This window comes from Oncorhynchus clarkii, chromosome 29, assembly GCF_045791955.1.
Source record: "Oncorhynchus clarkii lewisi isolate Uvic-CL-2024 chromosome 29, UVic_Ocla_1.0, whole genome shotgun sequence".
Lineage (NCBI taxonomy): Eukaryota > Metazoa > Chordata > Actinopteri > Salmoniformes > Salmonidae > Oncorhynchus > Oncorhynchus clarkii.
The window spans coordinates 24,851,055-24,923,143 of NC_092175.1; the positions used below are offsets into that span (position 1 = coordinate 24,851,055).

General features: G+C 43.1%; 1 protein-coding gene across 1 annotated transcript; it reads right to left on the bottom strand.

The window, feature by feature from the left end:
• Positions 1-11,280: 11,280 nt before the first annotated feature.
• LOC139388178 (leucine-rich repeat transmembrane neuronal protein 4-like) lies at positions 11,281-51,186 on the bottom strand. Its single transcript, XM_071134746.1, has 5 exons — positions 51,153-51,186; positions 50,677-50,827; positions 50,253-50,332; positions 46,604-48,246; positions 11,281-11,447 (listed from the first exon to the last, which is right to left on the bottom strand). Exons 1-5 carry the CDS (start codon positions 51,184-51,186, stop codon positions 11,382-11,384), a joined length of 1,974 nt encoding a protein of 657 aa, XP_070990847.1. The 3' UTR covers positions 11,281-11,381.
• Between the last annotated feature and the right edge of the window lie 20,903 nt (positions 51,187-72,089).

The window sequence follows — 72,089 nt, forward strand, 5'->3', positions numbered from 1 at the left end:
TTACCCCATTTCTTGATTACTGACCCCTGCCTACCCTGAGCCTGCCATCCTGTACCTTTACCCCATTTCTTGATTACTGACCCCTGCCTACCCTAAGCCTGCCATCCTGTACCTTTACCCCATTTCTTGATTACTGACCCATGCCTACCCTAAGCCTGCCATCCTGTACCTTTACCCCATTTCTAGATTACTGACCCCTGCCTACCCTGAGCCTGCCATTCTGTACCTTTACCCCATTTCTTGATTACTGACCCCTGCCTACCCTGAGCCTGCCATCCTGTACCTTTACCCCATTTCTTGATTACTGACCCCTTCCTACCCTAAGCCTGCCATCCTGTACCTTTACCCCATTTCTTGATTACTGACCCCTGCCTACCCTGAGCCTGCCATCCTGTACCTTTACCCCATTTCTTGATTACTGACCCCTGCCTACCCTAAGCCTGCCATCCTGTACCTTTACCCCATTTCTAGATTACTGACCCCTGCCTACCCTAAGCCTGCCATCCTGTACCTTTACCCCATTTCTTGATTACTGACCCCTGCCTACCCTGAGCCTGCCATCCTGTACCTTTACCCCATTTCTTGATTACTGACCCCTGCCTACCCTGAGCCTGCCATCCTGTACCTTTACCCCATTTCTTGATTACTGACCCCTGCCTACCCTAAGCCTGCCATCCTGTACCTTTACCCCATTTCTTGATTACTGACCCCTGCCTACCCTGAGCCTGCCATCCTGTACCTTTACCCCATTTCTTGATTACTGACCCCTGCCTACCCTAAGCCTGCCATCCTGTACCTTTACCCCATTTCTTGATTACTGACCCCTGCCTACCCTGAGCCTGCCATCCTGTACCTTTACCCCATTTCTTGATTACTGACCCCTGCCTACCCTGAGCCTGCCATCCTGTACCTTTACCCCATTTCTTGATTACTGACCCCTGCCTACCCTGAAGCCTGCCATCCTGTACCTTTACCCCATTTCTTGATTACTGACCCCTGCCTACCCTGAGCCTGCCATCCTGTACCTTTACCCCATTTCTTGATTACTGACCCCTGCCTACCCTAAGCCTGCCATCCTGTACCTTTACCCCATTTCTTGATTACTGACCCCTGCCTACCCTGAGCCTGCCATCCTGTACCTTTACCCCATTTCTTGATTACTGACCCCTGCCTACCCTAAGCCTGCCATCCTGTACCTTTACCCCATTTCTTGATTACTGACCCCTGCCTACCCTAAGCCTGCCATCCTGTACCTTTACCCCATTTCTAGATTACTGACCCCTGCCTACCCTAAGCCTGCCATCCTGTACCTTTACCCCATTTCTTGATTACTGACCCCTGCCTACCCTGAGCCTGCCATCCTGTACCTTTACCCCATTTCTTGATTACTGACCCCTGCCTACCCTGAGCCTGCCATCCTGTACCTTTACCCCATTTCTTGATTACTGACCCCTGCCTACCCTAAGCCTGCCATCCTGTACCTTTACCCCATTTCTTGATTACTGACCCCTGCCTACCCTGAGCCTGCCATCCTGTACCTTTACCCCATTTCTTGATTACTGACCCCTGCCTACCCTAAGCCTGCCATCCTGTACCTTTACCCCATTTCTTGATTACTGACCCCTGCCTACCCTGAGCCTGCCATCCTGTACCTTTACCCCATTTCTTGATTACTGACCCCTGCCTACCCTGAGCCTGCCATCCTGTACCTTTACCCCATTTCTTGATTACTGACCCCTGCCTACCCTGAGCCTGCCATCCTGTACCTTTACCCCATTTCTTGATTACTGACCCCTGCCTACCCTGAGCCTGCCATCCTGTACCTTTACCCCATTTCTTGATTACTGACCCCTGCCTACCCTGAGCCTGCCATCCTGTACCTTTACCCCATTTCTTGATTACTGACCCCTGCCTACCCTGAGCCTGCCATCCTGTACCTTTACCCCATTTCTTGATTACTGACTCCTGCCTACCCTGAGCCTGCCATCCTGTACCTTTACCCCATTTCTTGATTACTGACCCCTGCCTACCCTGAGCCTGCCATCCTGTACCTTTACCCCATTTCTTGATTACTGACCCCTGCCTACCCTAAGCCTGCCATCCTGTACCTTTACCCCATTTCTTGATTACTGACCCCTGCCTACCCTAAGCCTGCCATCCTGTACCTTTACCCCATTTCTTGATTACTGACCCCTGCCTACCCTGAGCCTGCCATCCTGTACCTTTACCCCATTTCTTGATTACTGACCCCTGCCTACCCTAAGCCTGCCATCCTGTACCTTTACCCCATTTCTTGATTACTGACCCCTGCCTACCCTGAGCCTGCCATCCTGTACCTTTACCCCATTTCTTGATTACTGACCCCTGCCTACCCTGAGCCTGCCATCCTGTACCTTTACCCCATTTCTTGATTACTGACCCCTGCCTACCCTGAGCCTGCCATCCTGTACCTTTACCCCATTTCTTGATTACTGACCCCTGCCTACCCTGAGCCTGCCATCCTGTACCTTTACCCCATTTCTTGATTACTGACCCCTGCCTACCCTGAGCCTGCCATCCTGTACCTTTACCCCATTTCTTGATTACTGACCCCTGCCTACCCTAAGCCTGCCATCCTGTACCTTTACCCCATTTCTTGATTACTGACCCCTGCCTACCCTGAGCCTGCCATCCTGTACCTTTACCCCATTTCTTGATTACTGACCCCTGCCTACCCTAAGCCTGCCATCCTGTACCTTTACCCCATTTCTTGATTACTGACCCCTGCCTACCCTGAGCCTGCCATCCTGTACCTTTACCCCATTTCTTGATTACTGACCCCTGCCTACCCTAAGCCTGCCATCCTGTACCTTTACCCCATTTCTTGATTACTGACCCCTGCCTACCCTAAGCCTGCCATCCTGTACCTTTACCCCATTTCTAGATTACTGACCCCTGCCTACCCTAAGCCTGCCATCCTGTACCTTTACCCCATTTCTTGATTACTGACCCCTGCCTACCCTGAGCCTGCCATCCTGTACCTTTACCCCATTTCTTGATTACTGACCCCTGCCTACCCTGAGCCTGCCATCCTGTACCTTTACCCCATTTCTTGATTACTGACCCCTGCCTACCCTAAGCCTGCCATCCTGTACCTTTACCCCATTTCTTGATTACTGACCCCTGCCTACCCTGAGCCTGCCATCCTGTACCTTTACCCCATTTCTTGATTACTGACCCCTGCCTACCCTAAGCCTGCCATCCTGTACCTTTACCCCATTTCTTGATTACTGACCCCTGCCTACCCTGAGCCTGCCATCCTGTACCTTTACCCCATTTCTTGATTACTGACCCCTGCCTACCCTGAGCCTGCCATCCTGTACCTTTACCCCATTTCTTGATTACTGACCCCTGCCTACCCTGAGCCTGCCATCCTGTACCTTTACCCCATTTCTTGATTACTGACCCCTGCCTACCCTGAGCCTGCCATCCTGTACCTTTACCCCATTTCTTGATTACTGACCCCTGCCTACCCTGAGCCTGCCATCCTGTACCTTTACCCCATTTCTTGATTACTGACCCCTGCCTACCCTGAGCCTGCCATCCTGTACCTTTACCCCATTTCTTGATTACTGACCCCTGCCTACCCTGAGCCTGCCATCCTGTACCTTTACCCCATTTCTTGATTACTGACCCCTGCCTACCCTGAGCCTGCCATCCTGTACCTTTACCCCATTTCTTGATTACTGACCCCTGCCTACCCTAAGCCTGCCATCCTGTACCTTTACCCCATTTCTTGATTACTGACCCCTGCCTACCCTGAGCCTGCCATCCTGTACCTTTACCCCATTTCTTGATTACTGACCCCTGCCTACCCTGAGCCTGCCATCCTGTACCTTTACCCCATTTCTGGATTACTGACCCCTGCCTACCCTGAGCCTGCCATCCTGTACCTTTACCCCATTTCTGGATTACTGACCCCTGCCTACCCTAAGCCTGCCATCCTGTACCTTTACCCCATTTCTGGATTACTGACCCCTGCCTACCCTGAGCCTGCCATCCTGTACCTTTACCCCATTTCTTGATTACTGACCCCTGCCTGCTCTTGACCTGTCTTTTGCCTGCCCCTGTTGGATTATTAAGTTGTTGTTAACGCGGCGTTGTCTGCATCTGGGTGAAACCTGAAACGTTTCTCAGTAATGCCCTGATCATCCACATAGACTGGTGGCACCATAGGTCCCAGAGTGGTGGGGCATTTTTTTTTCTTATCTGGTAACCTAACCTGGGAAGTGATGGATCATATAGGGTATGACAGTGATGAATCAGTTGTAAAAAGGTTTTATATAGACTATGATGGGATCAGTTTTTCTAATCCGGTCACATGGTTTTAAAAAACACTCCTGGTAAAAGCTTGTGGCCCTTGGGAGGATGAAACCCCTGTTAAACTGCAGCAACCTTATACTTGTATGAATTATATTTAGACTAGACTAACAGGGGTTCCTCTACCCAGATACAGATAGAACTCAAAGGGCTGAGCTTCCTTTATGCATGTTTGCATCATCCAGGCCTATGCAACTGTAGACCTAATTAAAAATGTACTCACAGTCCATGTCATCACTATTATCTTGATTGATTAATTCCAGTTAATAATTTTGGCTTGAAAAAGTGTAGGCAGCCTAACCAGCCCAAGTTTTAATATAAACCAAATCACATTCACATTTTCTCCTGACAAACAAATGGATTATAAATACATAACGTTACCAATTTGTTTAGAGTGGATACGGCGCATAGGCTGTATACAGCTGCTATTAAAAGTAGTCTACAGTTGATCAGACAATCGTCTCGTTTTCATCCCATTCATCATGTCAGATCTCTAGTGTTTAATTAGGCTGCTGCAACATTCATGTAATGAGTTTTTGCTTGTCTGTCCGGAGTGATTGTGTTATCACCTTTGCTTAATAAATACTGGAAGAAAGTTGAAAGCCTACTTGAGAGTGCGCAAAAAAATGCGCTGCGTTAAACTCTCTCTTCAATCTCACTTTTAATGAATGATTAAAATGCATTCTCAATTGATTCCGGCATCCCAGAGAAGTAGAAACGTTCATATGCTTAGCAAGTAAAGAATCGTAATGTGCATTTAACTCTGCAAGCTCCTTGTAGTTGGCCTTGTTAGCTGAGCTTTCCCTCTCATTATGCCCCTTAGTAAAAGCCAACTCTTACCGATAAGCTTCTTGCGACACTTTCTTCTTACCTTCTCGTTGTGTTGTAGTTTGAATACGCAGCTGTTTGTCCGTTACATGGTCGCTGTGTTTTTTTTCCAAGTAGCTTGAATCTGATGTGGGTAATGAAAGGGGTTCGTAAACAAAAAAATCCACTAGTTTGGTTTAAGCATTAGCTAGCTATTCTGCAATTGAAGTCAATGTAGCCAAAGGAGGATGATGAATAGCTGTCCTCCGGTTACACCATGGTGCTAGCCTAGAGTGTGAGTCTACTGTAGACATTCATTGAAAAACAGTGTGTTTTAATCAGATATTTGGTGCCATTAATATACAGTGCCTTGCGAAAGTATTCGGCCCCCTTGAACTTTGCGACCTTTTGCCACATTTATCATCATTAGTAATTTAGGTCAACATTGGATCATTCAGAGATCCTCACTGAACTTCTGGAGAGAGTTTGCTGCACTGAAAGTAAAGGGGCTGAATAATTTTGCACGCTAAATTTTTCAGTTTTTGATTTGTTAAAAAAGTTTGAAACATCCAATAAATGTCGTTCCACTTCATGATTGTGTCCCACTTGTTGTTGATTCTTCACAAAAAAATACAGTTTTATATCTTTATGTTTGAAGCCTGAAATGTGGCAAAAGGTCGCAAAGTTCAAGGGGGCCGAATACTTTCGCAAGGCACTGTATTTAGTATAGTTTTATATAAAAACTACACTTTTTAAGTGTTTCATTATTTTTTTAATGTTTCTGAAATTCACTGAGTAGGATGGTCCTCACCTTCCTCCTCTGAGGAGCCACTGCAAAACACCCACATGGTGAGCAAAGAAAACCATATGCTATGGTAGGGGAATCTGGGTATCTCCTTTTTACAGTCCACAATGTATGTCATTGGCAACTTAAGGCATGTATGGGGTAATTTGCCCTGTTAGCTGCTGTCTATGTGGTAATTTAATGCAAAGTGATGCATTGACTTTGTTCCTGGTGCATCACTGCCAAGTTACGGGCTGTTTCTTGAAAGGCTTTCTTGTAAAAGACATGGACAGGAAAAAGGAGCTACGGTCTTTCTGTCGGTTCATGTCCCTGTTTTTGAACAGTAATGCTCATGGTATTAAAGTCTGTGCTTTGAAAATCAGTGTGAAAAGTGTGAAATGAGTGTGAAAAGTTAAATATCTACAGTACCAGTCCTAAGTTTGGACACACCTACTCATTCCAGGGTTTTTCTTTATTTTTACTATTTTCTACATTGTAGAAAAATAGTGAAGAAATCAAAACTATGAAACAACACATATGGAATCGAATAATGTAGTAACCAAAAAAGTGTTAAACAAATCAAAATAGATTTTATATTTGAGATTCTTCAAAGTAGCCACACTTTTCCTTGACAGCTTTGCACACTCTTGGCATTCTCTCAACCAGCTTCATGAGGTAGTCACCTGGAATGCATTTCAATTAACAGGTGTACCTTGTTAAAAGTTCATTTGCGTTTGAGCCAATCAATTGTGTTGTGACAAGGTAGAGGTGGTATACAGAAGATAGCCCTATTTGGTAAAATACCAAGTCCATATTATGGCAAGAACAGCTCAAATAAGCAAATAGAAACGACAGTCCATCATTACTTTAAGACATGAAGGTTAGTCAATATGGAACATTTCAAGAACTTTGAAATTTCTTCAAGTGCACTCGCAAAAACCATCAAGCGCTATGATGAAACTGGCTCTCATGAGGACCACCACAGGAAAGGAATACCCAGAGTTACCTCTGCTGCAGGGGATATGTTTAGTAGAGTTAACTGCACCTCAGATTGGAGCCCAAATAAATGCTTCACAGAGTTCAAGTAACACATTTCAACACCAACTGTTCAGGGGAGACTGCGTGAATCAGGCCTTCATGGTCAAATTGCTACAAAGAAACAACTAATAAAGGACACCAATAAGAAGGAGAGACTAGCTTGGGCCAAGAAACACGAGCAATGGACATTAGACCGGTGGAAATCTTTCCTTTGGTCTGATGAGTCCAAATTTGGGGATGTTCAGTTCCAACCGCCGTGTCTTTGTGAGACATAGAGTTTGTGAACGGATGATTTCCGCATGTTTCCACCGTGAAGCATGGAGGAGGAGGTGTGATGGTGCTTTGCTGGGGACACTGTCTGTGATTTATTTAGAATTCAAGGCACACTTAACCAGCATGACTACCACAGCATTCTGCAACCATCCCATCTGTTTTGCGCTTAGTGGGACTATCATTTATTTTTCAACAGGATAATGACCCAAAACACACCTCCAGGCTGTGTAAGGGCTATTTGACCAAGGAGAGTGATAGAGAGAATGCCAAGACTATGCAAAGCTGTCATCAAGGCAAAGGGTGGCTACTTTGATGAATCTAAAATCAAAAATATATTTGGATTTGTTTAACCCTTTTTTGGTTCGTACATGATTCCATATGTGTTATTTCATAGTGTTGATGTCTTGACTATTAACCAACAATGTAGAAAATACTAAAAATAAAGAAAAACTCTTTGTCAATAGGGTGGTCCAGCTTGTTTATTTTTGTGTTCAAGGTTTGAGGGGAGTGTCTATATCGGTGCAAAATCTAAGAAAAATCTGAACAGACTGGCCTGAACCCACTGTGTTTTTTTCTCTTGTTTGTTTGTTTGACTCAGCTGTGATTGTGCATGTAATCCATTTTGCACCCACATGGAAAGAAATGTGACGGAGTAGTACTTTCACAGTGTCAAGTTGGATTGTGTACAGTGTCACGACCAGAGTTAGTAAAGGCCACACCAGTGTATTTTCCTATAGTTGAACATACTCACTCTGGGGCCTTTCCGGAGGAAGAAATGTTACGGACTGCTAACTGTCTGGTCTGGACCCTGGTCCACACAGAGGCTATACAGCCTCATGCATTATTCAATCAGTGTAGTCACTTCAACACAGCACTCTGTCTGTGTTACCATCACTGAAGGGGGGGGGGGGGAAGAGAGAGCGAGAGAGAGAAATGGGGGGGGGGGTAAAATGAGTGAAAGAAGGGGGAAGAGAGAGATAGATAGAGGTAGAGCCATAGAGAGAGAGACAGGGAGTAAGGAACGCCACAGGGAATGCAAGGCATATTTGCCATCTGGACCTCTGAGCTGACAGCTTGACACGTTCCAAGAGCAGCGAAACGTAGAAGCAAATTCACAAACTTGGCCCCCTCTTGAGAAAAGTAATGCTGTGGTACATGAAGCGTAATTATTGGGCTGGTGCAACGGCTCGGCGCCCGTGGTAAGTGTCACCATGAACAGTATACGGTCGAACAGAGATCAATGCTCCACTCTCCGAATTAATGGGACTAATAATGGTGATGTGACAGGACCATCATTGAGAGATGTGTGGGGAATAGGATAGACTCTATCGAGCATTAACACAGACCAGACCAGACATATACAAATAAACACATACTGTGTGGCAGTCAGTCATTTGCAGTCTCAGTCACACGCATTTCTTGTGCTGATGTCTTGGTTTGCTGGTACAGTAGCTAGCAGGTACATTGAGTTCATCATACAACTTCATACATTTTTAATACCTGCGTATTGCCATAAACACAGGCAGACCCCCCCCCCCCCCCCACACACACACTCAAGTATGGCATTCAAACACAATTTATATTTTCTCGAGTTTTTGTGCTCATGCTCACGTTTTCTTTGATTTTATTAAATGGTGTACACCCTGAAAATCCATATGCTTGAGAACAGCTTTGTAACAAATGTATATGGTTTCCATTAAAGTATGGTAGAAAAAAAGGATCAATGACCATTTCTATTTGACCAATTTCTATTGCTCACCATTGATTCAGTTATTATTTACATTATAAAACAGAACATTTTTCAGTGAACAAATAATACAGTTAATTATAAAATGTTCAATACCTTAATGGGGAGAAATATACAGTACAAAATAGTTCTCTTTTTATTGTAGAAATCCATTGATACTGTTTTGATATATGCCAAATGCCTCCGAGCTCAACCCCATTTGAACACTAATGAAGAAAGCAGTGAATATGAGACCCCAGTCCTCTCTCCACACACACACACACACACACACACACACACACACACACACACACACACACACACACACACACACACACACGTTGGTTTTACTATCCAAGTGGGGGCCGAAAACTGTATTCCCATTCAAAATCCTATTTTCCCTAACCTTTAACCCTAAACCTAACCTTAACCTCAAACCTCTAAACCTAAAACTAAACCTAACTGCTAATCCTAACCCCTAATTCTAACCCTAATCCTAACATTAAATCTAACCCCAAACCTAACCCCTAAGCCTAAAATAGCATTTTTCCTTTTGGGGACCTGCGAAATGTCCCCACACACACACACACACACACACACACACACACACACACACACACACACACACACACACACACACACACACACACACACACACACACACAAATTCCAGACATCCGTTTCAAGGGGATTTGACATATCCTTTTAAGGAGATTTTGATGTAGACACAGCATGTATTCAGCGTTACTCATAATTTGTTAGCAGTGGCATGAACCGTATTTGTGACACACATACATAATCTCTGGTTCAAAACCACTGTCACGCATTGCAAGCACACTCATGAATGAAGTCAGACACGCTAGACACACACACATACACCCACCCACACAGACATGCATGTTGATTTGGCAGAAGAGCATGGTAGTACTATAAGAACGTTTAGGCTTCATCCATCTTCAAAGATTCCAGAGAAATTGAAGGAAACCTCTCTGGAACGTTCATCATCATTCAACATACACGCACACAGATAAAATGGCTCATACAGAACATCCATCTCTATAGTGTTCTCACCCTATGGCACTAGTCTCATATCAGTGAGAATATCCCGAGGCAACTCCGCTTTGAAATGGTTCTGCTGTGAAATCCTCTGGTCCTTTTAATGAGACAGAACCACCAAAGCTAGAGTTCTCCCCAGTGCCCACGAGACAGAGAGATCCAAAACACCCACCCCTAAAGGCCTTTGGTGTCAGAGAGTTATGGTAGCAACAAATAATACTGTAAATAGTCATATACAGTTGAGAAGTTTGAGTCTCAGTTTTAATTTTTTTTCCTGTCCTGAGCCAAGATGTGTAATTACAGTTGTCTGTGTGGCTGGGAATAGATTGAGTTCCTCCACCACCAGGTGTGATTGGCAGGAAGATCAGCTGTTCTCCAGACTAGATCCTCAGACTTCTCAGAAAGGTACCTGCAGCTATTGAATGCAGCTCTCCCCAGGGGACTAAATGAACAATGAGAGCTTTACTCAAATATTACTCAACAGACAGGTACACGCTGTAAACTTATAAAGCAAACAAAATCCACATGAACACTTCTGAGCCGAGAGCGTAGATTGTTTTAAAGCCATCTTGGCAGAATAGAAATTATGAATCTTTTTCGAAACCACAGCTGCAAATAATGGGTTGTCCAACAGCAAAGAAAAACCATGGACATGTATTTTAAATTACACACAGCAGTTTGCACATTATAATTTTGCTAGGCAGTCAGAGCTACTTGTTCAGTGCACATCATCAAATCGTTGCTGGGCTGACACTTCACTGTGAAGCCTGTGGTTCCTAACCGGGAAAGAAAGGACAATCTGCGTCTGGACGGCCATCGCCCTGTCCACTAGTCACTTTCATTAACTGTAATGGTCCATATTCTCCACGGCCCGTTTTCACTCCGCCAGCCTCCAGCAGAGTGACATCGCCCATCGTGGCATAGACTGCCCCATCAGAGTCCCAAGTTTCCATGCCAACGGTCAGAGAGGTGCTGCAGACGTGAAGTGTTCCAACCCCCCTCAATCTGGACCAGCCTAATTGGCCAATCAAAGAGTTAACATGGCCAATGCTTTAACAGCAACCTTAGTCATAGTTGGATGAACACTGCTGTAGGGCAGCTGAGAACCTAAGATACAGGAAGAGTATATAGACCTTGTAAAAGAAAACATAAATATTCAGAGTGTTTCCAAATGATGTTGTCCATGGGCCTGTTGAGGTATAGTTTGACATATGTCTGTAGCAGATGTTTAGAGAGTGCCACCATAATGTCAGGTCAGACAGTGATGGGGTAGCCATAGTGTTATAGGCCCTGATTCCTCTGCTTGTTAGCAACTGGCTGGTAAAACGTACATGTCTCCTAGTGAATGGTGGGTACGTCTCCAAGCCACGCTCCAGGTAGTGGACGGGGACATGTGTATTCACTCTGAGGGGAAAATAAAGATACCAAAGTTAAAACAATATAGCACCTGGTGAGTATGGTACATTGGTAGTGGTTACAACATACAGTTAAGTAGAGTTCCTGGTTAATGTGATCATGCCACACTACAGCCATGACAATGCAGGCAAAGCAAATTAGGATAAGCAATTAAGCAGAGAATGAAATTGACACCGCTTGGATGGTTTAGAAGTTTGAAATGGAGTGGCTTCGCTTAATGATAGAGACAGAACTATGAGACTCCACAAAATTAAAATACTGACTCATCACACGATCCATGTTAATTTTCAAATATGTTCATTAAATCAAGTTATTCTATTCTGTTCAATTCACCTTGCATAAATTTGACCTTAAACACATTTTTTAAATCCTTTCTGAATACTAATGGTAATGTGTATTGTGAGCAATGATCATTAACTCCATTACCCTCTAGTTCGATAAAGGCCTCAATGTAAAAAATCGCACTGGTGCAGACCTACTGTATTAGGCTACATGATGTTTCCCTCTTTGAAAGACATCTGTAATTACATGACACATCTCAGCTAGCAGTTTTCCTCTCTGCAGATATGGGAATGAATTAACCCCATGTTGCTTCTCCACACCACAGATGTGACGACCGCCTTGATTTGGTCTTATGTAGCAAAATGTGATATTGTGTTTTTTGCTTTGGATAAAAGCAGAGACACAGAGCTACAAAATGGTATATCATACACTGTATTTGAGGAACAATGGGAAAGTAATTCTGCTGTGAAAGTTGATAAACTTGTAACTTCACTTTTGAGAAAATGGCCTTTGAATATTTTGGTACCTACTGAAGAGCTCTTCTTTGTTTACACCCATTCAGCATCATTCACACCCTCTTAATCTTTAGCTCCACCCATCTCTTTAAGGGTTGATCCGAGCGTTCTGTCCTAACAACAACAGTCAAGCACTCAAGCTAACTGGCTAACGTGAGAGAACCGTTCACTGACCATTTTACTCGCTTTAGCAGAGCTGGTTAGGCTGTTTTTTATGTTATCCAGAGCGTTGGGGACTGCATCTATGCAGCTGGCAACAATTTAAAAAATTTTGCCAACGTTTACTGACACCGGCCATATTCGATGGGTGTTGTGTGTTCGTAAATGCATCAGTTATTCTGAGCTCTCAGACGAGAGTGCTCTGAAATCAGAGTAGAACACTAGAGAAAAATGACCAGCTATGTCTGTAAACAGTTGTTGCAGTGACAGTCTATTTAAATGGTTACTTGCATGGTGGGGTCTTTTGTTAAGACATGTAGATAGCTAGCTAGGTAAACAATGAGCCATAATCACAACTCATGACGTTACTACCCCGCATGAATATGCAGGTAGCTAACCAACAAGGTTCAATGTTAGCCAGCTAGCAGACCAATCTGAACTCATCTCTCGGCATGTCAAGCCCACTCAGTATCTCAGCCAATAATGGCCAGCGGGAAGGTTCCTTACTTTTTCTGTGGCTAAACCAACTAGGCTCATAATTTAACAATTGTATTCGTATTTACAGATGGCATACAAGTCTGTTATTAAGGTAAATGAAAGTTCATGTTCCAGAAGGCATTTCTGCCAAAAACTAAATTTGATTAAAAACTTTAACTTAACTTCAAATGGTTCTCGTGTGAAGTAGTGACCCGCGACATACGCCTAGTTTTCTGAAACGAGTCACACGTGTTTTCTCCCTTGGATTAAATGTCCATTAACCTGGTAAAAATAAGATCTTCATTCCTCCTGGAGTGTTTTGAATGCCAATGAAATTCACTGAGCTCCACTCCAGCTTGTATTTAGGTAATGGAATCTCCACACTTACTCTAACTCCAGAGCCACAAGCTGTCAATTAATCTTAAACCCGAACAGTGGCAGTAGGCTCAGTCTCTGCCTTACCAAGGTTGCCTCTTTGCCTTTCCCTCCTTAAAACCCCTAGTTTTTCATTTTAACCTTTAAAAAAGCTTATTTTGTGGGCTTGGCTCCAGGTAAATCCAGTGTTAATAATGTACATGTACTGAGACACTTTGGATTTTGCAGTCCAAAGCAATTTCTGGACCTCTTAGAATCTGCATGGAATTATGAAGGTGAAGCGTTTTGGTGCCAGAGCTTAGATAACTGTGTGTGAGTGTCAGATCCTGTCTCCCTTTGACGTAAGGCTACATCTAGGACGCCCTGAGCCCAACTTTGATTAAGCCTGTTATCAAACAGCCAGACACAACTCACTCATCTCTCGCTGAATTTAATAATATAATATACACCATTTTAGTCTCTCAGGTGGGGGATCTAACGGTGCACTGAGTGTGGTGCACTTCATGCAAGTTCAACTTTAACACACCTCCTACAGCCAGAGGGACACACACACACACACACACACACAGAGAGACTTTGATGACAGACATTCACAGAGACAACCTTTACCTCAGGACACTATAACAAATGAATTCACTGAAGCAAACATGTGACAGAAATGTTACTTATGCAACAGAGACAGATAACTCAATGGGGGTTCTTGTAAAATAGCCTTCCCATTATTGAATTCAGACATACAGTTGAAGTCGGAAGCTTACATGCACTTAGGTTGGAGTCATTGAAACTCGTTTTTCAACCACTCCACAAATTTCTTGTTAACAAACTATAGTTATGGCAAGTCGGTTAGGACATCTACTTTGTGCAGCACACAAGTCATTTTTCCAACAATTTTTTACAGACAGATTATATCACTTATAATTCACTGTATCACAACTCCAGTGGGTCAGAAGTTTACATACACTAAATTGACTGTGCCTTTAAACAGCCTATAAGCCTATCAGAAGCATCTAAAGCCATGACATCATTTTATGGAATTTTCCAAGCTGTTTAAAGGCACAGTCAACTTAGTGTATGTAAACTTCTGACCCACTGGAATTGTGATACAGTGAATTATAAGTTAAATAATCTGTCTGTAAACAATTGTTGGAAAAATTACTTGTGTGATGCACAAAGTAGATGTCCTAACCAACTTGCCAATATTCTAGTTTGTTAACAATAAATTTGTGGAATGGTTGAAAAACAAGTTTTAATAACTCCAACCTAAGTGCATGTACATTTCCGACTTTAACTGTATGCATAGGCACCCGCCTTGTGTCTTACCAGTTCTACCGATAGAGTGTATAACCCTTCAGCTGTATGTTCTTAATGTCGTTGTTCAGCCACTACTCGGTGAAACATAAGATATTACAGTTTTTAAAGTCCCATTGGTAGGATATACCCACGGGACATTGGTATAAGCTTTCAGCTTGTCCCACTTATTTTCCAGTGATTGAACATTAGCTAGCAGGACGGAAGGCACGGGCAGATTAGCCACTCGTCATCTGATCCTCGCAAAGAACCCTGATCTTTTTCAACAAAATCTCAGTTTCCTTCTCCAGCGAATGACGGGGATCTGAGCCTGGTCGGGTGTCGGTAGTAGTATATCCCGCCCGTCTGACTCATTGAGGAACTCTTCATCCAGTTTGAGGTGAGCAATAGCAGTTCTGATGTCCAAAAGCTCTTTTCGGTCATAAGAGGCGGTAGCAGAAAAATTATGTACAAAACAAGTTACGAACAACGCAAAAAAAACAACAAAAAATAGCATTGTTGGTTAAGGCGATAAGACGGCGGCCCTCCCCTCCGGCGCCATCGTAATAATGTAATTTAATTTACAAACCCTGCCATGGGTGTTAGCTGTGTTACAGATGTAGGATCTTAATTTTCTCACCTTGTTGCTGGATAACTTTCGTGCAATGCAGGACATTTCATATTTGTAGTGTATTTGAGGTTTAAAAAGGTGTCTAAAGTTTGTACTTTACACCTTGACATTTCAGATTTTATTTTCCCTTACAAAATATATATCAACCCCTACAAACATGTCCATTCATTATAATGAACATCATTATTCTGCAGGATTATTTTTCTGCTGTAGCAATCTGGCTCAAATTAAGATTCTACACCTGTAGCTATGATGTAAGTGATAAAAACAGAGCCCAAAGACGTATTCATCACAAACAAAGTACAGTTTAAAGATTCCTCACTCCAAAATGTCAACACTTCTTAGACAGTCTTCTACTTTACAGGAAGAATTTAGAGAGTTTGTGACACTGTGTAATTAGCCTGTTAGAGTGTTCACTAATTAGGATGATATAAACATGAGGTAATTAGTTTGCTCTGTGCCAGAGTAGCGGGAGCTAACAAAGACATAACAGGCTCTCTTTCTGGGAGCACAGGGTCCTCTCTCCCTCTCTCCCTCCACACTGGGCTCCAATTAGCCACCAATTTCTTGTACTACTTTTACTGAAGCTTTCACTCTTTTCCTATTGAACATTATGAGACGAAACAGCAAGCAGAAGAAATTAGAAGAGCTAAATCATGCTTCAGTGACCTGTGCATGGATCGTGGAGCGGGTTGAGGTGGCAGTGGATGAACACGGCCAATGCTAGGTCTTTGTAGGGCATGTGATTAACAAGGTCTACTAGGACTGGGGAGGAGGTGAGTGTGAGGAAGCACACTGGGGACTGTGTGATTCACCTCCGCCAACAAATGAGATCATTATGGACGTGTGGCAGCTCTAATCTTCTCACCAGAAAAGGACAAAAGAGAGAGGGATGAAAGGGGAGTAAAACTGAGCTTCTCTATCTCCTTCCCTCTGTCTGTCTCTGTAAAGGATAGCACATTGTTAATGATGCATCCTGCTGGTCATATATTAATATACAGTAAAACTCTGGAGCTTTTCACCTCAAATCTTTTTTGGATGCTCTCTCTCTCTGTATTGCTCTCTCTCTCCCCCTATCTCTTTCACTTTACACTATTCAAATTAGCATTTTGGAAATATCAAATATGTGACTAGTTTCAGGAAACAAGGTGTATGTCGCACACTACAACTTCAATCAAATCAATCAATCAATCAAATGTATTTATAAAGCCCTTTTTACATCAGCTGATGTCACAAAGTGCTGTACAGAAACCCAGCACAAAACCACAAACATCAAGAAATGCAGGTGTAGAAGCACGGTGGCTAGGAAAAACTCCCTAGAAAGGCCAGAACCTAGTAAGAAACCTAGAGAGGAACCAGGCTCTGAGGGGTGGCGAGTCCTCTTCTGGCTGTGCCGGCTGGAGATTATAACAGAATTTGGCCAAGATGTTCAAACGTTCATAGATGACCTGCAGGGTCAGATAATAATAATCACAGTGGTTGTAGAGGGTGAAACAGGTCAGCACCTCAGGAGTAAATGTCAGCTGGCTTTTCATAGCCGATCTTTCAGAGTTAGAGACAGCAGGTGCGGTAGAGAGAGGGTCCAAAACAGCAGGTCCGGGACAAGGTAGCACGTCCAGTGAACAGGTCAGGGTTCCATAGCCGTAGTCAGAACAGTTGAAAATGGAGAAGTAGCATAACCAGGTGGAGCCAGGTAGTCCTGAGGCATGGTCCTAGGGCTCAGGTCCTCCGAGAGAAGAGAGAAAGAGAGAGAGAAACAGAAAGAGAGAGAGAGAAAGATAGAAAAAGAGAGAGCTAATTAGAGGGAGCACACTTAAATTCACACAGGACACCGGATGAGACAGGATAAATACTCCAGATATAACAGACTGACCCTAGCTCCCCGACACATAAAATATTGCAGCATAAATACTGGAGGCTGAGACAGGAGGGGGAGACACTGTGGCCCTGTCCGACGATGCCCCCGGACAGGTCTTATAACAAAGGGTCTGAATACTTGCAGTATGAAAATAAGGTATTTCTGTTTTTATGTTTAATTTAAAAAAATATATGTCTAAAAACCTCTTCACTTTGTCATTATGTGATATTGTGTGTAGATTGATTAGGAAAAAATACAATTGAATCCATTTTAGAATAAGGCTGTAATGTAACAAAATGTGGAAAAAGGGAAGGGGTCTGAATTCTTTCCGAATGCATTGTATGTAGACATTTGATCGTTGAATATCTCATTCCAAAATCATGGGCATTAATATGGAGTTGGTCCCCCCTGTGCTGCTATAACAGCCTCCACTCTTCTGGGAAGGCGTTCCACGAGATGTTGGAACATTGCTGCGGGGACTTGCTTCCATTCAGCCACAAGAGCATTAGTGAGGTCGGGGACTGATGAGCCAGGCCTAATCGTCGAACGTGTTTGATGGGGTCGAGGTCAGGGCTCTGTGCAGGGCAGTCAAGTTTTTGTATGGACCTCACTGAGGTATGGACCTCACTGTGTGCACGGGGGCATTGTCATGCAGAAACAGGAAAGGGCCATCCCCAAACTGTTGCCACGAAGATGGAAGCACAGAGTCATCTAGAATGTCATTGTATGCTGTAGTGCTACGATTTCCCTTCACTGGAAGTTAGAGGCCTAGCCTGAACCATGAAAAACAGACCTAGACCATTATTCCTCCTCCACAAAACGTTACAGTTGGCACCAGTGGGGGCTCATCAGAGGAGAAAGGGGAGGACCATCCTCCTAAGTGAAATTTCATAAAAATAGTGAAACACGAAAAAAATGGGATCAGAGAATGAACCCAGTGTGTTGTATTGGGGTTGTGCCGCAGAGCATTATGGGGGGGAGGGGGGGGTGTTCTATGTGTTGAGAATCTTGGTGAGTTGGTGACATCATTGTACAGGGATTGAAAAGTGATAGTTGAGCATTTTCTTTTATATTATTCCTTTCAAATGAGTTTCTTCAAATTACAGGAGATGGAATAGGTAGATTATACATTGTTTTCTTGGTTTGATAACATTATTTTTGTGTCCAGTTAGTGCAATTTATTTAAATGTGCCTTGCTAACTTCCATAGCAGTAGCTAGCTAGGCACCAGCTGGAGTGTGCACCTTTCGCCACCACAAATTTTGTGGACTTTTTGTTGACAACCCCTTTCATTCTCTGGGGTGTACGGAAAAGGTGCAAATTAAAACATTTTATTATTAAAACATTTTTTACAAGGCCTAGAGTTGCATAAGCCTGCATGATGCAAACATGCATAAAGCCCTGTGAGTTCTATTGTCTATCAGTTGTTGTCTCTGTGTCTGGGTAGAGGAAATACCCCTCCTAATCTAGTCTAAATACTGTATAATTCATATGAACAAGTGCAAGGTTGCTGCAGGGTTTTCATTTTTCACCCCACCCTTACTTTTTTTAAACCACGTGACCTGATTATGAAATATTGGTCCCACCATAGCCCTTATTAAACCTTTTTACATCTGATTAATCATAGTCATACCTTATAGGGTCCAGAGTTAGGTTAATTGCCCCACCCCTCCCCACTCTGGGACCTATGGTACCACCAGTCTGCTTGCAGTTGTCAGGTACGTGGATGATCAGGGCTTTATTCAGGAACGTTTCTTTGATGTGTCAAGTGGGCAAAATGCGCAGTCTGTGTTTAACTTCATGGACAAACTTGTTGTCATGGACAAACCTAAGATAGCGCAGCTGAAATGGAATGTATCTGCTATTTGTATTTCCGGCTAAGTCCCCTCCTGTTACCTGATTTAAGTGATGACCACTCCACTACCATTGTCAACTCTCTCCTGACATGAACTGAAGCCACGTCTCATGTGCCCGCTGATTGAATGTTTCCTCTCTAAGCACTGTGAGTACTCCTATCAATTTTCTCACATTACTGCATGTAGAGTCAATCACATTCACAAACACATTATTACACATCAATGATTTTACTCCTTGCCTTGACTAACTCATTCTTAGCTCTTTTGTCTAACTGTGTAGTGTGTTACGTTATTGTTTTTTGTCTTCCAGAGGCAGTTTAGAACTCTGTTATGAGTGTTGCAACCGAGGACAGAATTTTTTTTCTTTATGTGCCTCAGCACTCGGTGGTCATGTTCTGTGAGCTTGTGTGGCTTACCACTTTGCATCTGAGCCGCTGTTGCTCCTAGATGTTTCCACTTCACAATAACAGCACTTACAGTTGATCAGGGCAGCTCTAGCAGGGCAGAAATTTGACACTGACCTGTTGGAAAGGTGGCATCCTATGATGGTGCACATTAAAAGTCACTGAGCTCTTCAGGAAGACCATTCTACTGCCAATGTTTGTCTGTGGAGATTGCATGGTGGTGTGCTTGATTTTATACACCTGTCAGCAACAGGTGTGGCTGAAATAGCCGAAATAGCCAAATCCACTAATTTGTGGATCCACATACTTTTGTATATATAGTGTAGTTGGTTAGCTTTAGCTACCGACATATTAATGTATGGTGGCTAGCTATGACAATCAGTTTGTATTGCTAGTAGTATGGGTTGGCATTATTGCCACATTCAAAACATCTGGGAACTAGGAAATCTCCAACTTCAGTGCATTCAAGACATCAGGGAACTCAGAAAAAATGACAATGTGCAGGCCTATGTTTCCCTGAAGGTTTCATGAACAGAAAAAGTTTTGAGCCCCTTTGTCTTTGCCTTGTGTTGACCACTGTTTACTTGGAAGTAATCAACAAACATAAAACATTGCTGCCCCGTTATGCACAGCACGTCTTCATTATTAAAGTCACAAACATTCTGTGATATGTTTACTGATGAGGGGTGGTCGTTTGACCGCAGACCCATTACAGATGCAGGCAATGAGGCAGTGATCACTGAGATCTTGGTTGAAGACTGCAGTGGTGTATTAGGGTGCCCGTGTTTAAGGATTAGGGGTTGTACCTGGTAGGTTAATTTATAATTTGTGTGAGATTGAGGGCATCAAGCTCAGAGATAGCCTGCAAAGTAATGTCATACTTTCCAGGTCCATACCCGAACATTTCGAACTTCTAATTTTAAAAATTAATCCCTCCAGAAATAAGTCTCTCACTGTTGCTGCCTGCTACCGACCCCCCTCAGGTCCCAGCTGTGCCCTGGACACCATTTGTGAATTGATCGCCCCCGATCTAGCTTCATAGTTTGTTCTGTTAGGTGACCTAAACTGGGATCTAAGCTAGATGCCCTCAATCTCACACAAATCATCAAGGAACCCACCAGGTACAACCTTAAATCTGTAACCAAGGGCACCCTCATAGACGTTATCCTGACCAACTGGCCCTCCAAATACACCTCCGCTGTCTTCAATCAGGATCTCAGCGATCACTGCCTCATTGCCTGTATCCGCTACGGGTCCGCAGTCAAACGACCACCCCTAATCACTGTCAAACGCTCCCTAAAACAGTTCTGCGAGCAGGCCTTTCTAATCGACCTGACCTGGTATCCTGGAAGGATATTGACCTCATCCCGTCAGTTGAGGATGCCTGGTCATTCTTTAAAAGTAACTTCCTCACCATCTTAGATACGCATGCTCCGTTCAAAAAATGCTGAACTAAGAACAGATATAGCCCCTGGTTCATTCCAGACCTGACTGCCCTCGACCAGCACAAAAACATTCTGTGGCGGACTGCAATAGCATCGAATAGTCCCCGCGATATGCAACTGTTCAGCGAAGTCAGAAACCAATACACGCAGTCAGTCAGGAAAGCAAAGGCCAGCTTTTTCAAGCAGAAATTTGCATCCCGTAGCTCTAACTCCAAAAAGTTCTGGGACACTGTAAAGTCCATGGAGAACAAGAGCACCTCCTCCCAGCTGCCCACTGCACTGAGGCTAGGTAACACGGTCACCACCGATAAATCCATGATAATCGAAAACTTCAACAAGCATTTCTAAACGGCTGGCCATGCCTTCCTCCTGGCTACTCCAACTTCGGCCAACAGCTCCACCCTCCCCCCCGCAGCTACTCGCCCAAGCCTCCCCAGCTTCTCCTTTACCCTAATCCAGATAGCAGTTGTTCTGAAAGAGCTGCAAAACCTGGACCCGTACAAATCAGCTGGGCTTGACAATCTGGACCCTCTATTTCTGAAACTATCCGCCGCCATTGTCGCAACCCCTATTACCAGCCTGTTCAACCTCTCTTTCATATCATCTGAGATCCCCAAGGACTGGAAAGCTGCCACGGTCATCCCCCTCTTCAAAGGGGGAGACACCCTGGACCCAAACTGTTACAGACCTATATCCATCCTGCCCTGCCTATCCAAGGTCTTTGAAAGCCAAGTCAACAAACAGATCACCATCTCGAATCCCACCGTACCTTCTCTGCTGTGCAATCTGGTTTCCGAGCCGGTCACGGTACTAAACAAGGTACTAAACACGGTACTCGACAAGGTACTAAACGATATCATAACCGCCATCGATAAAAGACAGTACTGTGCAGCTGTCTTCATCAACCTGGCCAAGGCTTTCGACTCTGTCAATCACCATATTCTTATCGGCAGACTCAGTAGCCTCAGTTTTTCTAATGACTGCCTTGCCTGGTTCACCAACTACTTTGCAGACAGAGTTCAGTGTGTCAAATCGGAGGGCATGCTGTCCGGTCCTCTGGCAGTCTATGGGGGTGCCACAGGGTTCAATTCTCGGGCCGACTCTTTTCTCTGTATATATCAATGATGTTGCTCTTGCTGTGGGTGATTCCCTGATCCACCTCTACGCAGACGACACCATTCTGTATACTTCTGGCCCTTCCTTGGACACTGTGCTATCTAACCTCCAAACGAGCTTCAATGCCATACAACACTCATTCCGTGGCCTCCTTACTGCTCTTAAACGCTAGTAAAACCAAATGCATGCTTTTCAACCGTTCGCTGCCTGCACCCGCATGCCCGACTAGCATCACCACCCTGGATGGTTCCGACCTAGAATATGTGGACATCTATAAGTACCTAGGTGTCTGGCTAGACTGTAAACTCTCCTTCCAGACTCATATCCAAAATCAAATCTAGAATCGGCTTTCTATTTCGCAACAAAGCCTCATTCACTCACGCCGCCAAACTTACCCTAGTAAAACTGACTATCCTACCGATCCTCGACTTCGGCGATGTCATCTACAAAATGGCTTCCAATACTCTACTCAGCAAACTGGATGCAGTTTATCACAGTGCCATCCGCTTTGTTACTAAAGCACCTTATACCACCCACCACTGCGACCTGTATGCTCTAGTCGGCTGGCCCTCGCTACATATTTGTCGCTAGACCCACTGGCTCCAGGTCATCTACAAGTCCATGCTAGGTAAAGCTCCGCCTTATCTCAGTTCACTGGTCACGATGACAACACCCACCCGTAGCACGTGCTCACTGATCATCCCTAAAGCCAACACCTCATTCGGCCGCCTTTCCTTCCAGTTCTCTGCTGCCTGTGACTGGAATGAATTGCAAAAATCGTTGAAGTTGGAGACTTTTATCTCCCTCACCAACTTTAAACATCTGCTATCTGAGCAGCTAACCGATCGCTGCAGCTGTACATAGTCCATCGGTAAATAGCCCACCCAATTGACCTACCTCATCCCCATACTGTTTTTATTTATTTACTTTTCTGCTCTTTTGCACACCAGTATCTCTACCTGCACATGACCATCTGATCATTTATCACTCCAGTGTTAATCTGCTAAATTGTAATTATTCGCCTACCTCCTCATGCCTTTTGCATACAATGTATATACACTATTTTTTTAAATAAAAAAATAATAATTCTACTGTGTTATTGACTTGTTTATTGTTTACTCCATGTGTAACTCTGTGTTCCTGTCTGTTCACATTGCTATGCTTTATCTTGGCCAGGTCGCAGTTGTAAATGAGAACTTGTTCTCAACTAGCCTACTTGGTTAAATAAAGGTGAAAAAAAATAGATTGTAGGATGGCCGGGGTGCTTGTTATGGGTGTGGGCAGTATTGAGTAGCTTGGATGAATAAGGTGCCCAGAGTAAACTGCCTGCATCTCAGGCCCAGTTGCTAATGTATGACTATTATTAGTAGATTTGTATAGAAAACACTCTGAAGTTTCTAAAACTGTTTGAATGATGTCTGTGAATATAACAGAACTCATATGGCAGGCAAAAACCTGAGAAAAAAATCCAACCAGGAAGTGGGAAATCTGAGGTTTGTAGTTTTTCAACTCTTTGCCTATCGAATATACAGTGTCTATGGGGTCAAATTGCACTTCCCAAGGCTTCCACTAGATGTCAACAGTCTTTAGAACTTTGTTTGATGCTTCTACTGTGAAGGAGGGGGGAATGAGAGGGAATTAAGTCAGAGGTCTGCCAGAGAGGCATGAGCTGACCACGCGCGTTCACGTGAGAGTTAGCTTGAGTTCCATTACATTTCTGAAGAGAAATGAATTCTCCGGTTGAAACATTATTGAAGACATATGATAAAAACATCTTAAAGATTGATTCTATACATTGTTTGACATGTTTCTACGAACTGTAATATAACTTTTTTGACTTTTCATCTGAACTAAGCGATCACGCATTGAGCATTTCGATTACTGGGCTAAACGCGCAAACAAAAAGGAGGTATTTGGACATAAATGATGAACTTTACCGAACAAATCAAACATTTATTGTGGAACTGGGATTCCTGGGCTGGGAGTGCATTCTAATGAAGATTATCAAAGGTAAGTGAATATTTATAATGTTATTTCTGACTTCTGTTGACTCCACAACATGGCGGATATCTGTATGGCTTGATTTGTTGTCTGAGCGCTGTACTCAGATTATTGCATGGTGTGCTTTTTCGGTAAAGCTTTTTTGAAATCTGACACAGCGGTTGCATTAAGGAGAAGTGTATCTATAATTCCATGCATAATAGTTGTATCTTTTATCAATGTTTATTATGAGTATTTCTGTAAATTGATGTGGCTCTAAACATAACGCACCAATGTAAACTCAGATTTTTGTATATAAATATGAACTTTATCGAACAAAACATACATGTATTGTGTAACATGAAGTCCTATGAGTGTCATCTGAGGAAGATCATCAAAGGTTAGTGATTAATTTTATCTCTATTTCTGCTTTTTGTGACTCCTCTCTTTGGCTGCAAAAATGGCTGTGTTTTTCTGTGACTAGGTGCAGACCTAACATAATTGTTTGGTGTTGTGACGACCCTCCCACTCTGTCTGCCGTATTCTGTCTTTGTTCTTGTTTCCTTATTAGGATGCCGGTGGGCGGAGTTGAGAGGGTCGTCAGCTTCATGGGAAACACCTGGACCAGGTGTCTCCCAGGATAAATAGACCTCTTCCACATTCATGGAACTCTCTCCATGCAGACACCTTTGTAGATTGTGTTGTGGTTCTTGGTGGCCTTTTGTTTGTTTGCTTTGGCACCTTTCAACACCCTGCATTATCACATTCATGCATGCAAAACACTCACTTACACTACTGATTACTGATTACACACACCATTGTATATTTTCCTTAGTTGCTTTAGTTAATAAATATATATTTTGCTACTCCTTATCTCCACGTTGTCTCCCTTTGTTACGGGCTTTGAGCCGGTTCGTGACAGTGTGCTTTCGTTGAAATCAGACACTGTGTGGTGGGATTAACAACAAGTTTATCTTTAAAATGGTGTAAAATACTTCTATGTTTGAGGAATTTTAATGTTTTGAATTTGGCGCCCTGCACTTTCACTGGCTGTTGTCATATCAATCCCTTTAGTGGGAATCAAGCCATAAGAAATTATTAAGCATGTCCCAGTTTAGGTCACCTAGCAGCATGAGCTCTAAAGATAGATGGGGGGCAATCAATTCACATACGGTATCCAGGGCACAGCTGGGGGCAGAGGGTGGTCTATAGCAAGCGGCAACAGTGAGAGACCTGTTTCTGGAGAGGTGGATTTTTAAAAGTAGAAGCTCAAATTGTTTGGGTACAGACCTGGATAGTAAGACAGAACTCTGCAGGCTATCTCTGCAGTAGATTTCAACTCCGCCCCCTTTGGCAGTTCTATCTTGTCGGAAAATATTATAGTTAGGGATGGTAATTTCTGGGTTTTTGGTGGTCTTCCTAAGCCAGGATCCAGACACGGCTAGGACATCCAGGTTGGCAGAGTGTGCTAAAGCAGTGAATAAAACAAACTTATTCCACTGCAGGGCCTGGAATAACCTCTACATCACCAGAGGAACAGAGGAGGAGTAGGATAAGGGTACGGCTAAAGGCTATAAGAACTGGTCGTCTAGTACATTCAGAACAGAGAGTAAAAGGAGCAGGTTTCTGGGCGCGATAGAATAGATTCAAGGCATAATGTACAGACAAAGGTATGGTAGAATGTTAATACAGTGGAGATAAACCTAGGTATTGAGTGATGATGAGAGAGATATTGTCTCTAGAAACGTCATTTAAACCAGTTGATGTCACCGCATGTGTGGGTGGTGGAACTAAAGGGTTAGCTAAGGCATATTGAGCAGGGCTAGAGGCTCTACAGTGAAATAAGACAATAATCACTAACCAGAACAGCAATGGACAAGGCATATTGACATTAGGGAGAGGCATGCGTAGCCGAGTGATCATAGGGGTCTAATGAGTAGTTAAGCTGGCTAGAGACACGGCGATTCAGACAGCCAGCGGGCCTAGGCTAACAAGCAAGCAGAAGGGCCTTAGAGGGACGTCGTGACGGAAGAAGCATGTTAAAGCCTACATGTGCGGAGCCTCCTTGTGCGGAGCCTCCTCGTGTGGTTGCGTTGGCAGACCAGTCGTGACGGATTAGTAGGGTTCGGTGTAGTAAAGGGGTCCAGTCCAATTGGCAAAATAGTTGTAGTGGCCCAAGAAATTGGCCGATGGATCTCTTCAGCTAACAGTCCAATATGCTCTAGACAGCTAGCGGGCTGTGGCTAGCAGGCTAGCAGATGGGCATTCAGGGGACTTCACGACGTTGTAGTCAGTTGAAGAACCTCCTCTGGCAGATTACTTCGGTAGTCCAGTCGTGAAGGTTCGGTGGGACTCTGAACCGGCAGTAAAAGTGGTCCAAGCCAATTGGCAAAATAGGTATTGTAGCCCAGGAGTGGCTGATGGACCTCTTCAGCTAGCTAGGAGATGGGCCTAGCATGAGCTAGCTCCAGGCTAATTGGTTCTTGCTTCGGGATAGAGACGTTAGCCAGGAGTAGCCATTCAGATTGCAGCTAGCTTGCTGCGATGATCCAAGTGAAAAGGTTCAGAGCTTACGGTAGGAATCCGGGGATATGGAGAGAAAATAAGTCCGGTATGTTCTAGTTTGAATCGCGTTGTGCAAACTGGCAAGAGTTTTCCGAGCTAAAGGTTGATGACCGCTAGCAGTGATTAGCTGACTACTAGATAGTTATCTGGCTAGCTTCTGTTGGGGTTCCGGTTCAAAAGTAAAGAAAAATACTTTAGAAAAAGGCAGCTCCACAGCACATTAGGTGAGGCGGGTTGCATGAGAGTGTTCTGAAGTTGAGGTTTAGAAAAATATTAAAAAGATTTGCGAAGAAAAAATATGTAAAAAGATATATACAAGGGACACGAAAAGACAATGACAAAGACTTCTGAATGCTACGCCATCTTGGTGGTTATGTTGTGTCTGTGCTCTTGTAGAATACTTGTTGAGGGGTGGAGATGATGTAGTTCATTATTCCTTGCCCACGGACATTCAACCACCCCATCAGAGATGATTGCAATACAGTCTGCTTTCTCTATGATTTGCTTGACCTTCACTTGAACTCTGTTGAACTCTGCATCCAGCCAATGAGTAGATAAAGCATGTCTGGTTGGGTGTATGCTGGGCAAAGAACATTCAGAAATCTCTACCAATACACATAGCCTGTGAGCATCAGAGGTGAACCAGTTGCATATACAGCTCCTCCATTGAGTCAAAAAAACTTCTGATTTCAGGAGGACCATGAGCTGTTGCTATCGATAAGGTGTATGATTCATCATTCTCACATCAAATAGAAGTAGAGAGACTTTTGTCAGAGGTTGCTTGTTGTGAGCGCTAAGGGAACTTTATGCACTTGGCCAGATGATTCTACATCTTTGTTGCATTCATAACTCAGCAAAAAAAGAAATGTCCTCTCACTGTCAACTGCGTTTATTTTCAGCAAACATAACGTGTAAATATTTGTATGAACATAACAAGAATCAACAACTGAGACATAAACTGAACAAGTTCCACAGACATGTGACTAACAGAAATGGAATAATGTGTCCCTGAACAAAGGGGGGGGGTCAAAATCAAAAGTAACAGTCAGTATCTGGTGTGGCCACCAGCTGCATTAACCTCTAGTGACTCCCCATCCCGCATGCGGGAGCGTAATCATAGCCTAACACTAATTAGAATAACACAACGGACATTAATATCCCTAGAAAATATTCCTATTCATGAAAATCACAAATGAAATATATTGAGACATAGCTTAGCCTTTTGTTAATCACCCTGTCATCTCAGATTTTCAAAATATGCTTCACAGCCAAAGCTAGACAAGCAATTGTGTAAGTTTATCGATAGCCTAGCATAGCATTTTGTCCAGCTAGCAGCAGGTAACTTGGTCACGGAAATCAGAAAAGCAATCAAATTAAATATTTTACCTTTGATGAGCTTCGGATGATTTCACTCACGAGACTCCCAGTTAGATAGCAAATGTTCCTTTTTTCTATCTATTCTATCTATTCGATAATATATCCATTGGGACAATTCGTTTTTCAGTAGGACCGATTGGAGTAATGGCTACCTCTGTATTTTACGCGAGAATCTCTCTGGCAGCATCAGGTGACCACTTGCGCAATGTAGCCGCATACGGGTATTCTTCAACATAAATGCGTAAAACTACGTCACAATGCTGTAGACACCTTCGGGAATACGGAGAAAGAGTAATCTGGTTGATAGCCCATTCATTGCTCAATAGGGACTCATTGGAACGCAGCGCTTTCACAACATAGTGCACTTCCGGATTGGATTTTTCTCAGGCTTTCGCCTGCAACATCTGTTCTGTTATACTCACAGACAATATTTTTACAGTTTTGGAAACTTTAGAGTGTTTTCTATCCCAAGGTGTCAATTATATGCATATTCTAGCATCTTGTCCTGACAAAATATCCTGTTTAAAACGGGAACGTTTTTTTTCCAAAAATGAAAATACTGCCCCCTAGTCACAACTTAAGTACTGCAGTGCATCTCCTCCTCATGGACTGCACCATATTTGCCAGTTCTTGCTGTGAGATGTTACCCCACTCTTCCACCAAGGCACCTGCAAGGTCCCAGACATTTCTGGGGGTAATGGACCTAGCCCTCACCCTCCGATCCAACAGGTCCCAGACATGTTCAATGGGATTGAGATCCGGGCTCTTCGCTGGACATGGCAGAACACTGACATTCCTGTCTTGCAGGATATCAAAAACAGAAATCACGCAGTATGGCTGGTGGTATTGTCATGCTGGAGGGTCATGTCCCACATGAGGGAGGAGGATGTCTTCCCTGTAACGCACAGCATTGAGATTGCCTGCAATGACAACAAGCTCAGTCTGATGATGCTGTGACACCGCCCCAGACCATGACGGACCCTCCACATCCAAATCGATCCTGCTCCAGAGTACAGGCCTCGGTGTAACGCTCATTCCTTTGACGATAAACGTGAATCCGACCATCACCCCTGGTGAGACAAAACCGCGACTCGTCAGTGAAGAGCACTTTTTGCAAGTCTTGTCTGGTCCAGCGATGGTGGGTTTGTGCCCATAGGTGACATTGTTGCCGGTTATGTCTGGTGAAGACCTGCCTTACAACAGGCCTACAACCCCTCAGTCCAGCCTCTCTCAGCCTATTGCGGACAATCTGAGCACTGATGGAGGGATTGTGCATTCCTGGTGTAACTCGGGCAGTTGTTGCTGCCATCCTGTACCTGTGCAGGTGTTGTTACACGTGGTTTGCCACTGTGAGTACAATCAGCTGTCCGTCCTGTCGTGCTGTCTTAGGCGTCTCACAGTACGAACATTGCAATTTATTGCCCTGGCCACATATGCAGTGCTCATGCCTCCTTGCAGCATGATGAGCAGGGACCCTGGGATCTTTCTTTTGGTGTTTTTCAGAGTCAGTAGAAAGGCTTCTTTAGTGTCCTAAGTTTTCATAACTGTGACCTTAATTGCCTACTGTCTGTAAGCTGTTAGTGTCTTTTTATTTGTTTTTATTTTATTTAACCTTTACTTAACCAGGCAAGTCAGTTAAGAACAAATTCTTATTTTCAATGACGGCCTAGGAACAGTGGGTTAACTGCCTGTTCAGGGACAAAACAACAGATTTGTACCTTGTCAGCTCGGGGGTTTGAACTTGCAACCATCCGGTTACATGTCCAAAGCTCTAACCACTAGGCTACCCTGCCGCCCCAATAGACATTCATCCATGAGCAGTGGACCAGATTCAAACCCATGCCAACCACTAGGCTACCCTGCCCTTAACGACCGTTACACAGGTGCATGTTCATTAATTGTTTATGGTTCATTGAACAAGCATGGGAATCAGTGTTTAAACCCTTTACAATGAACATCTGTGAAGTTATTTTAATTTTTCTGAATTATCTTTGAAAGACAGGGTCCTGAAAAAGTCTATATGATTTGGCGGGCCGTTTGGCAAATTTTTGGTAAATTAGAGTACACCCACTTCTCCAGGAACCACTACACCATTGTATATTTCTATTGTACGGAATGCTTGTCAAATAGCTCAATCACGCTTCGTTTGTTCAAAAAGGACAAAATTGTTCAGATTACAATACCAATCAGAGGGCGAACATAAATTGAAAGATTGGTTGCAAGCAGGACTTGTGTAACGGCACGTGCATAACTACAACCAGTTAGCAAGTCGGACATTTTAGAGTTTCCTAGTTCTAGTCTTCTTGACTAGCACATGATCGAGGCATAAGGGTAACACCGACATCATCTTTTAGGGGGCGGTAATAAGGTCAACAATAATGTTTGCAAATGATATCAGCCCGTGCTGATGGTTTAATAAGGCGTCAGATGGCGATAATCTAGTTCCATCGATGGTTGCAATAGGCTCCTTGTTATTTGATTAGACTACCCATTGTCACATAATGAAAGGTGTGAAAACCCATAATAGGCTACAGATTGTGTGTCTCTGGCTGAGTTGATAAGTTGATTTGGGCCATCAGTTGATTGACAAATGTAGGCCTACAGTAGATTGATCAACCTTCCTCCAGTGTGGATACTAGTCCACGTTTTATAGTTCAGCTATGTATAATTTGTCAATATAGTTCTGTTCTTTGGTGAGGAAAGCATGTATTGTGTGACTTTAATATTTCATTTCGTAAAGCTGTCAAGATGTTTGTGCATGAGCCTATCCAAAGACAATTTTGTTGAGGGTGAGACACTTTCGTTTGATGTGTAAATTATCATATTCATTTTACTTCTTGAAAATATTGAAACAAACACAATTAACTTGTGGGCCTAATGTAGGCTCAGGCTGGTCACTATATCGGCCAGCAAATTTGTGAGGCTCGGACCCAGAGGGCACTGCTTGGACCACTGAGCCACGGCAGTTCACGATGCTCTAGCAAGCATGATTAATACTGATGAAACGGAGGCATTGTTTTTTAAATAATTTTGTTTGTCAGCCTTCCCCAAACCATACCCCAGGGGTAGGCAACTCTGTTCCTAGAGTGCAGGATGTTCCAACTAGGCACCACACCTGACCAACTGAGCTAATTGATCAATTCAGTGTTGGCTTAAATTCAACACACCTGGTCTTCCAGGTCGGTTAAATCAAAAACATGAAGTGCCTGCGGCCCTCCAGGACCAGGGTTGCCTACCCCTGCCATATCCCTAACCTTAATCACTCAGAATTAATGCATAACCTGTTAACCTTTGAGTTGTTTCTGTCTTAACCCAGCAACCACGCAGAATTAACCCTGTAACCACGCAGAATTAACCCTGTAACCACGCAGAATTAACCCTGTAACCACGCAGAATTAATGCATCAGAAATAGACGTTCATCCATGAGCAGTGGACCAGATTCAAACCCCTGCCAACTCTGTCATATGTGTGCTGGAGTCAGTGGCTGTGGGTATTGCGTCCCTTCAAAACATAATTAAACAATTGATTGAACAAAAACAGATTTTCCCTAACAAAAATACATCTACCCCTACAAATATGTCAATTTATGATAATCCACATAAACATTAACACGAGACGTGCTGTAGCCTGCACGTAGCCTACATAAGGTACAATATAGGTACAGTGTGCATTGTATATGAACACCGCTTCCAGCTACTCCCTGGCGGCAATTCAAAATATTGATTCAGATATTCAAATCCTCCTGCTGCAGGACTATTTTCCTGCTGCAACGAAACGGGTCAAATTAGGATCTGACATCGGTAGATCTAAAAACAAACAAGCTAAATGGAGTATCAACCATCTGTAACTATACTGGAGGCAAATGTGATGTTTATAGGAACTGTTTTGATCACATTCTCATGGAGGTCCCTACCTACCGCCCAATATACTGTGCTATTACAGGACAGTGTGATCACATCATACAATGTCTAAACAAAGTGTTGAATTATTGTCTTATTTTGAATGTACACCATTTCCCCCCCTCCTTAAGAAAATAATAAAAGCACAGATTAATTGTAGTGCTGAAAGCATGAATGCATGAATATATCAATCTTGACAGCAAGAGTAATATTTTGCCCAGAGACGTGTATCATGACTCAAACTGGAACGCAAACTTCAGCGTGACAGGGTGCACAAATCTCCAGGAGCCTTACAAAGGTAGGCAGGCAGCCAGCACAGGCAGTAGCTGAGATATATTGGAACAAATTATCATATATAGGATTTAACTATGGACTGCTGCAGTCACTAAGTATGTGATAGAATAGCGGTGGCGGTGGAGAATGACTGTGTATATACTGTACATGCATCGCAGAGGAGAGCAGATAAAAAAGACATGCTTTAGGAATGGTGGTGGCTCAAGGATCTCTCAAAGAAAATGGGATGCAATTTACTTGTAGGATCCAACCAAACATGTCACAATGAAATTGTGTGTGTGTGTGCCTGCGTATGTGTGCGTTATGATTTATGATTTATGACAGTGATGGACGACACCATTAGGAGCGGCAGCTTCCTTCCAACACAATCTCACTCGATCCCTTCCTCTCTCAGACACATGCACACACAAACAAATATCTTTCAAAAATCCGACAAACTCTTCATCCCAACAAAGAACAAGGCAGTTACTAACCCACTATTCCCCAGTAGGCCGTCATTGTAAATAAAAATGTGTTATTAAATGACTTGCCTAGTTAACTAAAGGTTCAATACAAATTAAAATATATTACAAAGAGGTTAAAATAGTTTTCTGTCGCTGACTGAGTGTACCTCTTTAATCCATGTATTTATCCATTTATTCATGTTTTATCAAACAACCTAAATAGGGATAAGCTCTCTACCTTGAATATCTAACAAAGAAATCAGCCTTCTTTAGCTGTAATTCCGTGGTTAAATTAGGGCAAACAAGGCTATCTCCTCCCACCATTATTCTTCAAGCGGCATCATTAATTTGTACACAAAGAAGGATCGTATTGTAATACCACTAAGTAGAAAAGTGGCTTTGTTGGAAAACTGGCGAAAATAAGTAAAGAACACAGGAAGCGTGGGTTGTAATTCTCACTGTGATAGTGACTGTGGCCTAACACAAGCACTGAGTGAATGTATATGCCTATAGGGCACGTTTAAAAAATATGTGGATCTCGACAAATGTCTCCGTTCCCCTCTGAAAACCACCCTTTAATAATTCAAACATTTGCTAAGAAAGAGAGCCAAAGTCTTTGTGAATTAAAATTAATGTGACAAGAGAACAAAGCTGCAAATAGGTTCTGTAAAAACGTTATGGGCAAAACATTGTCCCTGATATAAAACATTTTAATCTTCAAAGCAGAAGTTAGTCGTGTTGATGCCTGCTGGTGCTGTTGATCTGGTTTTCAATGACAGTCTTTCTATTCATTCATTTGTCTTCAGGACATGACAGAGGTGACACAGGGCATTGTTTAGTCCATTGCTTTCAAAGGAATTGAAGCCCTCTAATATGCCTCCATTCAAGCAACCCTAGGAATGGTACAGTTAAATCATTTGATGTACAGTTAGTGGCTAGGAGGGGGAACCGACAAAAACACTGTTGCTTCATTTTAGAATCTCCTTATTAAATGATATTGTCTCTATGAGACCTTGGTGCTCTGGACTCCTTAGCTTTGGGCTCTACAATTAAAATAACCACACTGTGAAGATGCCAAAATGTAACTATTCAGACAATACTACCACAAATGCGGTATGTGTATCTACGTATGAAAACACCTTACTTTGACTTTTCAGAAAATAGGTGAAAAGACAAATCATGTTTCAGAAACTGCCGTATGTGACATGTAATTGTATTCAGCAAGTAAAAGGGAAACAGCTGTATCCGCTTGTCAGATGAAAGTCCTTTGTGGTTCCCAGTGTTAACTGGTAAGGTTCACTGTCCTGTAGATCAGGCGTGCCTACACACAGATCCATATCTCCTCCTTTACCCTTCAGCAAAGGGACAGACTGAGCTGTAGGACTTAAGCCTCTCTCAAGCGCTGTTGTTTCCTGAACTTTGATCATGTTTCCCTGATCAAAGTTCATTTAATGCCATCTCCTATCTGATGGCACATTATCCTCCCACGTCATCTTGATATAAATAGAGTCTGGAGTGCAGGAGCCGCTCATTCGTTGCTTTCAATCACAGCTGAATCCCTGCAGGCTTTTTCCCCTCTGTCCATCAGCCCATTTATTTGACCTCTCCTTGCTTATGGACCAGAGGGATACAAGTAAGTGGGGAGGAGAAGGCAGCAAAATAAATGAGGTTGGGGTTTCTAATATGACAAATGGTTTGACACTGAAGATCTGCGTGGAGGCACTTGGACAATACTCTAAAGTAGTTTTTGTCTGTTTGATAGAATAACACACTCTCAAAATCACCTGCTGTATGTGATTGGACTTTGTGTGTGTGTGCGTGCATGCGCAAGCTTGAGTGCTAGCCTGCGCGCACACGTGTATGTGTGTGGGTCTGCAACACTGCGTTGCAGTATGTAGACTATAGCAGTGTGTGTGGGTGAGCTGGAAGGTGGGTGCATGTTACTGTTATCCGTGGACACAGTACAAGGTGTCTGCCAGCGCCGGGGGCAAAAGGAAACAGAAGCAGGTAGAAGATTACAAAATTCAATTTAAGGTAATGGAGGGGGAAGCTTTGATATACGGTGCCACACTGCCACTGCGTTTGTTTCCTTTTAGTGTCACAGCAGCAGATCAGTCTTAGAATCTCTCCCCTCACTGTCTTAGTCTTAGATTTTCTGTAAAACAGGCCTACTTTCTCTCCCTATTTGCCTTAGCTTCAGAGCCCGTACGATCTACAATTAAGACTATCCTACCAACGGGGCATTAAAAACTGTAATATCTTATGTTTCACCGAGCCTTGGCTGAACGACGACACGGTTAATATAGCGCTGTCTAGCTTCTCCATGTATCGGCAGGGCATGCAGTGTCACACCCTAATCTGTTTCACCTGTTCTTGTGATTGTTTCCACCCCCTCCAGGTGTTGCTTATTTTCCCCAGTGTATTTATCCCTGTGTTTCCTGTCTCTCTGTGCCAGTTCGTCTTGTATGTTTTCAAGTCAACCAGCGTGTTTTTCCTGTGCTCCTGTTTTCTATTCTCTTTTTCTAGTCTTCCCGGTTTTGACCCTTGCCTGTTTTTCTGGACTCCGTACCTGCCTGCCTGACCATTCTGCCCACCCTGACATCGAGCCTGTCTGCCACTCTTTACCTTTTGGTCTCAGAATCTGGTTTTAACCTTTTGCCTGTCCATGACCATTCTCTTGCCTACTCCTTTTGGATTATAAATAAACAACAAATCTGCCTCCTGTGTCTGCATCTGGGTCTCACCTAGTGCCCTTATAGTACGAACAGGCCATGACAGACCCAGCAGACTTGGCTCATCTCCGCCACGCTGTCTCCATGCAGGGAGACATGAGGAGCTGTTACAGGACCTTCTGGGAGGGCTCTGTTCCTTGACGGAATGCCACGACCAAGGGTTTAAGGAGATTATGGAGCAAATCAGGGAGTTAGCTCGGAGGCTGTCTGCTACCGCTGAGAAACCCCAACCAGCCATTAATATTTCCCTATTAGTGGTGAGCTTGTACAGCCTACAGCAGCTCCCCGAAAACCCCGCTTACCTCCTCCGGAGCGATATTCTGGGGATCCTGGTACCTGCCAGGGTTTTCTTTCTCAGTGCTCTCTTATTTTTGAGATACAGCCATCTTCGTTTCCTTCAGACCGATCTAAGATAGCTTATGTTATTACGCTAATGTCGGGAAGGGCACTCTCCTGGGCTACGGCAGTTTGGGAGCAACAATCCGCCATTTGTTGTCATCTGGAGAATTTTATGGCAGAAGTGAGGAAGTTATTTGATTCTCCGGTATCCGGGAGAGAGGCAGCCAGTAAACTTCTTGAATTACGTCAAAAGTCCCGTAGTGTGGCAGACTATGAGGTAGATTTTCGCACGTTGGCTGTCGAGAGTGCCTGGAATCCGCAGTCTCTTTTCAATACTTTTCTTCACTGATTACCTGAGGTGGTAAAAGATGAGCTAGCTGCTTGGGAAGTACCGGTGGACCTCGACTCCCTCATCGCCCCCACCATTAGAATTGATGGACGCCTAAGCGAACGCAGGAGTGAGAGGAGGTCTGGTCTCGGGCACACTCGTCCATCCGCAGTGGCTCGCTCACCTCCGAGGGAGGTGACCGAGCGATGTTTTTTCCGAGAGGATCTGAATCACCTGAGCTCCCTCGAGAATCATCAACGACGGGTGAGTCGGATACACCAGAACCCATGGAACTGGGAAGAGCTAGATTATCGGCTAGGTAAGCTCCAACAGTTGTCTGTATTGCGGTGCTGCGGGGCATTTCATTGCTACCTGTCCAATGAGGAGACCTAGATCATTAGTAGGTACAACTACTCTGGTGAGTCAGACTGGGAATTCCCTAATGCCTATTACCTGTACCCCTTTTGCTGTTATTCAGCTGTGGGGAGACCAGTCAAAGTTTGGATGCGCGAAGGAGACAAGTGGAAGACTGCTTTCAATACAGCAAGTGGACACAATGAGTACCTGGTCATTAATGTTCCTGCTGTCCTCCAGGCTCTGGTTAACGATGTGCTCCGGGACGTTGAATCGGTTTGTTTATTTATACCTCGATGACATTGTTTTTCTCCCATTCTGCCCAGGAACACGCTCTCCATGTTCGACAAGTCCTTAGCGCCTTCTGGAGAACCAGTTGTTTGTTACAGCGGAGAAGTGCGAGTTCCACCACTCCACAATCACTTTTCTGGGATACATCATCTCTGAAGGGAATGTTCAGATGGATCCAGAGAAAGTGAGAGTGATGGTGGATTGGCACCAACCCACGTCCAGGGTGCGGTTACAGCGGTTTCTGGGGTTTGCTAATTTTTTATTTATTTTTTTCCCGCGTGTTTTTTCCCATGCTCCTCTTTTCTATTCCCTTTTTCTAGTCCCTTGACTGTTTTTCTGGACCCCGTACCTGCCTGCCTGCCTGACCCTTCTGCCTGCCCTGACATCGAGCCTGTCTGACACTCTTTACCTTTTGGATTATAAATAAACAACAGACTTGAACCATCTGCCTCCTGTGTCTGCATCTGGATCTTGCCTTGTGCCCTTAATTGCAGCTACGTCTGGTAAGACGAGGGGCAGGGGTGTGTGTCTATTTGTCAATAACTGCTGGTGGCGATGTATAATATTAAAGAAGTCTCGAGGTATAGCTCGGCTGAGGTAGAATACCTCATGATAAGCTGTAGACCACACTATCAACCAAGAGAGTTCTAATCTATATTATTCGTAGCCATCTATTTATCACCACAAACAGGTGCTGGCACTAAGACCGCACTCACCAAGCTGTATAAGGCCATTAGCAAACAAGAAAATGATCATCCAGAAGCAGCGCTCCGAGTGGCCGGGGACTTTAATGCAGACAAACTTAAATCAGTTAAAAAAATACAAAATATTTAACCTTTATTTAACTAGGCAAGTCAGTTAATTAAGAACACATTTTTATTTACAATGACGGCCTACCCCAGCCAAACCCTAACGCGGACGACGCTAGGCCAATTGTTCGCTCCCCTATGGGACTCCCAATCACAGCCAGTTGTGATACAGCCTGGATTCAAACCAGGGGCAGTAGTGACACCTCTAGAACTGAGATGCGGTGCCTTAGACTGCTGCGCCACTTGTGAGCCAAATTTACCTACTTTCCACCAGCATGTGAACCAGAGGGAAATAACTCTAGACCACCTTTACTCCACACACAGAGACGCATACAAAGCTCTCCCTCGCCCTCCATTTGGCAAATCTGACCATAATTATATCCTCCTGATTCCTGCTTACATGCAAAAACTAAAGCAGAACGTACCAGTAACTCAGAAATGGTCAGATTATGTGGATGCTACGCTACAGGACTGTTTTGGTAGCACAGACTGGAATATGTTCCGGGATTTATCCAATGGCACCTCAGTCACCGGCTTCATCAATAAGTGTACTGACGATGTCGTCCCCACAGTGACCATACGCACATTTCCCAACCAGAAGCCATGGACAACATCCACACTGAGCTAAAGGCTAGAGCTGCCACTTTCAAGAAGCGGGACACTAATCCGGACGCTTATAGAAAATCCTGCAAAGCCCTCAAACAGGCAAAGCGTCAATACAGAACTAAGATTGAATCCTACTACACCGGATCTGACGCTTGTCAGATGTGGCTGGGCTTGAAAATTTTTACGGACTACAAAGGGAAACCCAATCGTGAGCTGCCCAGTGACGCGGCTCGCGATTGCTCGCTTCGAGGAAAGCAACACTGAAGCATGAAGGAGAGCACCAGCTGTTCCGGACGACTGCGTGATCACACTCTCTGTAGCCGATGTGAGAAAGACCTTTAAACAGGTCAAGATTCACAAAGCCGCTGGACCAGATGGATTACCAGGACGTGTAATCAAATCATGCGTGGACCGACTGGCAAGTGTCTTCACTGACATTTTTAACCTCTCCCTGACCGAGTCTGTAATACCTACATGTTTCAAACAGACCACCATAGTCCTTGTGCCCAAGAAAGCAACGGTAACCTTCCTAAAAGATTACCACCCCATAGCACTCACGTTGGTAGCCATGGCTCACGTCAACGCCATCATGCCGGAAACCCTAGACCCACCCAATTCGCATACCGCCCCAACATATCCACAGATGACACAATCTCAATCGCACTTCACACTGCCCTTTTCCACCTGGACCAAAGGAACACCTATTTGAGTATGTTGTTCATTGACTACAGCTCAGCGTTCAACATCATAGTGCCCACTAAGCTAAGGACCCTGGGACTAAACACCTCCCTCTGCAACTAGATCATGGACTTCCTGACGGACCGCCCCAAGGTGTTAAGGGTAGGCAACAACACATCTGCCATGCTGATCCTCAAAACTGGGGCCCCTCAGGGGTGCATGCTCAGTCCCCTCCTCTACTCCTTGTTCACTCACGACTGCGTGGCCAAGCACAACTCCAACACCATTATTAAGTTTGCTGACAACACAACAGTGGTATGCCACCAACAACCATGAGAAAGCCTATAGAGAGGAGGTCAGAGACCTGGCAAAACAAAGTGGCTTATCGTGGACAATAGGAAAGGAGGGCCGAACAGGCCCCCATTAACATCGACAGGGCTGAAGTAGAGCAGGTCGAGAGTTTCAAGTTCCTTGGTGTCCACATCACCAATGAACTATCATGGTCCAAACTCACCAAGACAGTTGTGAAGAGGGCACAACACCTTTTCCACCTCAGGAGACTGGAAAGAGTTGTTATGGGTCCCCAGATCCTAAAAAATGTTCTACAGCTGCACCATCGAGAGCATCCTGAACGGTTGCATCACCGCCTGGTATGACAACTGCTCGGCATCTGAACGTAAGGCGCTACAGAGGTTAGTATGGCCTAGTACATCAATGGGGCCAAGCTTCCTGACATACAGGACCTATATACTAGGCGGTGTCAGAGGAAGGCCCAAATAATTGTCAACAACTCCAGTCACTCAAGTCATAGCCTGTTCTCTGTGCTACCGCACGTCAAGCGGTACCGGAGCACTAAGTCTAGGACCAAAAGGCCCCTTAATAGCTTCTACCCCCAAGCCGTAAGACGGCTGAACAATTAATCAAATGGCCACCTGGATTATTTACATTGCCCCCCACCCCTTTTTGTTTTTACACTACTGCTACACTCTGTTTATTATCTATGCGTAGTCACTTTACAAATGACCTCGACTAACTTGTACCCCAAGACATTGACTCAGTACCGGTACCCCCTATATATAGCCTCGTTGTTGTTATGAACTGTAATTTCCTTGTGTTACTCTTTTTCTGTCTTTATATTTTTTTCACCTTAGATTATTTAGTAAATATTTTCTTAACTCTATTTCTTGAACTTCGTTTGTTGGTTAAGAGCTTGTAATTAAGCATTTCACGGTAAGGTCCTGTTGTATTCGGAGCATGTGACAAATAAGATTTGCTTTGATTTGTATTGCGGGTGGATTGGGACGAGGGAATAACCTGCATAGGCCTGGGCTATCCTATCCATCCAGCCACAGTCTTCACACTGGGCGTCCTGAGGAGCTACTGCACACTGGCACCAATTTGAGGTCATGCCTGCAATCTAGGCAAGGAGGAACAAAGCCATGCCCCTAAGAAACAGAGCTGAGGAGTTCAAGCTTGGGATAACAACATTGGCATGAAAGAACCATCAGGTGGATAACGCGTTTGCCTCACAGGTCTCAATGCTATTTAGTCTTGTTTCTGTCAGTCACTGTCTTTTTATGGACAGATTTAGACTCTCCTTGGCAGTGTGATGTAGAGATGGATGGAGAGTGTTCAGGGACTAGTTCATCATCCTCCACCTAAACCCTCCAACCGTGAGACTATCCCACACCCCTATTCTTTACGGAGACAATATTGACCTGATCACTGAATCAATTCATTTATCAGTTCATTCATAATTCAAGTGTAAGTGAAAATGATCAGATGACGCACACATTAAGCAGCTCTCTTGCAGACCATAGATCCCGTTAAGAGGGATGAGACGGGATTTGATAAATGGGGACAAAATATCAAACCAGAACCTATTGGATATTCATTAAGAAGCCTCAGTGGAATGTGTGCGTTTAAGCACTTAATGGCTACTTAAAGCCGATGAGGCAGAGAAAGCGAGAGAGAACGGGGGGAGAAAGAGATGGAGAGGCAGTGGAGAATGAAAGCATTCTGTAAATGGTGTTTGGAGGAATGCCTGTCAAGTCGAACGGGTCTTGAAGGGAAATTGGCCAAGGGAGGCCTTTGTCGGGCTGCGTGACATGCCCCCAGTCTTCAAAGCTGTTTTAGGGGAGGAGGGAGGCATCTCTGAAAGTCACTCTGTGCTGCAGGGTAGTCCTGGTATGAAAGGGGACCCAATGGAGGACCCATTTATTTCCCCTAACACAAGATAGACATGAACAATCCCTCAATAGCGGCACTGATTTGACACTGATTTTTATTCACGTGTCTGCCTGATGTAATATTATATTGGAATTTGGATCACAATGCAAAGATTCCGATATATTGTACAAGATCATGTCAGCAGCGATATCTAGAATATAGATAAATATCCAGGGGTATGAAAACAAGATGATAGTTTATTTGAAATTAAATAACATTTTACCTTCTTACATACATAGAGGGCTTTGAATAGGGGGCAGCTCTCTTTGAGTAGAGATGACTTAAAATCTTATGACATGGAAATATCTGACACAAAAATCCTAATACTGTACATTTATTTTTCAGTTGAATTTCCACGGCCGTTGAGGTAGCCTGTAACCTGTTCCTAGCACTCATATTGAGCAATATGTTCATAATCATAACAAACAAGATATCACACTAATAAACATACTGTAGCAACCTTAACCCAACACCTAGCGACCTCGTCAAGCCTGCTGCTGTCAAGCCAACATCTTTGGGCTACCCCCCGAAATTCACTACATTGGTGTCAGAAGTGGGATGGTGCCCTTGAGGCCACCGGAAAGGCGTGTACATGTGAGGGACTTGGTTTATGAGAAGCAGTTAAATTTAGGTTTCAGATTAAAGGGAACATAAAACTGCTCATACGCTGGTGACTGTTAAGTGCCTTTAAACGGCCTATTCTGACCATATCCATCGAGGAAGCAGACAATGTTCAATCACTTAACAGATGACTGAAACAGTTCTATCCAGTAGTGGTGAGCGGAGAGTAGCTCATAATTTCCTGATGAGGAAAAGTGGCTTACTCAATTGAAGTAATGCACCATACTAATACTCAAACTATCATGCTGATTGAACGCTTATCATGATAAGCACTCTTCAATGTAAAATTATTCCATTAATTGAACCTAACCGCTGTTTTTCATTATAAAACCTTGTCTGTTATTTCCTGAGTGGTCAAATACATCTCTGTTATGACTTGTACCATATGAAAATGTATTGTGACTATGCTCTCAGTTTGCTATATCTCAGTGCTATTTTCCATTACCACTGCCAAGAAAACACTCTTTCTCTCTATTTGAAAAGAAATGTCAGAGGGGGGCATTGTACAGGTAATTAAATACAAATTCTAGTGTTTTGGAGCTGCCTGAATGTAAATCTCTTCTATTTGAGCTCTTGGGGCAAAATTCATGGTCGACTTCTTCTCAATTATTAGAGTTTTGAGAAGGAAGAAGACTTAAGTCTGATTTAGTATGCAAGAGATATGCCTCTACAAAAGGTCGTTCCACAAAATAAGTCCCTTTTGTGACCCTTTACATATTTTAAGTAAAACATTGATTTTAAAAGCCTGTTATATTAAATTAAGTGTCCTTTAATATAGACCACATTAAAAAACAAATGATATGAATAAAGACTTGCTAAAGTCCCGAAATTCAGCATTTTAACATGTTCCTCTGTGCAGACTCTTGTGACTACTCTGGATATTTTAACCTACTTAACCTCAACATTTCTCCAGGTTTTCACCATCATTGTAAAGCCCTAGTTATGTTGTTGCTTTGACATAGTCATTTCTGAAGATCATAATTATTTAATGTGCTTTGTGATTCATTTTAATGTAAAAAAACAAAAATATCCCTCATTTTAAGGTCAACCCTGTTACGTAAACTGAACTCTTGTTTTTTTTAAATAAATACAAATAAAAAATGAATTTCCTTAACCAACACTTCTAGCACTGCTGATTTATTGAGGAAAAGTGTCCTTACTATGCCTGTGATATGTAGTTGTCCCAGCTAGCTATATTAAGATGAATGCACTAACTGTAAGACGCTCTGGATAAGAGTGTTTGCTAAATGACTAAAATATAAAATATAAATGTCAAATATGGTGAAACTATTTATTTTTAAAGGGAAAATCCAAAAAGTATACATCTATTTTGTTTTCAATAGTTCACTGATACGGTCCCAAAATGTTTGCATGTCAGCAGTCAAGTTTTCAAGATATTGTACTTACAAGAAACAAAGTATCACCGGCCACATCATCATGATGATACAAAACATCATCATTCTGAATTAAGGTTTTGGTGAGTCCGAACATAACCAAATTGAAACAGCCACAGAGGAAAAATCACACCATCTCTGATACTTTCTCCTCTGTGCTTTAATTGGGCTTTGACCCGGTATGCAGCATTCCTCTCTCATCCTGACTGTTTCTTATTTCATCACAGGCACAGTTGAGAGCATGCCGCAGCTCCCAGTCTTTCTCACCGTTTTCCGTTGGGACTGCCTGCACCGCACTGAGCCATAATGAAAGGCACAGCCAGCTGTGCCGGCCGGCAATATGGCTCTTTCATCAAGTTAAACCGAGCTGACGCCTGCTCCTCAATTATTAAACGTTCACCGAAATGAGCAACAACATAACATAGGAAAAAAACTTCAGCAGACCCCCTTTAGTACTTTGCAGAGAACAGGGAGAAGAGTGTCTGTGTTTGAGGGGATGAGATTCACATTGTCACTGTAATCGGGAGAAACACATTTGTACTTCAAATCACTGCCATGTTTCCATGGAAAAAAATAAAGTACAGGGCTTGAGATCCACTTACGGGAAAATCTATGCATTGTCTGAGAGAAACTCAGATTGAATTAAATGAAGTTCCAATCAGAAATAATATGCCAGCCATTAAAGTTGAGTTAATCACACTGCAGGTAATAAGAGGTCTTTCTATCTCCATGGATTAAGGGCATAACACGTTGACAGAGTGCAAAAATAATTAGTTACGCAACAGCTCTCCTTGTCATGGAGTTGCTTTGCCAGCCAGAGGAATTATAATGAATAGCTTGGTAGCTTGGTGCCTATAGGTGATTCATGTCATATTTCTGAAATAACTAATGAAACGTTAGGCATATAGAAATGACTAGAAAAGGTTTTGAGCAGAATAAAAATTTGACATCGGTGCCATGGGAGTTCTGATATTAAATAAACGCCTTTTTCCTTCAATACAATTAATGATGTTGGAGGTTTACGGAGCAAAAATATAAACTCTTGATAAAAGAATTGAGCAAACTGCAGTCAGCAGAAAGGCTAATGTTGAATGTGATAATTAATATGGATAACATGGGCTCTGTGGACTTGTTTTGTTTTGCAGCACTGTCATGGAATCATTCATTCAACCTGTAAAACCACTGAGTGTGTCAATTCATTTCCTTATTATACAAACCAAACATTTACAGGGTTTTAATTTTTGCTTCCTGTGATCTTTGGTTCCTTCCAGTGGAGTGTAATAAACAGATTACTTTCTGTAATTTTTTTCCTTCCAAAACAGTTCCTCTCTGAACATAAATAATCCCCTTTTACGAAATCACTTCAGGTGAATATCCTGTTATAAAACAGCACATCTGTGTAGGAAAACATGCTTCCTGAGATCAAACGCAGACGCGGTGCGATGGCTGGTGATTGTAATTACCCTGGTATTGGGTATAAATAGGTGCCTCATCTTGGCAGGCCGGAGGGATCCATCCGCATTAATGAGCATTTCATATGATTTGGGATTACACATATCGCTATGGCTCTTTTGAGATTACCATAAATCTTCCCAAAACAGGCGGGAGCTAATGCCCCTTCCACTATGCCCTCTACTATTTTACTAAACAGACTGTTGAGTTAAGTGGCTAAAGAGATTAGGCTAAAGAGGGTCGTAGCTACTGCAGTCTGGCAGGCAGGTGGACCATGTGGCTCGTACAGGGCCACTGAGGAAGTGAAATAAACCACCAGTAATGGGCATGCAGCCATGCAGACTGGGACATCTTCTACTCTGCCACATAAGAGGACAGGGAGCTGTTATGGGCATCCAACTGATGTTGATCAATACCTCATTAATCCATGTTGTGATTTGGCTTGAATCGATTTGGAGTTTTTCTTTTTTGGCATCTCATGAGGTGGAGAGCAAGACGGGGAACGCTAGTGGCCTTAAGCTAACCCCTGCCCTGTCTTTCATTTTGGCCTTGAAAGAAAAGCGCCTATGGACGAAACACACACACACACACAGACATTCACTTACTCACACACATTGAGTGTACTACACATAATAAACACTTGTACAATCATACACAAACAAACACATATACAGTACCAGTCAAAAGTTTGGACACACCTACTCATTCAAAGGTTTTTCTTTATTTTTACTATTTTCTACATTGTCCTGTTGAAAAACAATTGATAGTCCCACTAAGCGCAATCTAGATGGGATGGCGTATTGCTGCAGAATGCTGTGGTAGCCATGCTGGTTAAGTGTGCCTTGAATTCTAAATAAATCACTGACAGTGCCACCAGCAAAACACCCCCACGCTATCATACCTGCTCCTCCATGCTGCACGGTGGGAACCACACAGGCAGAGATCATCCGTTCACCTACTCTGCATCTCACAAAGACACGGCAGTTGGAACCAAAACTCTCCAATTTGGACTCATCAGACCAAAGGACAGATTTCCACCGGTCTAATGTCCATTGCTCGTGTTTATTGGCCCAAGCAAGTCTCTTATTATTATTGGTGTCCTTTAGTAGTGGTTTCTTTGCAGCAATTCGACCATGAAGGCCTGATTCACGCAGTCTCCTCTGAACAGTTGATGTTGAGATGTGTCTGTTACTTGAACTCTGCAGCAGAGGTAACTCTGGGTCTTCCATTCCTGTGGCGGTCACATGAGAGCCAGTTTCATCATAGCGCTTGATGGTTTTTGCGACTGCACTTGAAGAAACTTTCAAAGTTCTTGAAATTTTCCGCATTGACTGACCTTCAAGTAATTACCTTAAAGTAAGGATGGACTGTCATTTCTCTTTGCTTATTTGAGCTGTTCTTGCCATAATATGGACTTGGTCTTTTACCAAATATGGCCATCTTATGTATACCACCCCTACCTCGTCACAATACAACTGATTGGCTAAAATACATTAAGAAGAAAATAAATTCCACAAATTAACATTTAACAAGGCACACCTGTTAATTTTAATGCATTCCAGGTGACTACCTCATGAAGCTGGTTGAGAGATACCTTTGATGACAGCTTTGCACAATCTTGGCAAAGGGTGGCTACTTTGAAGAACATAAAATATAACGTATATTATGATATGTTAAACACTTGTTTGGTTACTACATTATTTCATCGTTTTGATGTCTTCACAATTATTCTACAATGTAGAATATAGTAAAAATAAAGAAAAACCCCGGAATGAGTAGGTGAGTCCAAACTTTTACTGGTTCTGTATATCAAATCATCCAGTGAGCCATGCCATAATGTCGTAGCAATGACTTGTGTGAGACCTTGAAGCAGGAACAGTGTGCAAGTATACAGGATCTGTCACTGGAGCCATAGAAAAAGTGTGTGCATGATTAAGAATTGTGCTTCAAAACACTGCTGTGTAACGCTGAACAAAAATAAGCTGATTGGCAAATAAACTATACAAACAAAAAAGTTAACAAAATGCATTTAAGCCAATAACACATGTGGCAGTGTAATAATGTAGCTCTCTGAACCTGAGCTAGGTTACCATTGCCTCCTGGTTCTAAATGTCGTTTTCATGTTTCCAGTGTCCAATTCGATTTATGAATGAAAACTGCAGAAATAATTGGAAACATTCAAAGTTCTAAGTCGAGCGTGTTATGAACCAAGAGTCAAGGGTGCTTAGCCCTGATTCAAAGTCTCTCTACACAGTTCATGCCTGAAAAAGGATTTACCTCTCTCTCTTGAGCCTTTGTGTTTTTGCTTTTTGGGTTTTGTTTTTAAAGGCTGATGCGATGGGTCATACCTCGCATTCCCTGGAGCCGGAGATGGTGCAGGTGCAGGAGCCAGTCCCGTTGCCCAGCACCTCCAAGCCATCCGGGGTGGCGGCTGGATTGTAGCTCATGTAATACTCCTGCAGCTGGGAGCTCAGGTTTTGCTCAGGCTCCGGGCTCTTTTTCCGCCGCTTGCGGCCCACCACGGAGCGCTGCTGCAGGAGCCGTGCCGCATTCGGGTAGCGCCTCCATAACACGTAGATGACGGTCAGGACGAGTGACATGGTGAAGAAGAGTGCCACGCTGCCCACCACCACCTTGTGGAAGGACATGTGCTCCGGCTCTGGGGGCTGAGTCACCACCAGGCTGCGGAGGGAGGGCGGAGCCCGGGGAGGGGAGTCTCTGGGGTCAATCCTTACCCGGCTGGGAAAAGTAGGCCGGGGGGGGTACTGAGGCCGAGGTGGGGGTAGGGGGGCCAGGGTGATAGGTGGAAGCAGGGGTGGAAGTGGGCTGGTGGGGGCAGGGGTTGGGTCAGGTGTCGTTTCAATGAAATCCGGGGTTGGTGAAGGGGTTTCTGTCTGGAAGTAATCAGTTTCCTCACAAATGCCATTGTTCCTCGTTGCCTCCATGATCTTCTCTCCCTGGAGCTGCTTTGGGCTGCTGCATATCATGGTCGTGTCTTTAGTGCCACGAAAGTTCCTCAGCCAGGCCACCAGGGGGCAGATGCCTGTCCCACAGTCCCACACGTTACCTGCAAGGTTGATAGAGTTCAGGGAGATCCATGCAGACACTGCCTCCTGGGACACGTTGGACAGCTTGTTGGACTCCAGGTTGAGGGTCTGGAGGTTAGGCAGGCAGTGGAACACGGCAGGGTCCAGGGTCTGGATCTCATTGCCAGACAGATCCAGTTTCTGCAGTGTGTGCCAAGTCCAGGGAAGGCCCTGGTTGACTGCTCGGATGCGGTTCCACTGCAGGTAGAGCGCCCGCAAGTTAGCAAGACGTGGAAACAGAAAGAAGTTGATCCGGGAGAACTGGTTGTGCTCCAGGTGCAGCTCCATGAGCCTCTGTAACCCCAGGAAGGTGGTCCTGGTGAGGGCCCGGAGTCGGTTGTAGCCCAGGTCCAGAAACTCCAGGCTGCGGCATTCGAGGAAGGCCCGGATGGGGACTATGGTGAGGCCGTTGGAGCGCAAGTGGAGGTTCTGCAGCTTCTTCAGGCCGTGGAACTGCCCCGGCTGAAGCACCTGCAGCTTGTTGTAGGACAGGTCCAGGCTGCGGAGGTTGGGCACCCCGTGGAAGGTGGCGTTGTGGAGCTGAGAGATCTTGTTGGAGCTGAGGATCAGCTCTTTAAGCCTGCGAACCCCCTGGAAGACCCGACTGTCTAGAGAAGAGATCTGGTTGTGGTCCATGTAGAGCCAGAGGAGCTGGTTGAGGTGGGCAAACTGGTAGGGGAGCAGCGTGTGCAAGTCGTTGTAGCGAAGAGAGAGGCCCTGGCAGCCCACTGAGATGTTCTCAGGGACGTCCAAGAAGCCAGCTGACTCGCAGTGGACTATCTTCCCCTCACAACGGCAGCTGTGAGGGCAGGTGCGTTCACCAGAGCAGAGCGGCAGCATGGCCTGGAGCACGAGGAGCAGGAGGAGGATGAGGTGCGCCGGTCGTCCATCACACAGCCTGGAACCTACAGATAGAGAGACAGAGAGAGAGAAGAAGCAGTCATGTTAGAGAGGATTTACTAATGTTGATCCATGGAAATACCCATAAAAGGATAAATACTAATAATTGTATAGTTAAATTAAATTAGAGTATGTTTATGATGGCCACATTCAAGAAAGCTCCGTACATTGTAAAAGGACATTCTGAAAATGTTTTGATTTGAAATGAATACATATACTGTAAGTAAACACTTATACATCCTGTTTTTAGATTCACGTTGTAATCAATTTTAAATGTATGAGAAATGAGTACATTATGTATCCCATACCTTCAAGGTCTGTTGCTAGACAGCAGTGAAAAAACATGCCTACTTCATTTGCTATGACAAAGTGCACCCACAAAATGTTTGTTTTGGGTAACTGGTGTGCTCTCTTTTCACCCGGTAAACCTGTGCAGGGGTCTTTGTCTTCTGTTACAGATTTTTACATTTCTAATGCTGAAGCAGACATCACACAGACTAAGCACATGTCCTGATAAACAGGAGACAAGACACTACAAATAACACCCCTCTGTGATTCAACGCTTTGATCCTATTCTTTCTTTGCTTTGTTCTCTTTGTGCAGCAGACTGTAACGGGTTGTCCCCATTTTAAACCGTTTGCTGGGAAACAAGAACACCCGTAGATTTAGCTCTAATTGAGACACATTGCTGCTTGCTGTGTGATGTCGTCCCTTTGCACATAAAGACAGCGTGAAGTGACTGTGAGCAAAACGGCTGTGCAGGCAGGCTGAGGTAGCAACAGGATGGGGCTGTTCAGCTGAGCTCTCTCCTTAGACACACTCCGAACTGACACCTTCTTATTCTAGTCTCTGGCCTGGTTGGTTTGGCAGTGGAAGGAACCACATACTAGGGAGAATGGGAGGGGGGAGTACTCTGGACTGGTTTGACAGTGGAAGGAACCACTTACTAGGGAGAATGGGGGTGTACTCTGGGCTGGTTTGACAGTGGAAGGAACAACTTACTAGAGAGAATGAGGGGTATAATGATGTATCCCTTTTTCTCCCCAATTTCGTGATATCCAAATTGGTTGTTACAGTCTTGTCCCATTGCTGCAACTCCCGTACGGACTCGGGAGAGGTGAAAGTCGAGAACCATGCGTCCTCCGAAACAACCCCATCAAGCCGCCACACTGCTCGCTTCTTGACACACTGCTCACTTAACCCGTCAGTCAGCCACACCAATGTGTTCGAGGAAACACCATACAGCTGGTGACAGAAGTCGCCCGCCACAAGGAACACAACAAACACTGCATAGCCATAAAACATGGTTAAAACTATCATTTTGAAATCATGGATGGTCAAATCAAATCAAAGTTTACTGACACGCAAACAGATGTGAAGACGTTATCGCAAGTGTTTCTCGCTCCAACAGTTTAGTTATAATTAGAAATCCAAAACAATACACAAAATCCAACAGTAAAAAGGAATACATTAAGAAATATCAGAACGAGCAATGTCAGAGTCCGGAATATATATAAAATGGTGTGTATGAACAGTATAGAAAAGGTGTGTACAGCAGTAGTTATATAGGATGAACCATGACTAGAATACAGTATATACACATTATTAAAGTGAACAGTGTTCAATGACTCTATGTACATAGGGAAGCAGTCTCTAAGGTACAGGGTAGAGTACCTAGTGGTAGCTGGCTAGTAACAGTGACTTAGGTTTAGGGCAGGGTACTGGGCGGATGCCGGCTATTGGTGACTGTCTGATGGCCTGGAGATAGAAGCTGTTTCTCAGTCTCTCTGTCCCAGCTTTGATGCACCTGTACTGGTCTCTACCTTCTAGATGGTAGCGGGGTGAACAGGCCGTGGTTCGGGTGGCTGAGGTCCTTGATGATTTTCTTGGCCTTCCTGTGACACAGAGTGCAGTAGATGTCCTGGAGGGCAGGCAGTGTGCCCCCGATGATCCACCCCCTGTAGAGCCCTGCGGTTGTGAACGGTGCAATTGCCCTACTGGGCGGTGATACAGCCCGACAGGATGCTCTCAATGGTGCATCTGTAGAAGTTTGTGGGGGTCTTACGGGCCAAGATGAATTTCTTCAGCTTCCTGTGGTTGAAGAGGCACTGAGAAGCTGTTTATCAGTCTCTTGTACCCAGCTTTGATGCATCTGTACTGTCTCTGCCTTTTAGATGGTAGTGCTTCCTCTCCTCTGCAGCCCTGTCGATGTGGATGTGATCCCACTTTCTCTGCATTCTCCTGCAGAGAAAGCTCCTTTGTTTTGCTTATTTTTCTGGCACCACTCTGCCAGGGGTCTCACCTCCTCCCTGTAGGCTGTCTCGTTATTGTTGGTAATCAGGCCTATCACTGTTGTGTCGTCAGCAAACCTGATGATTGAGTTGGCCACGTAGTCATGTGTGAACAGGGAGTACAGGAGGGGCCTGAGCACTTACGCCTGTGGGGCCCCCGTGTTGAGCGTAGCAGAAGTGTTGTTGCCGACCTTCTTCACTTGGAGTCGGCCCATCAGGAAGCCCATGACACAGTTGCACAAGGAGGGGTTTAGACCCAGGGTCCCTGAGCTTAATGGTGGGCTTGAAGGCTGAGCTGTAGTTGATGAGCAGCATTCTTACAAAGGTATTTCTCTTGTCCAGATGGGATAGGGCAGTGTGCAGTGCAATGGCGATTGCGTCCATGGATCTGTTGGGGCGGTATGTGAATTGTAGTGGGTCTAGGATGTTGGGTAAGGTGGAGGTGATATGTTCCTTAGCTAGCCTCTCAAAGCACTTCATGATGACAGATGTCTTCACAAAAAAAACTGGAATGAGTAGTTGTGTCCAAACTTTTGACTGGTACTGTACCAGTGTCTGAGCCGCTGAATTGCGACTCACTCTGTCCCTATACTGTGGTTTTGCCTCTTTGATTGCCTTACAGAGGTCATAGATGGTGTGTTTGTACACATCCATGTTCCCAGTCACCTTGCTATGGTTGAATGTAGTGGTTTGCACTTTCAGTTTTGTGAGAATGCTGCCACCTATCCACAGTTTTCCCAGTCCGCGTGATCAAAACAATCTTGAAACATAGATTCCAAGTGGTCAGACCAACGTTGAACAGTCCTTACTTTGTGTGCTTCCTGCTTAAGTTTCTGCCTATAGGTGAGAAGGAGCAGAATGGATGCAATGGCTACAGTGCGGGGGAGGGCCTTGTAGCCATCCCTGAAGGGAGAGTAGCAATGATTCAGTCCATGATGCGCGTGTAGGACAGGAGGTGTCTTGATAGAATTTCGGGAGCTTTTTCCTCAGATTTCATTTATTAAAGTCCCAGGTTACAATAAATATGGCCTCAGGATACATGGTTTCCAGTTTGCACATAGTCCAGTGTAGTTCCTTTAGAGCCATTGTGGTGTTGTCTTGGGGAGGAATATACACGGCAGTGACAATGACCAAATAAATTATCTTGGGAGGTAATGTGGTCGGCATTTGATGGTGAGAAATTCCAAATCCGGAGAGCAAAAGGACTTGAATTCCTGTACGTTACCACAATCACACCATGAGTTGTTAACAAACCCCTTTGCTCTCTTTTTTCCAGAATGTTTGTTCTTCCTGTCCCGGGGATAATATATCCGGAGAGACCCATGATTCCGCAAAACAGAGTATGTTACAGTCCCTGTCGTCTGTCTCTCTGTAAGGGGATCTTCACCCTGAGATCGTCTACTTTAGTGTCCAGGGACTGAACTTTAGCAAGTAATATACTTAGCAGTGGTGGACGATATGCACACCACTTGAGTCTGACTAGGGTCCTACTTCTTCTTTCTCTTTTCCGGCGTCAGCGTTTCGTTGCAGTCCCCGGGATGAATAGAGTTGCCTCAGGAAGTTCAAACAAAGGGTCCAGTTCAGGGAAGTCGAATTTCTGGTGAGTGACCACCGATCTAATATCCAAAAGTTATTTTCAACTGTAGGTAATAATACAAGTAACGTTCTGAGCAAACAATGTAAGAAAAAACACACACAAAACAAATACTGCAAAGTTGTCTTGGAGCTAGAAACAGGGTGAACATGTCTATCAGCACCATCTTGTGATATTACAGTTCTTTCATCCATTGCTCTGTCTATGAATTTGAATGTTGTTACATTTCTCTAGGCCCATCCCTCAGATTTATACCAAAACAGAGGCGGGATGCCCGCTTTGTGATTCAATTAAGGATTATAGCCTCAGACATGTCATTGGATTCCCTTGAGCACTGATGTGTGTCCGTGAAGTGGCCCCTTCAGCTGAATTGCTGCTTCAGTTATCAAGGAGGTCTGTAGTCTATGGATGGTGGCTGCGTGTGAGATCAGATGCTCTGCACAGTACATTGACATGGTGCCTAGGCTTGGGCAGTATACTGCTGTATATACAGTATACCGGGGTATTTGGAAATAGCAATGGGATGGTTTTTCAATACCTTCAATACCATTTAAACTATTTATTTGAAGCTTTAAAAATGTACTTGAATATTTGTAGCTACTTGTAATGTAAATACCTAGTCAACTTGTGCAATACGTTAGGAGATAAAGCAGATTGTGTTCTTCATTTCACCTTTCACATTATTTTTTTCAATTTGAACCCTACCGGTAGTTTTACAAGCACACAAGGACAAGAGACCAGATCCTTGTGAGTCAGTCACTGCAGCACACGCCAGGTGATCTGCCTACAGTATGGATTCGTATAACTATTAAGTTAACTGTCTAAAATGTGCTAAATGCTCTGCAGTTGTGCATTTGGTTTGCTTATTTTGTAGCTAGTTGTCTAGCTAAGTGGTTAGCTTCTTGCAAAATCAAGCTTCTCTTGGTAACAGCAGGGAATCCCCTCCCTTGCTATCTAATATTTTTTTGTGTGCAGCAAACTCTGAGTAGTATTTTTTAGTTATTTGTATAACTTTAGGAGCTGGGATGTCTGTCCTGCAAAGAGTTTGTCAGAGACTGTATAAAATGATTGCAATGCACTCTTTAGCATTTAGCTAGCATTCGCTATAGAATTGTACATGTACTTGTTAGTGTTGCTAATCTTCGGATTACAGTGGCACAGTGGGGATTGAAAATAGCACCCCTTGTGTTCAGTGCCGGTATTACCAAGTATCCTGAGATGGCAAAATGTCAGTATGAAGGTATGACAAGTCTAATGTGGCCCCTGATCAGAGCAGCCAATTTTCTAGAGGAGTGTTCCTCACTCGATATCCGTGAGGACATAAAGGTGCAACTATTATCTATTGACTGTCCTAAATACCACACCATGCCACTGATGAATGCTAGATATCATGCCCTCAAGGACTTGTGAACAATGAAACTATTGAATATTGAAACTTAAATGTAAAATGTACATTTATGTTCTAAGTCATTTAGCAGACACACTTACGCAGAGCAACGTACAGTTAGTGCATTCATTTTAAGTTAGCTAGGTGAGACAACCACATATCACAGTAATAGTAAGTTTTAAAAAATCATGAGACAAAATATTTTCTTTTGCAGCTTTTTAAGAAAATTAAACTTAAAAAGACTATTTCCAGTAAGTGCAGGTTTTTCTTTTTCCAATGAAATATCAATCTCTCATTTGAAATGTCCTAACCTATATGGTAAAACCCCAGCTCACTGATGAAAAGATGTATTGTTTTCATGATTTCATGTTTTTTTAAATGCAGTACGTGTCTGGGCTTTGAATTGCATTTACATTCTGTGCTCCCTCAGTATTTCATCATGTTCTGACCTTGGTGGTTTGAGAGGCCAGACTATTGCCGTACATTGGATTTAGTGTCTATTAAGTTCTTTCTGTTTCTTTGTGTCCAGTGGTGTTAGCAACAGAACTGGACATGCACTAGACATGAAGAAAACAGAAGCCTGTTAGTAGCCTGTTACCACTCTGATCAGAGTTCTTGCTTGGTCTTGGATGAATAAATGCGCTGATGCCTTGTTTTATCCTTCATCTCACAGTCCTTTGGTTCTGGCTTTCAGTTGCCTTTCACCCATGTAAACTTGTTTAAACTCTGACTAACAAGTATGGTCACAAAATGATCAGTATCCAATTTGAGGCTGCATTTGATCAGTCACCCATTGCAGCCCCGAATAATCTTGATATTCTGAGGCATCCAAATTAAATCCATTACAGGAGAGGCAATTTCCTCCTATAATCTCTTTTCCCATGATTCTCTGGCTCATAGTTGGAGGAAAAACTCCTCTGTGAGAGAAAATCATGCAGCCTCCAATACTTCTTGCAGTTTATGAAATGATGATTCAAACTGTGTATTGGAAATTATGATTCAAGCTGCTGTGCAAATGAAGCCCTGAGGTCATTAAACCAATACAGTATGCCAGCGCCCTCACCTTCATTAAGAGTACAACAACAGAGCTGGCCAAGCATCCACTGCAATTTACAGACTCATCACTTTCAACTAAATGGTAATTCCATTGGTACAGTTAGCATGTCCCTCCGTGAGCCTGTCCCTCTTCTATTAGATCACTTACACACCATTTGGTGGCATGCATGAGCACACGTGCCGCTCCATAGGGAGGAAATCAATAGACACACGTGGACATCCGGGAACATTTCCCAGATGTAACATGTCATCTGGGGCAGGACCATTTTTCCCCATGCTTTGGGCTCATTGACATCTCCGCATGACGGCTACGCTAATTAGCACATGTCAGCACAACATCTCGTGGAGCGATAAAACCCACTGGAAGTGTCTTTATCGGGCTCCCTCTAGGGCTTTTAAAGAGTGCCAGGCAGAGAGACGTGGCCACGCGTCTCAGATTGATCATCAGGTCATTACTGGTCATTAAATGTGACATCCCGTTCAGGCGTAACCTGATTTTCCCTTATCACATGGATCTGACATAATATAGGGCCTGCCAGGAGTCCACCTTCCCAAGGTGGGGCTAAATGCTCTCTAGAAACCACTTACCTGACAGAGATTAATCAACAAGCCTATTAGATAAATAGAGTAAAACAAATTGTTATGCCCCTGCCTGCCTCTGTAGGCATACCGAGGGGAATTAAGAAAGAACATGAGAGGTGCAATGAAAAAGGACTACAATGACTTACAGACACAGAGACATGCACACACACACACTTATTTTATATTCATCACGATGCCTAGCTAACATAACCATGACATAAAATAGTCTGAGCCAGGTTTTTATCTGGCACCCTCTCTATCCAATGATATAATGCTACACTTAGAGACTACGGCTACTTTTCCATCTGATTTTGGGATGAACACATTGAGCTTGTGCCTCCCAGTGCTCTACTTCTGCCACAATCATCAGTGAGAGGAACATCTCATAAAAGGATGAACACTGGCAGCTCAACTTATTCTAATGCCATTTTCAACCGCAACATTCTACTTCAAGGCCGTTGCAGAATGTTAGTACATTCCACAGAACCTTCTTTACATAGTCGAAGGCATGAAACGAGGTTCTGGTGTAAGCATAGCTACAACATCAGGGTTGCGCCGCAAATGAAAAGGTATCCAAATTCCTCCAGCTTTTCCCTGTTGCTAAAATACTGTACAATGATGGCATCGAGCTCCTCCAAGGTCAGTTCATTTAAAAGCAACTAATTTAAAATCATCTAAAACAGAGGTTGGCTCTTTCATAAGACTGAGTTGGATTCTGGCGACCACGGCAGAGTCAGCTGTCATCTTCCTTGGCGGGGCGACAAGTTGATATTTCATTTGAATGCACAGTGCTCTTGTGGTGCGCTGACACGAAGGCTATTACCCAGAGTGCCCATGTTAATAGAGCGGCCAGCACCGTGCGAGCTGCACCGTGGAGCACTTCAGAGAACCAAAATATATTGCATATAGCCTAAGCCCTCAGCATATAGCCTAAGCCCTCAGCATATAGCCTAAGCCCTCAGCATATAGCCTAAGCCCTCAGCATATTGCCTAAACCCTCAGCATATAGCCTAAGCCCTCAGCATATAGCCTAAGCCCTCAGCATATAGCCTAAACCCTCAGCATATAGCCTAAGCCCTCAGCATATAGCCTAAGCCCTCAGCATATAGCCTAAGCCCTCAGCATATAGCCTAAGCCCTCAGCATATAGCCTAAGCACTCAGCATATAGCCTAAGCACTCAGCATATAGCCTAAGCACTCAGCATATAGCCTAAGCCCTCAGCATATAGCCTAAGCCCTCAGCATATAGCCTAAGCCCTCAGCATATAGCCTAAGCCCTCAGGATATAGCCTAAGCACTCAGCATATTGCCTAAGCCCTCAGCATATAGCCTGGGTCAGATACGGTATAGGATGTCTAAAAATACATCTTATTCAATCACACTCAGTAATAGATTTCCTGGATAAGTATAAATCAATATGGACGTTGAACTACTGGCAACAGGGAAATAAAATGTGGTCTTAAGATAACATGGCTCAAAATTGATTATTTCTAATGTATCTTTGAAATGAAGAATAAGATACTCAAGTTGTATGTTAAGAGCTTCGTAAAAAACTTCAATGTCTGTGATTATCAGTGGTGTGATGTACGTAAGTGCTTCTACACTTCATTGCTTGCTGTTTGGGGTTTTGTGCTGGGTTTCTGTACAGCACTTTGTGACATCAGCGGATGTAAGGGCTTTACAAATGAATTTGATTGATTAAGTAAAAATATGTTGTCGTTGTTTGGGGTATCTGAACTGTACTTTACTTTTTTATATTTTTGAAAATTGTTCTTTTACTTCACTACATTCCTAAATAAATTTCTGTACTTTTTACTCTATACATTTTCCCTGACACCCAAAAGTAGTCGTTACATTTTGAATGCTTAGCAGGACAGGAAAATGGTTGAATTCACACACTTATCACAAAAACATCCCTGGTCATCCCTGCTGCGTCTGATCTGGCGGACTCACTAAACAGATGCTTTGTTTGTAAATTAAGTCTGAGTGATGGGGCATGCCCCTGGCTATGTATAAATAAATAATAAATAAAAAATGGCGCCGTCTGGTTTGCTTAATATAAGGAAATGAAAATGATGTATACTTTTACTTTTGATACTTACGTATATTTAAAACCATATACTTTTAGACTTTTACTCAGGTAGTATTTTACTGGGTGACTTTCACTTTTACTTGAGTCATTTTCTACTAAGGTATCTTTACTCAAGTATGACAATTGGGTACTTTTTCCACCACTGGTGATTATGAACCAGGTAATGGATCCTGGATGCTGGTCCTGGATGCTGATTGGCTGAAAGCAGTGTTATATCAAACATAAAAAACTGGGTGGTTCGAGCAGCTATGGTATATCAGACTGTATACCATGGGTACGACAAAACATAGAGTTCTAATGTTGGCAACCAGTTAATAATAGCAATAAGGAACCTCAATGGTTTGTGGCATATGGCCAATATACCACTGCTAAGGGCTATATCCAGGCACTCTGCGTTGCATCGTGATTAAGAACAGCCCTTGCTGTGGTATATTGGCCATAGAACATACCACCTCGAGCAGTATTGCTTAAGTAGAACATCTCTGGTATTCTACCCTGAGCTGTTGCATACATATAAACATGCTATCCTCTATAGTGGGTTAAAGGGGGTTAAAAGAAGAAAAAAATGGAGGACTATTAAAAACAGCAAGATCAAACACTTCCTTTATAGTACATTACCCCAGGCTAACTCAAGGTCTCTGGTGTTAAGGTTAGTGAGTGGATAAGGAAAGTGATGGACGCAAGAGAATCCCTAGTCTAGAATCATTCTCAGACCATTGTTAGTGTCTCCTTGCGACACAAGAGCAGACAGCTTAAAGTATGTGTTAGTGCTGCACGATATTTTTTTGATGCTAGAACATGAAAAACGGTTCGGTACCAGAATTGTTGTTACTTTCGGTACTTCTGTCAAATGTGTCTCACGTCAGATACGGATTGAGAGGATCGAGTCTGTCTAGTAATTTGTCTGAATCTTTTCAGGGGGATCAGTAGTAAGCTAGCCAGGCTACTTGTACATGCAGTTGACACAGCAAGAGCAACTTTTGAAGAGCAAGCGAGAAAGGGAGAAAATGTTGACAGCATGACTTCTAACAAAAACATTATCTCTCGCCCGCATCTTGTTTACAAAAGTGTCTCCAGAAGTGAACTACGGTAATGATGATGAGGGCCAGCCCACCAAAACAACTAAGAAAGAGGTGTTACAAAGCAGTGCAACGAATGACATTTGCACTGCAACGTTATTCTTCTAAATTAAAAAAATGTCAATGCCGACAGATAATTGTTTCTTATGACATTACATTTTTTTCTTTTTTTTCTTGTCATTTAGCAGACACTCTTATCCAGAGTGACTTACAATTAGTGCAATCATAACTAGGTGAGACAACAACACATCACAATTATATCAAGTACATTTTCCCTCAACAAATATTTATCAGCAAATTTAGTGTAAGTGGGATTAAAGAAGTACCTTTTTGGAGGGTACCTCTTTATTATTTAAGATACTCTTCAAAGAGAAAGGGTTTCGGTTATTTTAGAAAGATGGACAGGGACTCCACTATCCTCACTTTAGGGGGTATCTTGTTCCACCATTGGGGTGCCAGGACAGAGAAGAGCTGGGCTGAGCGGTAGCTGCCCTCCTCTAGGGGTGGGCGGGCCAAGAGACCAGAGGTGACAGAACGGAGTGCTCAGGTTGGGATATAGGGTTTGAGCATAGCCTGAAGGTAAAGACGTGCAGTTCCCCTTGCCGCTCCAAGTGGGGAGCCAGCCAACAGAGATTTGCAGTAGTCTAGACGGGAATTGACAAGTGCCTGGATTAGGACCTGCGCCGCTTCCAGTGTGAGGAAAGGTCGTATTCTACGGTTGTTGTAGAGCATGAACCTGCAGGAGTGGGTCACTGGTTTGATGTTTGCAGAGAACGACAGGGTGTTGTCCAGGGTCACACCAAGGTTCTTTGCACTCTGGGAGGGGGACATCGTGGAGTTGTCAATCGTGATGGAGAGGTCTTGAAGTGGGCAGGCCTTTCCCAGGAAGAAGAGCAGCACCTGCCTTTTGTCAAGGTTGAGCTTGAGGTGGTGGGCCGACATCCAAACGGAGATATCTGCCAAGTGTGCAGAGATGCGTGTCGCCACCTGGGTGTGAGAAGGGGGGGGATCTTTTTGTGTCTGACACCATAGGCCGTGTTGATCTCTGCACCAGACAGGATGCTCTTGCCAGCATACTTGGGGTCCAACATGTACGCTGCGGCGTGTATGGGCTTCAGGCAGAAGTCTTCACTCTTTTTGATATTTCAGATCTGCAGTTTCCTCTGCTTGGAGCAACAGTGAAGTGGGCAGGGCAGTACAGATTTCTTCTCTTACATCTGCAAGCAGAGTCTGAACATCAGACAGGATGGCATTGTCTCCCTCAATCTGTGCAATGGCTACTGCTATGGGTTTCAGAAGTTTCAGGCTGCTTACCACTCTCTCCCAAAATACACCATCCAGGAGGTTCCTCTTGATGTGGCTGTCCATATCGGCAGACTGTTACATGATCATTTCTTGGAGACAACACCACCCCAACGGGTGTTACTGGGCAGCTTCAATGTGGTGCTCTTATTCTTCTCACTTTGCTTGGTGAGGTAGATTGCTGTTATAACTTGATGACCCTTCACATACCTAACCATTTCCTTGGCTCTCTGGTAGAGTGTATGCATTGTTTTATGCACTTGGTCAGATGAGTCTGCATCTTTGTTGCATTCTTCACATATGATTTGGCACAGTATTTGCAAATGTACACAGCTTTTCCTTCTACATTAGCTGCAGTGAAATGTCTTCACACATCAGATAGTGCCCGTGGCATTTTCCTGTATAGATTTGAAAAAGGAGTAATAAAAAAGCGAATACAATTCCATGTACAGATAAATCGTTAAGCAGTTAGATTAAACAACTGGAAACAGGGGAATTAACACTCTTCAGTTAGTTAGCAGGCTCAAGCAATCTAAAACCCACATGGTAGCAAAGAGTAACTAGCAGAAATTGTTAACAAGCTAGAAATGATTTGAACACACTTTGCTGTAGGCTACCATTTACTAGTTCATGTAATCATGTATGTCATATAAAATATATTCACCACACCCAGTATTGTAATCAAAACTTACCAGAACGCATGTAGTCCTTGGCTCAGACAGTGTAGCAGTGTGGGCTCAATAGCATCTCATTAGTGTGCAAGGTCTTGAGAATCAGCTGTACATGCGATGAAAGAATGCACTGTGCATGCAGAGGGTTGCAATTCCATTGATGTGGGGATAGTTTAACCAAAATATGCAACAAGACCCAGAATTGCCATATGTGTATCCCACAAAAAAAAGGTTCACTGTTATAAGCTAACTTTTTGATGAATTTAAGCAAAATTCTCCAAATATCCGGGCTTAACTTCCCATGGAAAATTCCCCGTATTTTCCAATAAAATTTCCGACCCTTTGCAACCCTAATGGAAGCACATCTCTGCTGGAAAAAAATAGTTTTTATGTGGATTTTAGAACATTTGCATGAAAATCTGTCGCCAATTAGATGGAAACCTAGCTACTAACATGAACATAAATTCTGCATGACATTCATGTGAGCATTATAATATGATTACAACAAAAAAAGTCATGTGAAATGCTCTCTATGACAACAATATACTGTATTTAGACTACTTTGCGTTTCTCTGGGCTTTCTAACAGTACCCAGCCAGCAGCCCTGTGAAGGCATTGCACCCTGGGAGTTGAAAAGCACTGAAAAGAATTGTAGTATCCTGTGTCAAAATCCATTGTAGACTATTGCAATATCGAAGCTTCAGAAATTAGCTTCAAAGTGTTTTGTTTATGTTGTTTTGGAACTAAACTCTTCATTTAATACATTAAATAATTTATCTGTAATGAATAATGAATCTTAGGTCTAATACAATATACCAATATTATGGCCATAGATTAGCAAATGAACCCTGCTATGTATCAAATTACATTTTTAAACAGTTTAGATGTAAAAAATAAATAAATATACTTCGTATGCTCTGAGTCCCAGAAATATTGTTCTGTTATCTAATATGGCATTTTATTTTTTTAAGAAATTGAATGTAGAAGATATTCTATTGGTTATTTTAGTTGTTCTACCAGTTATCAACATATTGTGCAATGTTTAAAAAATAAAGCCAGTGGTTATTCTGTGACTAGCTAATAAGTTTTCTTTATTTTTGGTGTGATATTGTTTCGGCATTGAGTATTGTGGTACTAAACCTAGTATCTGTATCGAAGTCAACATTCGGGTTTCACGACAACACTAATGCTGAGCCACGGTCTGGCTTAGCAGCACTGTATGTGATATACTGCAACACTGAGTGTATTCACTCAGACTTAAGACACATAGAATGAAAAAGACTTTCAAGCCACATAAGTCTGGGACATATTACCAATGCAGGACTGCCATCATGCAACACAGATTAATTGGTCACACTTAAATTGCAATATTGAAATGAAGTACCCCTTACACACTTTAAGCCCATTATTTTACACCCATTAATTTAGAAATTGGAGAGAGCTGTAATTCCAGTTCACAGTAGAAGAAGGAAGCAGTATAAAATCGACTGATTTATGAGAAAAACATATTTCATAGGTAGAGCTAACAGAAGTGTAGCAGCAAAGGCAGAGGTAGTGGAGGCAGAGGTAGTGGAGGCAGAGGTAGAGGAGCTAAAGCTACATTCCTCAAAAAAAGGTTCTCCAAAAGGAGAACCCTTTTTGGTTCCAGGTAGAACCATTTTTGGTTTCAGGTAGAACCCTTTTGGATTCCATGTAGAACCCTCTGTGGAAAATGTTCTTCATGGAACCCAAAAGGGTTCTTCAAAGAGTTCTCCTATGGGGACAGACAAAGAACCATTTAAGGTTCTAGATACTGTAGCACCTTTTTTCTAAGAGTGTATAGCACAGCAACAGCTTTAGACGTATGGTATAGGAGCTGGTTAATCAGAGAGAGTAATTGTGAGAGAAATTCAGCCTGGATTACATAAATTAGAGCCTTAAATGAAAAGAGGACCAACATCCTTAACCTCAATGATTACTATTTTTTATTTTTTTTACCTTTATTTAACTAGGCAAGTCAGTTAAGAACAAATTCTTATTTTCAATGACTGCCTGAGAACAGTGGGTTAACTGCCTTGTTCAGGACCAGAAACACATATTTTTACCCTGTCAGCGCAGGGATTCAGGGATTCTTGCAACCTTTCAGTTACTATTCCAACGCTCTAACCACTAGGCTACGTGCCACCCGATTCTGTGTGGCTGGAATGAGGCAGATTTCTAACATCTCTGACCTGCCGAAGCAGAACTGAGAGAGAGAGGCCAACCCACACACATCCCTGGAATCAGAGTGGGAGGCTGGGGAAGGGATTTGCACAGCATAATAAATTATTTCAGAAAAAACATATCGGGGAAGGCTCAAGAGAAGAGCAAGAGCTGCCTTATGCACTCTCTTTGACAGCCTTTGGGGGGGAACTAGCTTGGATTTAACTTTTTATGTTCCTGTGCCATAACTGTGCTTATTAGTATTTGTCAGTGCAGATGATAATGATATAGTAGTGGGTCAATTTTTCCATATGATACTCTAAATTATGCAAAAACGATATTTTCCAGAATTCCATACTGAGTAGAAAACAACTCAAGGGTTAAAAGTTAATACCAAGATTAAACTGCACAATTATGAGCATTAAGTGCTGATTAGCTAATATAATCACAAGAATGAAAAGATGATATATAATTATAGGGTTTCATTACCCATTATCAATGAGCAGCACTGCAGCTGAACCAACAACTTGTTTTTTTAAAGCAGACAGGTATGAAGCCTATAACTTGTTATAAGCATCTATGAGGGGGTCATACATGCTTGACAAGTTTTACAATGCATTATAACCACATTATAATAACCACATGCGTTATACCTGTTTGTTTAAGTTCATACAACAACGCTTTAGAATAAATAATAAAGAATACATTGCAACTAAATCAAAAATAGACCTCTCCATTGTTTCTTTGAAATCCCAACCCCAAAGTGTGTTAAAAATGTCCATAAAAGAAAATATCTGTAAATATCTTTATCCAGTAGGAGATTAAGTAGGTGGCTACATTAAGCCATATGTGATCCCAGGTCTCAATGAAGCTGAGAGCAGTTACTGCATGTCTTGTTTTAGTACACATGCAAGGCGGAGGGGATTAAGCATGGATCCACACTACACTTTGTTTAACAAGCACAATGAGCTAGGAACAAGTAACTGAGCATGGCAGCAGACAGAGCCATAGAGGAACCATTCTACATCAGACAGCTGGCGATTAGACCATGTCTTCTTATGGCCCCAATGATCTCTCCAACCTCTTTGTCATGGTTTGCAACAGTCACTTGTAGGTAAGACCCACCAATGAAATGCTAATTGGTCTTACATTTCCCACCACACCAACTCTTAAGAGGCCCTTGAGACATGCGTCAATGGATCTGTACATTCATTGGGTAGGGATGGGATTTTAAGGAGAAGGTAGTAAAACTGTTTTCATTTGCTCCATCCCAGTTAAAGGTAAAAGGGCTTGATATACAGGTCTCAATTGAAAAAGATTATTCATCTCAAGGGACTTTCTGATAAAATAAAGGTTCAATAAAAACTGCTGTTTTTCATGTGTGTATTGATTTGTCTCATTGTGATGCAGGTTCCTATATGTATGAAGCATTCAGAATTCATACAAAGCGAAGCAAGTATATTTATGAAAGTTTCCCAGTGCTACTAATGAGAACCAATTAGTTAGTTGGATTTCAGTCCATCTTTCCTCTGACACATGAAGCTATGACAACACGAGGCAAGTCAAATGCCACCATTATTAAAGCACATGAATTCCTCATTTCTAGGACTTCCACTAGACTACAGTGCTGCCAGGTGTGCAAAGATCAGGCTTCAACAGCCAAAATCAGGTCATATCAAAATACTCCCCCCTTCCTCCAGTCATGCAACCTTACCAGCACTTGACATTTGTGACAGATGGGACAGCTCTTTCCACCCTTAATGTGGAGCCTGTCAGATCACTGGAACTTACATTTTGACGCACAGGTATCAGTAGGAATAACATATCCCATCAGAGAAGCTATCCATGGCATTGGTAGCTAGAAATGTATGCCTAAAGCCCCAGTCAGACTCTCTCTCCCCTGCTATCCATACCGAGGAGTTAGAGTGAACTTAATGTGCAGTGATGTGGCCGGCAGCAGCTGATAGATTCCTCACGGAGTTATCTCTAGCCACTGATTAAAGGAGTCGATAGCCGAAGCAGTAATTGGGTTTAAAGGTTCAATGCAGCCGTTTTCTTTTATCTCTATAGCTTCTTAGAAAAATATTATTTCTCAAGGAAGAATTTTGCTAGGACTGTCTGGTGTCTGGGAGTAGTCAGAGAGTGGCTTAATTGGAGGAGCCTAATGGGAAGGATGTGTAACCTGAAAACTAGATAGTATTGGCAGAGAGGAGCAGGTTGCCTATATACACAGACTTGAAATCATTGGCCACTTTAATAAATGGAACACAAGTCACTGTAATAATGTAACTTTAATCATGTTTCCATATTTTGCATATATCGCACTCATCTCATATGAGTGTCATACTCATATGTATGTACTGTATTCTATACTATTCTACTGTATTTTAGTATATGCCGCTCTGACGTTGCTCGTCCGTGTGTTTATATATTCTTAACTCCATTCCTTTACTTACAGTTGAAGTCGAAAGTTTACATACACTTAGGTTGGAGTCATTAAAACTTGTTTTTCAACCACTCCATACATTTCTTGTTAACAAACTACTTCAAGGCCTACCTTCAAACTCAGTGCCTCGTTGCTTGACATCATGGGAAAATCTAAAGAAATCAGCCAAGACCTCAGAAAAAAATGTGTAAACCTCCACAGGTCCAGTTCATCCTTGGGAGCAATTTCCATATGCCTGAAGGTACCAAGTTCATCTGTACAAACTATAGTACGCAAGTATAAACACCATGGGACCACACAGCCGTCATACCGCTCAGGAAGGAGACGCGTTCTGTCTCCCAGAGATGAACGTACTTTGGTGCAAAAAGTGCAAATCATCCCAGAACAACAGCAAAGGACCTTGTGAAGATGCTGGAGGAAACAGGTACAAAAGTATCTATATCCACGGTAAAACGAGTCCTATATCGACACTACCTGAAAGGCCACTTAGCAAGGAAGAGTCAACTGCTCCAAAACCGCCATAAAAAAGCCAGACTACGGTTTGCAACTGCACATGGGGACAAAGATCGTACTGTTTGGCCATAATGACCATCATTTTATTTGGTGGGAAAATGGGGAGGCTTGCAAGCTAAAGAACACCATCCCAACCGTGAAGCACGGGGGTGGCAGCATCATGTTGTCGGGGTGCCTTGCTGCAGGAGGGACTGGTGCACTTCACAAAATAGATGACATCATGATATAGGAAAATTATGTGGATATATTGAAGAAACATCTAAAGACATCAGGCAGGAAGTTAAAGGTTGGTCGCAAATGGGTCTTCCAAATGGACAATGATCCCAAGCATACTTCCAAAGTTGTTGCAAAATGGCTTAAGGACAACACAGTCAAGGTATTGGAGTGGCCATCACAAAGCCCTGACCTCAATCCCATAAAAACAGAACTGAAAAAGCGTGTGTGAGCTAGGAGGCCTACAAACCTGACTCAGTAACACCAGCTCTGTCAGGAGGAATGGGCTAAAATTCACCCAACTTGTTGTGGGAAGCTTGTGGAAGGCTACCCGAAAAGTTTGACCCAAGTTAAAAAAAATGTAAAGGCAATGCTACCAAATACTAATTGAGTGTATGTACACTTCTGACCCACTGGGAATGTGATGAAAGAAATAAAAGCTGAAAGAAATAATTCTCTCTACTATTATTCTGACATTTCACATTCTTAAAATAAAGTGGTGATCCTAACTGACCTAAGACAGGCAATTTCAACTAGGATTAAATGTCAGGAATTGTGAAAAACTGAGTTTAAATGTATTTGGCTAAGGTGTATGTAAACTTCCGACTTTAACTGTAGATTTGTGTGTATTGCGTATATGCAATTGTTAGATATTGCTGCATTGTCGGAACTAGAAGCACAAGCATTTCGCTACACCCACAATAACATCTGCTAAACACGTGTACGTGACCAATAGGATTTGATTTGGGCATTTATTGTCATGAGTATTGTCCTGGAGGCAGAACTAGGCGATGTCCCCTTGGAGAGGCCAGCTGCAAAGTCACAATTGGCTAAATTGTATAAATTCATGAAAACAAAAATGTGCTTTTTGGTCTTAAGGTTAGGGTTGGGCATTAGGGTTAGCAGTGTGGCTAAGATTAAGGATAGGTTTAAAATATGATTGTATGACTTTGTGGCTGTGCTAGCTAGTAACCACTCTGCAGAGCTGCCTCCAGAACAAGATTCATGACGAAAAACGCTAACCTGCCAGAGAGGAGGGAAAACTCTCTTCGTTATTTGTCTATTCACTTACACTGAGTATACCATATACCAAACATTAGGAACACATTCGTCAGGACATGACCGCTGCAAGGTGTTGAAAGTGATCTACAGGGATTCTGGCCCATGTTGACTCCAATGCTTCCCACAGTTGTGGCAAGTTGGTTGGATGTCCTTTGGCTGGTGGAGTTTTTGAAACATACTAACATACCCCGTTCAAAAGCACTTAAATATTTTGTTTTGCCCATTCACCCTCTGAATGGCACACATACACAATCCATATCTCAATTGTCCCAAGGCTTAAAAACCTGTTTTAACCTGTCTACTGCCCTTTATCTGCACTGATTGAAGTAGATTTAACAGGTAAAATCAATAAGGGATCATAGCTTTCATCTGGATTCACCTGGTCAGTCGTTGTCATGGAAAGAGCAGGTGTTCTTAATGTTTTATATATTCCGTGTATACTGCCTGGTGATGCCACCCAGACAAAGAAGCTGAAAGAAGCTATTTTCAAACAACTCTCACACTAAATGTGCATTATCATAATTTTCACAATTTCACAGTATTATCCCAACCTCATAGTGTGGAAATACATATAAAATACAAGAAAATAACGTTTTTGACTGCATTGCCCCTTTGACCTGCTGGGTCCTGCCTCACTGCTTAGTATGTATAACTTAAGAATGGGCTTTACCAGGGTGCTGCAGACTGGCAGGGATGGCTCATCAGCTAGGTCCACACTGGATGACTAAGGGGGGCAGAGGTACATTTTATATCTATATCTATATATACACTTAAAAAATACAAACGAGATCAAACAGACGTTTTAAGAACTAGGATTAACAATGGGGCAGCAGGCAGCCTAGTAGTAAAAACGTTGGGACTAGTAACCGAAAGGTTACAAAATCGAATCCCAGAGCTGACAAGTTCAAATTCTGTCGTGCTGCCCCTGAACAAGGCAGTTAACCCACTGTTCCTAGGCCGTCATTGAAATTAAGAATTTGTTCTTACCTGATTTACCTAGTAAAAAAGTGTAATCCTCATGCAGAGCAACACTTTGGCAGAACTAGAATATCTCAAAAACTGTCCATAACGCATTAGTGCATAGCCTATGCAAATGAACAAATACATCGTTAAGCAATTAGCAACATCCAAGGATCTGTAAACAAGTGCACCACACCTTTTATAGCCTTCCAATTAAAAGCAGTGGTATAAACAGTGGTATAATGGTTCATATTATGTCCATTACGCTTCGAATCTTGATAATGACCAAATATGCATCTCATACCCCTCAATCTCCCGTTACCTGTGCAGACTGCAGCCACTCTACCCTTGTGAGATTTTTTTTTTCACTGACTCAAATCATCAGCTCTTTAATATTAATTTATTAAATTGAACAGTGGGCTACCAACGGGTCCCCGCCACAATCGTTTCGAAATCGGACGGTATCCACTCACCCATATCGGCGCCCCTGGCTTGTCTGCGGTGTTGGGAGGCGTAATCCCCAGCACAGATCACTTCGCAGTTCTCCACCGTTCTCCAACACTCCGCTTCGTTCTTTCCGCGGGAAATGCGCGCAGCACCTCACTAGACAAACACTGAGACTGGCTCACCTGCTCTCATGTTAAACAATTAATCTAAACGTTATTAGTTTATATACCCCAAATTCAAGTGTACCCCCATGACTATAGGCTATCCACGATTTGTTAACTTTCAGTCACATTCAGAATTTCGTCCAAGTTAGGCATGAATCTAGGTTATTTTCGACGTAGACTAAATACATTTTATTACCGACGCACTGAACTCATCTTTTTGTTCGGATGTGGTTTTACCCACAGCAGGAATACACAAAATAACGATAATGCTAAAGGCAGGATGAAAAGTTTAAATAAAACTCTCTACATTTTGCTAAAAGAATAAGAACAGCCTTTGTCGATGCCCTCATAGCTGTCTTGCCACAAACATCCAGATTTTTCGTCGAATTCTGAGGGAGAGCAGAGAAATCAGGGCTGGCATTGTTGTGTGCAGTCTGATGCGAGCGTGCGGCCGTGATTGCGCGCGCCTGAGCTTGTCTGTGTCCCTGATGCCTGTGTGTGTGTGTGTGTGTGTGTGTGTGTCTGTGTGTCTGTGTGTGTGTGTGCTGTGTGCGTGCGTGCGTGTGGGTGTGTGGGTGTGTGTGTGTGTATCAGGTAGAGCTGCAGCAGTGGAACCGACAGTTTAGTCTGCAGATGTCTCTGTCAAAGAACTGCTCTACACAGCTCATGGTTTCCGATTTATGTTTAATGCAACCCTTTTCTTTCTACCTCCTCTTCCCAAAACACTCTGTATCGACCTACCGACTTGATTCAGAAGATAAACTCACACACTTTGAGGAGTACTGAAGGCTATTTATATGTATGTCATCATTATGATTTACATGAAGCGATCATTATACCATGGGTCATCATAACTCACCGTAGGTAATTATAGGGGATGAAAATTGTAGACCTGCGAGTCAGATCTGAACAAGGATAGACAAAGGCTGTTTGAAAAGCATCAAGGGCCAAATTATTCTCATTAATCTGCCGGTCAGACAAGCCATCTTATTTCCAAGCTGTTTCTGTGATCTGAGAGCATGTCAAAGATGATCTAAACTCAAGTTGAAAAGGTTAGGAGGATAACAGGTGCAGAATGCAGAGTTCAGTATCAGACTGGCAGCTTTGACATTAGAAGTTGATTAGATGTACAATAACCCCCTTGGTGTTAGTTTCCTAGTTAATTAGCCACCATCATCTCATGCAACCAATCATACACATGAACAGGTGTCATATCAGGGACAGGGACACCACTTTGATTCAAGTGTCTATGAATAATCTCAAGGCCATTGTTACATCATACATCACATACTGTACAGTACCAGTACTGCAGTGCACAGAGAGCTTACTATCAGTATTTGTGGATGGTTCCTTTCAGGCCAAGCAGGGTTTAGCCCTTTCCTGCAGTCAATTAACAAAAGTGCCCTCTTTGGCCTCATGGGTGAGAATGTTATTAATATTTTTCATAATTTCATAATTCACAACGATTATTACAAATAAAATGACGAATATCATGTGTTATATGTTAAACAGTTTTGTCATATTTCAGACTTCTGTGATGTATGTAAAGTGTAATATTGGAATGCAAACTCAAAATTGAATACATTCCAACTCTATATCTGCCATGGTACAGGTGTCTTCTTTTTTTGTTGTTGCCCATAACCATGTGTGGGAGGTGTATACTTTTGTTTCAAAATAGATTTGTGTCCCTGATTTAGCCCACTGCAGTAAAGGTTAATCGCTTGTGTTTGAGGATTGACTTGTGAGGCTAAATGGCACATGTCACATGCATTTTACATAAGTAAATCTATGGGCACTTGTGTTATCTGATACTCTTGACATGAGCCAGGATCATTCAAGCACAAAAGGTCACAATTAGCATAATTAGCAGTTGTTATCATCGCCAACCATTTCCTTCAGAGTGGGTTTATTCACAGCCATTAAAACTGAAGTCGAGTACAATGGTTTTTGTCTCTGTTATTAGCTTATTCTCTCATTATTGAGCATTATTAGCTCTAGGCTTTGTTTTGAGTAGGCTGAAACAGGCAGCTTACTCCCACTCTTCACCTTAGTTTCACATTTCAGCATAAAGCATTAAAGAGAATGAGATGGCTTTAAACAAGGTCTGTTGTATTGTGGAGAAAGTGTTTGTTTCTATCTTTACTTACACATGCTTGCAATTTATTGTTATTTATAGCAATAACTGCAACTAGTGTCATTAAATGAAATGTAATACATTTCAACTGAATTTAATGAATTTCAAAATAACTTTGTCTCTGAAGGGTTGTTATTTTGCAAAGCATAACGCACATCAAAGCATAGACGTTTACCATTCACAGAGTATGACTAGAAATGACTGACATAGAAGGTTAGAAGAAGGTTTGTGTCTTCTACAAAGTAATGAAGTCTCTTTCATCAGAAGCTCTACTAATGTTAACTTTTCACAACAACCTCACTGTCAGCGTCACTCAATATTCAACTAAAAAAGAGGATTCTTAAGTTCATCGCACTCTCATAGACCCAGTGCAAACATTTTGGTTGCATATTACAGCTGTTGAAAGGCAGAAGAAAGAAGAGGATCTTTAAAACCTCCTTCATTGCAGCTTGTGGCTGTTGTTTTTGTATTGATTGAGAGGACACAATGTATGAATCAGAATGATTGGGTGATTGGGTTGGAACGATAGTGAAGACTGAAATTTCACTACATATGAGAGGCGAACCGAACTGGTTCAGATACTCTCAAGTCAGAGCAGACCCAAGGGGTTCCCCTCTCATCCCTGTCAGTAAACTGTCCTTACTAACATGAAATGTCACTTCAGCAGTGCCATGTGTGTACTGTATGTGTGAATGTCCTTCATTCTTTATTTCTTTCTTTCTTTCTTTCTTTTTTTCTCACTAGAATCTGAGGAAATGGAATGTGGATTTGTTACTGTCACTCTGGTATAAAGGATTTGGAGACAGGCGCAGGAATACACAAAAGGGTTTTTAATACACCCAAAACACACACGTATACAAAAACACTGGGCTGTATCCAAACAAAAGAGCGAGTGTAAACCTCGTTGAACAACACGGGACGATACCCGTAATACACAATATATTAAGCACGCAGCATAACAGCTACACCACCGCATAGGTACTCACACCACCAACGCATAGGTACTCACACCACCAACGTATAGGTACTCACACCACCAACGTATAGGTACTCACACCACCAACGCATAGGTACTCACACCACCAACGTATAGGTACTCACACCACCAACGTATAGGTACTCACACCACCAACGTATAGGTACTCACACCACCAACGCATAGGTACTCACACCACCAACGTATAGGTACTCACACTACCACCGCATAGGTACTCACACCACCAACGGACAAGGGAACAATAACCGACAAAGACAGAGGGAACAGAGGGCACTTATATATAACATACTAATCAGGGGAAATGGGAACCAGGTGTGTGTAACCAGACAAGACCGGGGTTGATGATAATGAATGCCGTTCAGTGAAGCCTAGAAAGCCGGTGACGTCGTCCTCCAGTACTGGTGAACAGAATGAGCAGCAGTACCGGGGGGGGATCCGTGACAGTTACTTTATGAACTATTCTCTCTGCTGAAGATTTTGGGGATTAGAAATCGTTGATACTACCCATAAAACTATAGGCTTGTAATTGCATTTTTTTTTATCACATTTGGAAAGTTAAAGCAGAAAAGGAAAAATGCATTACTGTGTTAGTGTGTGTTTTCAGTGAATTTATGTAAATCACGAAGCTCATCTGCATTTCCTGCAGTGCAGCAAAATTGTCAGCAACAAAAACCTGT

Bases quoted from the DNA above. Each gene is read 5' to 3' on its own strand.
- LOC139388178 (XM_071134746.1), bottom strand. From the start codon at position 51,186: ATGGATGTGTACAAACACACCATCTATGACCTCT. The intron at 48,247-50,252 runs GTATCACCGCCC...CTCTATCTGTAG, and splicing joins TGAGAGCATCCTGTCGGGCT to GTTCCAGGCTGTGTGATGGA. The intron at 11,448-46,603 runs GTATGACCCATC...TTTTCCCCTCAG, and splicing joins CCGGCTCCAGGGAATGCGAG to AGTGAATACACATGTCCCCG.